The sequence below is a fragment of the Apium graveolens genome, chromosome 5 (assembly GCF_009905375.1).
Source record: "Apium graveolens cultivar Ventura chromosome 5, ASM990537v1, whole genome shotgun sequence".
NCBI lineage: Eukaryota > Viridiplantae > Streptophyta > Magnoliopsida > Apiales > Apiaceae > Apium > Apium graveolens.
Window position 1 is genome coordinate 21,432,990 of NC_133651.1, and position 72,089 is coordinate 21,505,078.

At 33.8% G+C, this 72,089-nt stretch overlaps 1 protein-coding gene across 6 annotated transcripts; it reads left to right on the forward strand.

Moving 5' to 3' along the window:
- Positions 1 to 8,774: 8,774 nt before the first annotated feature.
- On the forward strand, positions 8,775 to 24,079 carry LOC141723623 (myb-related protein 306-like). 6 transcript variants are annotated; one of them, XM_074525477.1, is made up of 5 exons: positions 10,960 to 11,181; positions 11,718 to 11,857; positions 22,266 to 22,459; positions 22,616 to 22,745; positions 22,950 to 24,079. In XM_074525477.1, the coding sequence occupies exons 3-5, from the start codon at positions 22,327 to 22,329 to the stop codon at positions 23,680 to 23,682; spliced, it is 996 nt and encodes a 331-aa protein (XP_074381578.1). In that variant the 5' UTR covers positions 10,960 to 11,181; positions 11,718 to 11,857; positions 22,266 to 22,326; the 3' UTR covers positions 23,683 to 24,079. The 6 variants fall into 6 exon arrangements, 5 of the variants coding, with proteins under 5 accessions (XP_074381578.1, XP_074381577.1, XP_074381576.1 ...); XM_074525476.1 differs by having other exon boundaries at positions 22,278 to 22,459; XM_074525475.1 differs by having other exon boundaries at positions 22,294 to 22,459.
- The last annotated feature ends 48,010 nt before the right edge of the window (positions 24,080 to 72,089 follow it).

Sequence of the window (72,089 nt, forward strand, 5' to 3'; positions counted from 1 at the left end):
TTTGTTAATAACTAAGAAATTATACTAACTAACTTTAACTAAGAGAATTGAGGTTGAATTACTTATATGAGATAAACATGGGATTCTAAGTTCATTACTACTTCATTCAAAGTTATTATTTTTAACCTTAGCATACAACGGTGATGACAACTAATCAGATAATATGAAACTAGTAAACGCCAACTTTCGTTGTACGAATACCCTACTTCCAGACATCCAAAAAAGAGATGGAAGCTGAATAGACACCAATTATATTAAGATCCTATATGTTTATAGAATTTGACAATATAAAGTTTTAATGCACAAGTTATCTATCATGATTACATAGGGCAAGTAAGATGATTAAAATTACCTATGAATCATGCATAATAAATACATGAACCTATGCTAGCATGGCAAGTTCTAAACCTCTACATTCACTGTCGCTTCAATAGAGATTAACACGCTATCTTATAAGTTCACGACGCTCATAAGACGAATAAGCACAACCAATACTAGGATATCATACAATCACCACACACTAAGATATCGAAAAAAAATAACTATTGAAATCCATAAGTAAATCCGTTAGAACCCCACGATAACGATTAGTTCATAACCAAACTCATCATCATCATGGGTTCCGATGAAAGCATGATAAATAAACTAAGTCTTTAAAACTGAATAATAAACCAAGTACGTAATCAAGAGTATTAGGTTTAACGAAAAGAAAATGAGCATCCAAGATTATAAATTAAGCAAAGAATCACAAGTAAAACAAGTTCTTCTTCTCCTTCGTTGAATTTATGCTATTAGGTCTTCTTCTTGCCTTCTCCTTAGTCTATGTTATGAAAAACATCTTTAAAAAGTCATTAGATAACAACCCACGTTGACCAGAAGTCCAGAAAATCAGTCTTCTATTCAAATCAGGAATCTTCAGAATCGACCTAGCGCGGCCGCCCTGGGATCCGGTGTGACCGCTCCCAAGTGTAGCGCGGTCGCGCTGAGCTTCTGGAAAAAATCATTTCTCCTTTATTTCTTGTCTTCAACTGCTAGTTTCTTTTACGCATTTGACCGAGGCTCCATCCTAACACTTTTCCAAGCATAAAGCATGCAATTTCCAACCATTCTTCCTGATTATGCCCTTAAATGCAAAACACTACAAAAACACATCAAATACACAAACAACTTGAGTACAAATCACCAATTCGAGCCTTTACGAAGCGTTCTAAGTGGATATAAATGCCACTTAACACGTGTCTCATTTGTTTCATTGTCTCATTTATATACTGTTGCATAAATATTTTGTTTTTCTACTAATCTCTCGAGCATGACTTAAAGTGTTTTCGATAGGTGAGCTTTTGTTCTCTTTGTCATCGTCATAAAAGGGAGAGAATGTTGGAATACAAGTTTATGATGATATCATTAATCATCAACATAATAACTTATCTGAAACAATGCAGATTGATCAGATATTCATTGAAAGCTTAGTATTGTTCAGATTGATAGGGTTTGCTGTATTTCTAGTTTGATTAGGTATATCCTTCCTTATTTATCTCAAACAAACTCTTTCTAGATAAACTTATTTTAAACAAATCTACTTATCTTCTATAAAGGATTATCTCTTTCAAACTAAGTAACTGATATCTTATCAGACTTATTCGAAACATTTTCAAACAATCTGTTTCAACAACCTTATGTTATTACTTGTTTGAAAATCAAATCTGTTAGATTGCTTGCTTATAAATACAACTCATGTTTTCAGATTTGAAGCTTATGCTTACACGCTCCATTTTAATTCATTCTGAAAAAACATTTTTGTTATATACCTTGAATATCCAGTCGAACAAGAACATAGTTTGGGTTGTAATTTCATATTCATTTGTTGTACGTGTATTCATATCAACTTGTGCCGGGTTGTGGCAATGTTTTGATTTCAAAGAATTAGCCAAGCTAGCCAGTGGACTAGGTTATAAAAATAGTGATATGTAGTAAGTGTGCTAAGGGGAAGTGTTCTTTCGTGACTATTCATTTGTAATCAAAGAAAAGATTGTAAGTTCTTTTATTGAAATTGATATAATACATTCTCTATACTAGTTGACATGGTGACTAGGATGTAGGTCATAGACGAGAAGTAAGGGCCAAACCAACCGAAAATGTCTTGGTATTCTGCATTATTTAATTTCTTTATTACTACATTTACATTATATTATGCAGAATAATTGAGCCTATTTCCTATTTTGTTTCATTCGTATAGGGACTGTCCCATTTACCAAAAAGAGACCGTCTCATTTATCTTATTATTAAAAGCTTTGTGAAAAAATCACGATCTAAATGTAAAACTGTAATGTATAAGACTGTAAAATGATTTCAGGTTATGCCAAAATGATGAAGGAGAAAAATTGAAATTTTTCATTAAGCTATTGCAGTTTATATACAATGCAAATAACAAAGAAACTTCTAACTAACTTTTGGAGGGAAAACTAACTAACTCCCTAAGTTTGACTTTTCTAAAAACTAAACTAAATAATTAATTTGACTAGTTACTAATATAACTAATACCCCCCCCCCTCAAGTTGGGAGATGAACAAGGAGAAATCATCCCTAACTTGAACAATAAATCTCTGAATTGAGGTGAAGGAACAATTTTTGTTAAGACATCTGCCAACTGATTCTTGGTAGGAAGATAACTTAGTTGTAGAAGACCCTCCATGACCTTATCTCTTGTAAAATGATAATAAATTTCTATATGCTTAGTTCTTTCATGAAACACTGGATTTCTAGCAATATGGAGAGCAGATTGATTATCATAGTTGAGCTGAACTGGTTGTAGGGATGGCAATCGGGTCGGATCGGATCAGGTATTGCATAATCTATATCCAAACCAGAAAATTTTGTCCATACTCGAACCCGACCCAAACCCAAAAAATACCCGAAAATGAATACCCGATCCATCGGATTTCGGATCGGATTCGGGTATACCCGAAACCTGTAATATTTTTAAATTGGATATTCATACCCGAACCTGAAACCTGAACCCGAAATATGAAAATTTGTATAATTATTGATATTGCAAGTGCTTGGGATCGAACACGCGACTAGTAGAGAAAAAGTTTTAACGTATCATTTTCAACCACTTCACCACATAATTAATTGTGTTATTATATGTATAACTAATATTTAAAAAATTAACTCAATTGATAACCAGTTTTTTAGATTTATCACTAAAAGATGTTTTGTTAACCTTATAAACCTTATCACCCGTTTAAATGATTGAATAATTATATTTCATTAAACTTTATAATTAGTTAATTTTTAACATAATTATATAAATATATGTTTTAAAAATTATATAATAATATGTATAATGTATATTATAATATATATATATATTATAATATTATAATATGTAATATATAAAATTCTAATATTATATATATAATTAATATATATTCGGGTTTTTTTTCGGATTTTGGGTTCGGATCGGATTCAGATAGAGTTTCGGATTTCGGATCGGTATACCTAATATCCAAATCCAAATCCAAAAATTTTAGGGTTTAAAAATTAAATCCATATCCAAATCCAAAAAATCGGGTTCGGTAAATCCAAAATTTCGGGTTCCGGATCGGGTATCCGTCAAATCGGATTATTTTGCCATCCCTAACTGGTTGCAGACCTTGAACACCTAATTCTTCCAACAACCTGACTGTCCAAATAACTTCAGAAGCAGCTGAAGCCATTGCTCTATATTCAGCCTCAGAAGAAGACCTAGAAACAATAGATTGTTTCTTGATTTCCATGTTATAGGAGAATTTCCTAGCATCAGAATGTAGCCAGTTACAGGCCTTCTAGAATCAGGACATAAAGCCTAGTATGAATCAGAAAAGGCCTAGAGAGTTATAGCATTGGAAGCTTTAAGCAAAATCCTTTGCCCTATAGTGACGTTCAAGTACCTCAGAGTGTGTAATAGTGCATCATAATGAGATTTTCTTGGATTCTGTAGAAATTGACTCAGTACTTGAACTGTATAGCTCAGATCAGGTCTTGTATTTGTCAAGAAATTTAATTTTCCAACTATAGACCTGTAGAGTTCTGCATTTTCAAAGAGAGGACCATCATCTGCTGTTAATCTAAGATCCAGAGGTAGAGGAGTAAGAGCTTTTTTAGACAAATCAGCATCAAGAAGTTGTAGAATCTCCTTTGTATACTTAGTCTGACTAAGTATAGTTCCTTCAGGAAGATAAGACACTTCAATTCCTAGGAAATAGTGTAAAACACCAAGATCTTTGATGGTGAATTTGGCATGCAGATGCTATTTGAGTGCTGTAATCTTTGCAAGATTGCTACAAGTGATAAGAATGTCATCCACATACACAACTACAATAGTAATATCAGTATTGTCTTCGCAAATAAACAAGCTATAATCCAACTTAGACTGATAAAACCCTTGATTAATCAGCTCATCAACTAAAATTTCATGCCACTCCCTAGAAGCCCATTTTAAACCATAGATTGATTTATTAAGTTTACAAACTTGAGTAGGAGTATGTAATATCCCCTCTGGAACCTTGATATAGACCTCTTCTTTTAATGTACCATGCAAGAAGGCACTATTGACATCTAGTTGATATAATTTCCAATTATTATGAGCAGCTAATGCTAACAAACATCTGACAGTGCTCATCTTAACAACAGGGGAAAAAGTTTCTTGATAATCTATGTCATATTTCTGTGTAAATCCCTTAGCCACCAATCTGGATTTACACCTCTCAAGAGATCCATCAGACTTAAACTTCACTTTGTACACCCATTTACATCATATTGGTTTCTTTCCTTTTGGTAAATCAACTAGGGTCCAAGTATTATTGTCTTGTAAGGCCTGTATTTCAATCTGCATAGCAGCAGTCCAAATTGGATCCCCAAAAGCCTTTAAATAAGAAGTTGGTTCAATAATGTCTACAAAATTAGACAGAAAATGTGAATGACTCTCAAGCATCATATCTTTGGACACAAGGTTGCACCAATGTCTCTCAGTTTTATAGCTCAATAGACACTGATAATCTTTTAAGTAAGAAGGAATAACCTTAATTCTAGTGGAATGCCTGAGTGGTATAGACTCAGATTAAGAAAAATCCATGGGAACAGAATCCTGAGAACTCTGTGAATAATGACTGTTATTGGATGGAGAACTTTGTGAATTATCTGGTGAATTTGTATTTAGACTAGAATTGGATGGTAAGACATGATCTTAATCATATTCAGGTTGAGTGGTATTAGGAATAAATAAAGAATCAGTGTATTTAGTGATGGTAGAATCAGAAATCAAATAGAATGGAAAATGAGATTCATAAAACTTGGCATCTCTACTAACTGTGATGGTGTTAGTCAGAAGATCCAGAACTTTATACCCTTTTGATTGACTGGATACCCAAAAAATACAGCTGGTGAAGCCCTTTATCAAATTTAGATCTGTTGACTTTGATAGGAGAAACATAACGCAGGCACCCAAAACACTTAAGATCTGACAGAATAGGATGAGAATTGTACAGCTTGTAAAAAGGAGTTGAAAAATTGATACTTTTTTAAGGCATTCTATTAATCAGATAGGTTGCACAGAGAATATACTCACCCCAGTATTTGTCAGGAACTTTGGACTGAATGTACAGGGCTCTAGCTGTTTCTAAAAGATGCCTATGCTTCATTTCCACAACTCTATTTTGTTGTGGAGAGTATGCACAGGTGATCTGATTAATAATTCCTTCTCTCAAATACAGTTCTTGTATTTTTCCAGCAGTAAGTTATAATGCATTATCAGATCTGACACAAAGTATAGAAGTATTGAACTGATTTTTAACATATGAAATAAAATTTTGGAACACAACAACAACATCAGATTTGTGTTTGAGAAGATGAATCCAAGTATATCTACTAAAATCATCAACAATTGTAAGAAATTGATTACAACCAGATGCAATTTTGACCTTATAAGGTCCCCAAACATCTATGTGTAAGAGTTGAAAGATAACAGTAGTCTTAATGCTACTTGTAGGAAAAGAGTTTCTAGTTTTCTTAGCTAATGGACAAATTTGACATAGATGTTTTGAACTAAAAGTCTTTACATCACAAAAGGGAATAATTAAAGACAATTGATGAAATGGTAAATGTCCAAGTCTCACATGCCAAAGAGAAGCAGAATGTGAGTCTGGAATAGAAGAGAAAGATGAACTGAGACAGGCTTGAATAGGTGAAGAAGAATTCTTTAACACAGCTTTGTCCACACTATACAAGCCATTATTCATTTTTCCAAGAAGATTTGGACCTTTCAGAGAATGGTCCTGGAGAAGGCAGCAATCAGAGTTGAAAATTAATTGACAACCAAGATCAAGACACAATTTATGAGTAGATATGAGTTTGAATTGAAAGTTGGGAACTAGTAAAACATCTTTTAACAAGATATTACCATGCAATAAAACATTTCCAATATGAGTGACTGGTACTTTATTACCATTAGGAATAGTAATTGTAATTGTATTGTCAATATCAGAAATAATAGAATACTGACATAAATCATCTATTGTATTAGTGATGTGATTTGTGGCTCCACTATCAAGTAACCATTTTGATGTAGAATAAGAAAGTAAGCAAGTCTTACCGGTTAAAATAGCACTGTGAGAATCAGTAATAGATGCAGAAGCTTGAGTATCTGAAATATGTTGTATGTTCAATACTTCCATGAGCTGACTATATTGTTCTTGAGAAATGTTGTTAGTTTGAGGAGTATTTGTGGTTGAGAAATGATTATCATCCTTGTGCTCAGCTGATGAAATGAGGACATCAGAGTTTGATGCCAATGCAGCAATTCTTTGGTCTTTGTTGCCTCTAAAGTTTGCTGGAAAACCATGTATCTTGAAACATCTGTCAATATTGTGCCCTAGTACTTTACAATGAGTACAATAGTAGTTAGAACCAGGCTTAGTAAGAGATCTCTAGTTCCCAGTACTATTATTGCCATTGAGATTTGATCTGAACTGAGCATTACTGTTGTTGTTTCCTGAGAAATATCCTTGTCTTTTAACAGACCTGTCATTATCAAAACCTTTCCTTCTATCAGCCAGAAATGCCATAGATTCATTTTGATTGGAAACATAAGAAATCTCCTTATGTCTTTCCTCCTGAGCAAATAGTCTATAAGCAACTGAAACATTTGGCAATGGTTGCATCATCAAAATATTTGCTCTTACTGCAGCAAAATTATCATTTAGCTTCATCATGAACTACAGTAATTTCTGATCTTGTTGTCTATCATGTATCCTCTGTGTCAAATTTACATGTGCACTTTTTGCAATTGAATTGCACACTGGAAGATGATTAGCATGTGAAATTCCATCCCAAACTGTTTTAGTTGCAGTGAAAAATTCTGAAATATTCTGAGAACCTTGTACGATTTATGATATCTTCTGTTCTAAAAAATAAACCTATGTCATGGAAGCATACCCATAACGCTCTTCTAAATCAGACCAGATTTCTCTAGCAGTTTGCAGAAACAGGACACTTTTTGCTATAGCAACATCAAAATTGAAGAAGAGCCAAGAAATCACAAGATCATTGCATCTTGCCAAAACTTATATTAAGGCGAAATTTTGTCAGGAATTTCAACAGTTCCATCAACAAAACCTATTTTGTTCTTTGCTGATAACTAGCAACATTGATATTTTCCAGTTATTAAAACCAGATCCATCAAACTTAAGAGATACTAACTGAGTTGAAGATGCATTAGAAGGATGTATGTAATAAACGATAGACGGGTCATGATTGTTGACAACACTTTTTTGTTCAGTAGAAGTAGAAGACATTTTATGAACAATTATATCAAGATTATCAAGAGATTCTCAGAGGAATTTTATCAAACCATTGTCGTGCAATCAATATTTCAGCAGATTATGAAGCAGATTATCGATGAAAAACCTTCGGAGTTTCTGTGTTTCAACAAATAAACACAAATTCTAGAAAAACAACAGGATCCAGAGAAAGAATTTATCAAATGATCTATTTCGAGTAATTCAGAACTAGGAAATGTGCAGAGAAACAGTTTCAGAAAAGTAAATTTCTGCAAAAAAAACAGATTCAGAATAACAATTTTAACGAGAAGTATCCAAATCTGTAACTTCAAAACCTGAATGTAGTTTGACAAGCAGCTCAGAGAAGATGATCGTTGCTAACCGGAGAAAGCAGCGAGAGAATTATCAATCAAGTCACCACAGCTTTGATACCATAAAAGTTTTGTGAAAGAATCATGATCTAAAAGTAAAACTCTAATGTATTAGACTGTAAAATGATTTCAGATAATACCAAAATGATGAAAGAGAAAAACGGAACTTTCTCATCAAGCTTCCACAATTTATATACAATATAAATAACAAAAAAACTTCTAACTAACTTTTGGCCGGAAAACTACCTAACTTCTGTAAGTTTAACTTTTCTAAAAACTAAACTAAATAATTAATTTGACTAGTTACTAATATAACTAATACTCCCTCCGTCCCGTTCGATTCTATACATTTACTATTTGCACGTATTTCGAGACTTCTATAAAGTATAGTTTAATAATGTTTTTTTCAAATTTTTTTTTTGAATAAAAGTTTAAACATTAAACTTTTATTCAGAAAAAAAATTAAAAAATATTATGGAGTTATGTTTTAAATGAGTATTGAAAACGGAGTATGAATTAATATCGAATATATAATTTCAGTAGACCCCCGAGTTGCTTTTGACTATCAAATACATGAATGGTAAGCTTATTCGAAATCGTCAGCGAAATGTTGATGCATCGCGGGGAAATAAGGAGTTGGATTCCTTCGCATGCGTGTGTAATCCATCATAAAAAAAGTTTATTTGAAATCGTGTGTGTTTCTTCTTGGCATATTTGTACCAGTTTGATAATAGTGGCTAGGGATGAAACTGAATGTTTTTATTGATGAGTTCCCTCCATTTAAGAACAAAACTACTCGACCTTGTGATCAAGAAAACACCATCACTTACTCCCAATCAACTCATTCAAGTCCACTCTCACTTACTCACCACTGGCCTTCTCTCTTTTTACCCTTCTTTTCTCATCTCTCTCCTCCATCTCTATCTCTCTCCACCCTCATCTCTCCCACAAGCCACTTCCATTTTTCACCAAATTAAACAACCTAGTTTTCTTGAATGGCGCCTCATGATGCGCAGACACGCCTCAGACCCCTACCCTATAAAAGCACTCACCTTTTTTCAAGAAATGGTGAATCTTGAAAACCCATGTTCTTCGATTTTCGACCCGTTTGTTTATGCTTCTTTGATCAAAGCTTGTAATAGAGCTGGAGCTTTACGAGAAGGAAAGGCGGTGCATTGTTATGTTATTAAGGGTGGTTTGGATTGTAATGTGTATGTATTGAATAGTTTAATTCACTTTTATTTGGATTCTGGGAAGCTGTTGAATTATGCTCGTGTGTTGTTTGATAGATGTACCGAAAGAAATGTTGTTACTTTTAATTGTATGGTATCAGGGTATGCGAAGGTTGGGGATTTTCGTGTCGGGTTAAGTTTGTTTGTGAAGCTTTTGAGGGGTGGTTTTGGATCGAGTTTGAGGCCGAATTATGTTACTTTGGTGATTCTGGTTTCCGGTTGTGTGCAGTTTGGGGAATTTGATTTAGGGAATGCTCTTCATTCGTATTGTTGTAAGACGGGATTGGATTTGAATAAAGAGGTTTGTAATGTTCTTATTGATCATTATTCTAAATGTGGGTGTATCCTTGAGGCGGCAAGAGTGTTCAGTGACACGCCTGAGAAGGATTTGGTAACGTGGAACACGATGATCACAGGTTATGCCAAGAGTAGCGACTCCAGGAAAGCATTTGCATTGTTTAGGAAAATGAGGAATAATAAGATAGCTACAGATATAGTGACTTTAATAGGTTTGATTACATCATGTGCTAACAGTAGAGACTATAAGGTAGGAAATGTTATTCATGGTTATGCAAAAGTGCTGGGAATGGATGATACTGTAGCTGTTGGAACTGCACTGATTAACATGTACTCTAAATGCGGAGAGATACAATGCGCAAGAAAATTGTTTGAAGAACTTCCAATACGATTTATTGACTCTTGGAACTCCATGATACATGGTTATGTTGAATGTGGTCTCAATAGTGAAGCTTTAGATCTATTTACTCATATTGAGTCTCATAAACTGAAAGCAGATGAAGTTACAATACTAGGCTTAATATTGGCTTGTCGAAATTCTGGGGAAATGCTTGCTGGATGTCATTTACACTCTTATATAGAGAGCAATAGTCATCTCTCTGGGAGTATTCGTCTGTGCAATGCTCTTATAGACATGTACGCAAAATGTGGGAGCATGACTCGAGCTAAAAGTGTTTTTGATGCTATGCCAAATAGAGATGTTATCTCATGGACATCCCTCATAATGGGGTATGCCTTAAATGGTGAAGTAGAGGAAGCTCTAGTTGCTTTTAAGCACATGGATGCTGAGAAAATTGTGCCGAATTCAGTTACATTCCTAGGAGTTCTGTTAGCATGTAACCATGCTGGTTGGATAGAAGCGGGCAGCAATTTGTATGCGATTATGCAGAAGGTGTACCAAATTAAACCAACAATAGAGCACTATGGGTGTATGGTTGATATGAATGCTCGTGCTGGAATGCTAGGGAATGCTTGTCAATTTGTGAAAAAAATGTCGATAAAACCAAATGTAATCATTCGGAGAATGTTAATAAACTCTTGTGGAGTTCACAACCATTTTGATCTGGAGTTGAACATAGTGAAAGCACTTGACACACTAAAGATGTCAACTGATCCGGAAGATCATGTCGTTTTTTCTAACTTTTTTGCTGAAGCAGAGAAGTGGGATGATGTTTTACGCCAAAGAAGTATGATGCGAGTTCAGGAAGCCTCAAAAGTAGCAGGAAAAAGCTCAGTCTTTGTTTAATAGAGGAATACTTTAGGTGTGGGGTTTTTGGTTTTGCAAGACATCAAAATCTTTAGCATTAGGCATGAACATGAGGTTGCTCTACTGTCTACTAATGTAGAGCCAGTATCAAATTTTAGCCCATAACAGACAAGGCACCACATATTGCAATGTTACTATGCCAAAGCACTTCAGACTATGCAGCTGACTCCTGTCTCCAAATCTTTTGAGGCTAGGAGGTATACAGTGGATTATATATGCTTTTGATATTTATTTTCTCTCTCTTTAAATTTGTTTGTATACATGTAACATTTTGTTGATATACATGTATCATTTTGTTGTATGTGTTATGTTATGCGATATTGAATCTTAATGCAGGCTGACTAGTATTTAAAAGAAGTGTGTCCAGGTCCTTACGTTTCACCAATAAATTTTTTTTTAACTTCTCTGCAATATCAATCTCTTTTTCCTCTCTGAAAATGTATGTACGCACATCTACATGGTATCTTGTCATGTTTATAGATCTCTTCATTGTGCAGCTGTTCGTAATTTTAATGAGATAGTTTAGCCACCATTTATGTGTTTCTTTTTGTCAGGTTCCGACACTATGCTAAGGCCTGTGGGTCTGATAAATCTCCTCTATAATTAGATTTAAAGTGACTTTCCTTATGGTTTGTAATATTAAAACATCACAGTACTCGTGATATAAAGATTATGATATTGTCTTCTATGTCTTTGATTACTCATTTCCTAAATGCAGTTTTTCCTGATGTAGGTCGAAACTGCATCTATGTATATGCGTGGCTGCGTGTCATAGTTAGCTTTGGACATCGAATCTCTCACAGCTTCTCATTTCTTGGACTTTCGGCCAGCAACGATCATAAATACCCTGGCTAATGATAATTTCACTATCTGGTATTTACAGTCAACCTCTCTAATGCTCTTTTAAAACGTATAGCACTGTGTTTTTCTTATACTCTCACTTTAACCTGCTCGCTGCAACACCTTTGCGGGTTGTGGTTTTAAATACAAGCCTGTCCTTTGATTGATGGTGGGGATTAGAAATCACAGAATAATATTTTACTTTTGCTGTGTGCCTTTGGTTACTCGCTAATTAAGTTACGTCTTGCTAAATTACAAACAATTAATTAATTGGTTGTCATGTATTTTAATCAAAGATTGAAATCAGTTTCAAGCTATTAATCATGTGGGAGGCTACAACGGATAATGTTTATGAACATAAAATACTGCATCTGTTTTCAAAGTAGTAGTCCATTTTTTACTTTCTGTAGTCAAATTGACTAAATTTTGACTGGAATTATATATATCTAAATAAAAAACATTTAAAAAAATTATATTATTAGAAAATATTTTATCTTCTTTAAAATGTATTTTTCAGTTTCTTAAAATTGTAAAAGAAAAATGAACAATTAACTAAGAAAAGTAAAAAATGGAAAATTATTGTAAATTGGAGTATAATTTAGGATGCATTGGTTACGTGCAAAAGAAGTTCTGTCTAGGTAGATTACAAAAAATATTTAGGCAGCCATGTATACTCTTTTTATCAGAGCAATTAGGAAGGTGACATGCGTTGTCTGACTTTAAGATGTAAAGAACACAAATTGAAGCCTACAGCAATTATAAAAGGATAATGAATTGTTTCCAATATTCATAATTTAATTATGAAATGCTTAGGCATAAAAGCGAGCAAAGCATGGTGATAATGTGCAACAAAGTGACCATTAAAAAGGGAAGTCTACGGCGAAAACATACGGCAAGAAAATAATGATTATGTTGACAAATTAGATTGTTTGAATGAAAATTTTGATTTTGTAACGTATGAAATTGTTGGTATTTGACTTATTACATATGCAATAAATCGATGAATTAAATTTGTAGCCGAACTTGATTATATATATACTAGCCTATAACCCGTGCGATGCACGGATTGCTTTTAATATTCGATAGTTTTTAATAATATATTTTATAATATAATTTTCAATAGTTGAAAAATAAATCGAAGAATATAATAAATTATAACAATATATGTTTTATAATAATTTGAGACTTGACTGAAAATAAATAATATAATATAATATATTGTTTAAATAAAGAATATAAAAGTTTGTTAGGTCCCAATGTGTTTGTAGAAGGGGGGGTTGAATACAAACAGTACCGAATAATCGAATTAAATGCGGAATAAAAAATGTGAAACAAAATTCAAGTTAAATAAAAATATTATTAAACTTGAAAGGTGTTACAACAACTGTATCGATTATAAGGAATTAATCTCAAATTAATTATCACAAATTTAGAATAAATTCGACATGAACTTTTTCTATTTTTGCAATAATTAGAATCAAATGCTAAACGCGATTTGAGATTAAGTTCTAGGGATTTTGATCCGCTAGATTGTTACACAAGAACAAGATAAATAATTCTAGTGGTTTGGATTTAACTTTACAAACTAGAAATATGATCTTGATTTTCTGCAGATGAAGAATGAAATATTTGCTTTTCTTTTCTGCTATGTTCTTGCTTGTTGACTTGTGTTTGTTTTATATTGGATGATAAAAAAGTGTTCTGCTTCTGCTGCTTTTTAAACAATCCACCGAATAGAAAATAGCTGGTATGACAATCCTTTTGAACTAGCAAGACTTTCGGTAGGACTATCCATTTCCAGTAGAACTTTCGGCAAGACTATTGTTAGAACTAGCAAGACAATCAGAATGAACTAGCAAGACAATCCTCCTCCCAGTGTAACTTTCGGTAGGACTATCTAAATGGCTTGGAAAGACTTTCGGTATGACAATCCAATTGTCATACCAGTTCAAATATTTGTCTTGCTGATTTAATCTTGAATATTAATTCAAAATCATTTCTGAAAAATGCATAATATTAATTCAGAATTAATTAACCAATTAATTCAATTAATCAATAAATTAATCTTTGTAGATATAATTTATTTTTTTAATTAAATTATATGACTTAATTAATTAATAGAGAATTAATACTAATCTTGAGCAACAACCATTCTTCTGCAAATCTTCTGAAAATCACTGAAAATTATGAATCAATTCCACAACTTCAATGTTGACACTCGATGTACTGTCTGGTTCATGAGTGACTAACTTCCGTGACGTTTCTTCATGTCTTGACTTTGACACTTTGATTTTCTTCAGATTAAATCCTTGTAATTATCTGATACCCTGACGAGATCTCTGTCACTTGATTAAATCCACACTCTTGATTTATATCACTGAGGCATGATCAATTTCTTGAACTTCTTCCAGTGAATTAATTCCTCAAGTCTGTAGATGAACCTTGTTTCTGAATCCTTTGACATATATTACTTTGCGAGATCTTTTTGACGGTAGATCCACTATTTACTTATGACATTCTTATTTGAGTTGAGTTGAATCCTCGAATATACAAATAGGCTATGACATATGCCTTTCAATCTCCCCCTATTTGTTTGTTAGACAATAACACACAAATACCTAGAGGATAACTCAACTAACAAATAAGAAAAAGATATAAAAAGAAATGCAAAGTAAATAGTAGAAAAGTTCTGGACTAGATTTAACATTTTCCAGATTCCAAGTAGATGTTCCTCTAGACTGAACATATCTTCAAGTAGTTCCATCTTCATTTGTACAACCACATTTCCTGTTGAGAAGCCCATATCTCTCTTGCTTCTCCCCCTATGAGAATCAACTGATAAAACAAGATCACCTTCGTTTACCACCTCTCCCGTACAATAGGATCCGCAGATAAAAGCCAATGGTACTCCCCTTTTGAAAACAGCTTCTTCCCTTACTAGAAAATCACCTTGTGTTTACCACCTCTCCCGTACAATAGGATCCGTAGTTACAAACAACAATGGTGTGGTGTAGTGTACGTGTTTGATCTTTTTCTTCCTCCCTGCTATTTCTCCCCCTTAGTTGAGGAATCCTCCAAACTATTACTTAAGCTTTTATCTCCCCCTTAAAGAAGGAATGTATGCCGTTGTCTGAAGGAGTTCTCATATTCACTTGGTTGGAAAAGAAATAACAAGTAGTTTCTCTTTCTTCCTCACCGTGAGTGTGTGATTCTTTTTAGTGTACCTCACATGTGTTTCACTCTTCTCTCCACTCGTGTTTACACTCATTCTCACAAGTGTATCACTCCACTCATAGCTCCAAAAATCAGTTGTACCTGCAAGGAAAATCACCTTAGCCATCCTTAAGGAGGTCATAGGTGGTGCAATGGGAGTTCGCAAATCCCCATCCTTGTTAAACTCGTCAGATGAATCTGAGTCATAATCTACAAGTTGCTAGTTTCCCTTTTAGGGTTCCAGATTTGAATTCTGGAAAGGTAAACAATGATCCAACGAATTTAGCATAAAGATCAAAGTTCCCTTCTAATGTCTGTGAAGACATTTCCTTGTGACTCATCAGGTAATATCTGAATCATTGTCAACAAGTTGCCGATCTGCACCTGTCAGATCCACTATCCGCAGATGCATCCAGGGGATTTAAGCCTGGGGAGGTAGACACTGACCACTGACATATGGCTTTTGGATCAGTATCCTCTCCTAACACCTGTAAAGGCAATTGGTCCATTAACGAACCTTGAACAATCGAATCTGACCTTAAAATGGTCGAAACTCTTGTTTCCGTCAACTCATCCTTTGTGTGTGTAACCTTTCCTTGTGCATCAAGAATTGTTTATATTTGAAGTGGTGACACTACATCGGATGCCTTGGCCGACAGGCAAAATTCAATAGACGCACCCTGTTGAGAGAATGAATCTAGTAACTGTTTTTGTGCCTTTTCAGCCATTACATCTTTTTGAGAAGATGTATGGGGGCTAGCAGTTGTCTCGGTTTAAATACTACTCATCTATGTAGGAGACAGAGCTACTAGGTTGACTTCAGAACCTTCCTTATGTGGTGCACTAAGGCACTATCTCCCTCACGCTCACTCATACTTCATTTAGTGGTAAGAGAGTGTTGGTTGGTTCTGTTTCTGTGTTTGTCTTTACAGTCTGGGATAGATGTTGTGGGTTTTCAACCTCATGACTGTCAATGAAAGAAAGTCATTGGAGACTGAACCTGTATCACAGAACATAGGGCAATATAGAGAGAAAATGATTTACAATAGTGATTTCAAAAGATTTTACATGAAATAAGAAATCACTAATGTATAAAGAAGTTTGAGTTCAATGATAGCATTATCAATATATCACTGCACATATAAAACAATATGATTGTTCCTAGTGATAAGAGAGTTATAAATATGACGACTCTACTAGTTCATATAAAATTATAACTTCAGTTAGAGTGCCATACCATGTCCTTGACGATTGCTTGAGTAGTACACTAGTTCATACCAACCTGAAGTGAGATTGTGAAGAAGAGATTGCATAGTCCAATAGATCTGCAGCTGCAAAGTCCATGAACTGTGGTGCACTGACTTCCTCTTTTGACTCACCAACCAGGAGTACACTTGTACACATCTTACTAGAGTCCAATTCCAAGTGTAATGTGCAGCAGGTGCCTGATATGTCGTAATATTCTCAAGTCTCGTCACTGGTGCTATATGTTAGATACTGCTTCCTGATAGTAACCTAGCACAATATACAAAATTTCACTGATAACATATCCAGCTTGCAAACAACCATATCCCTCAGATAAACCTTTGCTGTTATCTCCAAAGGTAACCAGGGGGTCGGCTTTCTCAATCCACATTTGATAGCAGGGCTCTATCTCCGGTCATATGTCTTGATGATCCACTTGTCAAGAATCCACACCACCGGTTCCACCTGTTTAATGCCCTGCACTACATATGGATTAGACTTTCTTCGGAACCCAAACTTGGTTGGGCCCGGCATACTTGTAGAATTGTCCTTTGTCAGGCAAAACAACATTTTTAATTTTAATGGTCTCAACTTTCTCACTGACTGAACATTTGACTTTGTAAACAGCCTTAACAAATTTCTGTTTAGGCTTAGGCTCAAATGTCTCCTTTCTAGCCTTAGAAGGACTAGCAGTCTTAGACCTATCATGCTTTCTATTATTCACATGCTGACGAGGAGTAGTCTTATCACTAGAAACATGCTTACCATTAAAATAAGCATACATCAATTTAAAAGCACAAAACATACAATTAGCAACACTACATGCTTTATGAGAGTGATTAATAGCAGGCAATTTATGCATGGTAGACATGGCATTTTTGTTATCCAACTCATGTGTGTCTGAGTTAGTCTTAGTTGCTTTCACAACTTTGACTGGAACTTTCGACTCACTTGACTTGGAAACAATCTTCTCATTAGCATGATCCTCAGCACGTATTTCTTCTTGAATAACAGAAGAGGTCGCATCAAATGGTTCAGCAATTGATGGCTTATAGAGGGGTTCATCAACATCCTTAAGCACATGTGGTACTTCCCTCCCTTTAGCACAGACATGAGGAGGGGAGTTTATGCCTAATTCTCCAATAGCAACATTGTAATCATAACCTATTCCAGATGTTTGATTAACAGCTTGCTTACTGTAGAACTCTTTAGCCTTCGAACAAGAATTGAAGTAGGCTCTAACCTTAGTCTCAAGACCGATGATCTTGTCTTTGAGAATAGTTTCGAGTTTTCTATAACAGTCAACTCTATTCTCTAGAAAAGATACTTGTTCTTTTAACTTGTCTTTATTAATATGCACAAGTCTTAATTCATTGACCTCTTTCTCAAGGTCTTTGATCTGAGAACTTAACAGTTCATTATCACGACGACCACAATCTAAGTTACCTCCTAGATGATAAACTAATTCAGCATCATATATTTTACCTCTTTTCTTGATGATGAAGCTTTTCCATCAATAGCCATAAGAGCAAGATTCTCATCTTCTTCATCTTCACTATCAGTATCATCCCAGCTTCTTCCCTTTGCCAGGTAAGTCCTTTCAGAGTTACTCTTCTGATTTGAATCATAAGAGTTCTTCCTTGCTTTGGCTTCCTGTATTCTGTGGCAAAGTGTCCCAACTCATTGCAGTTATAGCATCTAATGGTGCTCCGATCAACCATCCCTATTTTGTATCCACCACTACTGGTGTTAGAGGATGAAGATCCACCTGTCTGGAATCTGTTGTAGTCGGACTTGTACTTGAACTTGGGATTTCTCTTGAATCTGGCGGTGGAGAATCTCTTGACAATTTGGGCCATTGACTCATCTTCCAATTGCTCCAGCTCTTCCAAGGAATAAAAATCATCACTAGATTGATTTGTAGTAGGAGGATCATATTCTGCTACTATCATATTTTCCTCAGCCTTGGAAAACTGTACCATTCTCTCCGACTGTTGAGATTGTTGTTGTTGTTGACCTTCAGCTACAAGAGCAGTAGATGTGCTGACCATTCTATCTTTCCCGTAGACTTCCTTCTGCTAAATCTGCTCCAACTCATAGGTTTTCAACACACCATAGAGTCTATCCAAAGAAATCTCACTCAGATCTCTACCTTCTCTAATGGCAGTGATTCTATGTTCAAGATGAGTTGGCAGTGTTAAAAGGAACTTTTTGTTGACCTCCCTGATTGAATAATATTTCCCACTTATGTTCAGGTTGTGGATCAACGCATTGTACCTCTCAAACACTTCAGTAATTCCTTCTCCTGGATTTGATTTAAAATTTTCATACTCAGAGGTTAGGATCTCCAACTTGTTCTCCCTAACTTCCTCTGTGCCTTCATTAATCACCTCAATAGTTTCCCACATGTGTTTGGAATTTTTACAATTCATCACATGTCTGTTCATCAAGGGATCAAGGGAATCAATTAATATTAATTGAAGGCTGGCATCCAAGGAGGCTTCTTCTTTTTCAGCAGGAGAAAAATCCTCAGGCTCTTTTGGATATGTTCTAGCTTTGGTAATCACAACATCATCTACTATCACCTCTGGTTCAATAACCATTGGAGTTGTTGGACCCTTCTTTAACAAGTTCAGATATTTGGGATTTACAACTTGTAAAAACAAGAGCATCTTCTTCTTCCACATGATATAATTTTCTTTATCAAATAGTGGAATTTTAACGGTTCCAACTTTTTGTGAAGTCATTATGAATTTTTGAATAAATAAAAATTCAAGGAGTTGAAAAATCACAAAAGTCTAGGATCTTGATTTGTTCGTTAATCAGAAGGCTCTGATACCAATTGTTAGGTCCCAATGTGTTTGTAGAAGGGGGGTTGAATACAAACAGTACCGAATAATCGAATTAAATGCGGAATAAAAAATGTGAAACAAAATTCAAGTTAAATAAAAATATTATTAAACTTGAAAGGTGTTACAACAACTGTATCGATTACAAGGAATTAATCTCAAATTAATTATCACAAATTTAGAATAAATTCGACATGAACTTTTTCTATTTTTGCAATAATTAGAATCAAATGCTAAACGCGATTTGAGATTAAGTTCTAGGGATTTTGATCCGCTAGATTGTTACACAAGAACAAGATAAATAATTCTAGTGGTTTGGATTTAACTTTACAAACTAGAAATATGATCTTGATTTTCTGCAGATGAAGAATGAAATATTTGCTTTTCTTTTCTGCTATGTTCTTGCTTGTTGACTTGTGTTTGTTTTATATTGGATGATAAAAAAGTGTTCTGCTTCTGCTGCTTTTTAAACAATCCACTGAATAGAAAATAGCTGGTATGACAATCCTTTTGAACTAGCAAGACTTTCGGTAGGACTATCCATTTCCAGTAGAACTTTCGGCAAGACTATTGTTAGAACTAGCAAGACAATCAGAATGAACTAGCAAGACAATCCTCCTCCCAGTGTAACTTTCGGTAGGACTATCTAAATGGCTTGGAAAGGCTTTCGGTATGACAATCCAATTGTCATACCAGTTCAAATATTTGTCTTGCTGATTTAATCTTGAATATTAATTCAAAATCATTTCTGAAAAATGCATAATATTAATTCAGAATTAATTAACCAATTAATTCAATTAATCAATAAATTAATCTTTGTAGATATAATTTATTTTTTTAATTAAATTATATGACTTAATTAATTAATAGAGAATTAATACTAATCTTGAGCAGCAACCATTCTTCTGCAAATCTTCTGAAAATCACTGAAAATTATGAATCAATTCCACCACTTCAATATTGACACTCGATGTACTGTCCGGTTCATGAGTGACTAACTTCCGTGACGTTTCTTCATGTCTTGACTTTGACACTTTGATTTTCTTCAGATTAAATCCTTGTAATTATCTGATACCCTGACGAGATCTCTGTCACTTGATTAAATCCACCCTCTTGATTTATATCACTGAGGCATGATCAATTTCTTGAACTTCTTCCAGTGAATTAATTCCTCAAGTCTGTAGATGAACCTTGTTTCTGAATCCTTTGACAGATATTACTTTGCGAGATCTCTTTGACGGTAGATCCACTATTTACTTATGACATTCTTATTTGAGTTGAGTTGAATCCTCGAATATACAAATAGGCTATGACATATGCCTTTCAAAGTTTAAATATAATAAGCTGTTGACGGGGTTCGAACCCTGAATCCATGAGAGCAGTTTAAATATTAATATAATAATATTTTATTATTGTATCCAATGGTTCTCATTTTTCTGACTTTAGATCTGACGGTTGTTATTTGTCGTACCAAACAACTGTACCGAACAACTACCAAAAAACTGTACCGAGTAACTACCAAATAGAGGGTGTTCTGCTTATAATAGTATAGTATAGATATACATATATTAATGAGATATCTGATTTTAGAGTAAACTGCTGTAGCCTGTACATTATACAGTGATGAATTTAATTAGTTGATATAGTGTTCTAGATTTTATGGTTATCTTGATTGTATTAGAAAAAACTCTCTCCAATTATATATAAGAAATTCTTGTTGTGCATTCAATATATAAATATTAAACTTTTGAGGTGAGAAGAGCAATTAGTTAAACAAGAATTTATCAAGGAAAAAATAAAGTTTGTGGTTAGCATATTAATCATGAAAAGCAATAGTAAAATATGCTCTTATCTGGCATCTCTTAAAAAATTGTACTTAGTTATTTGTGTATAGAAATTAGAGTTAATTGCGTTTTGCACCCCCCGTCTTTTGTTAAAAAACAAAACTGTATAACAACTTTGCAAAAAATAGTTCACTAACCTTAACTTTCAATATCGAATTTAATATGCACCCCTTTTGACAATTTTTTTGTAATAATGTTTATATTTGAAAGGGTAAAATTGGAATTGAAATATTAATTATAGCAACTAAAATTTCAAATAAATTAAAATATTTATATTAATACTTTTTTTACATGAAAAAAATCATTGCTATTTTTTTTATTATTAATGCACTAAATTAATCAAAAAGCTAAATAATTAAAAGAAATATTTATCAAGCAATATGTTATATATACTATATAATCATAGTTAATTATAAAATTTCAAAAAAAAATATAATTTTTAAATTTATAAAATTATATTGAATAAAATTTAAAACATTTGACATTAGTATTATTTTTATAATTTGAAATTCTACCTTTTAGATTTTTTTTTTAAGATTATCATTATTTAAATGATATGCTGAATTCCAATTTTACCCCTTCAAATATAAAAATTATTAACATACAATTGGCAAAGGGGTCCATATTGAATTCGATATTGAAAATTAAGGGTAGTGAACTGTTTTTAGCAAAGTAGTCATATACTTCTGTTTTTGAATAAGAGATGTGGGGTGCAAAATGCAATTAGCTCTAGAAATTATATTTGTAAGTTGATAAATTTTTGTATATGTTATGTGAATGGAATTATGTAAACTAGTATGTAATGGAGTTTACTAAATTAGTTGGTTGTTGCATGCTGGCTTATTAAAGATGAAGATGTTTCGGTTTACAAATTAAATTGTGCAGGTAAAGATTGTTGTTAATTTGCTTTGAATTAGTTACCACGAATATGGTAATTGGTTCACTGGCGTAATGGCATTAATGAATATGTGTATGGATTCTCGACAGTAACGTGCTTGTTATTAGCTTAAACACCTACAAAACCTTTTTTTTTAATTATTAATTGCGGGTGACATAAGTGTGATCTAAATGTTTATAAATCTTGAGTTGAAAAGACTGAAATACTTACTTTTGTTGGATTTTGCAAAGTAGAGTTTAATTCAAAAATTAATCACTATTAAATATATTGACTTTTGCTACCTAGTACCGCTATAACTCTATGCATCTATGTTAGGTTTTGGTTAAGATTCAGTAATTAATTCTTCTATTTTTCCCAATAAATACCCCTCATTGTTATCACTTCACCTAAAGTGTTTACACTAGAGAGAGAAATATACAGGGAGCGAGAGAAAAGAGAAGAGAAAGATCAAATATGGGAAGACTACCTAGTGGAAATAGAGGAGAAATCAAAAAAGGTCCATGGACTCCTGAAGAGGACCTTTTGTTGACAACTTACATTCAAGAAAATGGTCCAGGCGATTGGCCATCTGTTTCTGTTAATACTGGTATATATATGAATTTTCCTTTTTACTTTATAAATTGAAATGATCTCATTTCATCAGATGTGTTTGAATGGGTGTTACTATATTTCTGAAAATAATAATCATATATCCATGTGTGTATTTTTGTGTTATCAATTAACTGTTTAATGGGTACTATAGGTTTGAATAGAAGCAGCAAGAGTTGTAGACTACGATGGACAAGCTATTTAAGGCCTGGTCTCAAGCAGGGACCTTTCACTAGTGAGGAAGAAGAAAGGATTATACAACTTCATGATGTTTTGGGCAACAAGTATGTATTCTTGGAGTCATTTGTTAAGTTTCTCCTAAGATCCTTAATTGAATTAAGATGATCAATTTATCAGCCATATATAATTAATTGTGAATTCTTGATAAGATGTTTAGATTTTGGTTTAATAAAGGAGCTGAAATTTTCTTTCCATGTTTAACTAAGAATTTATTAATATTGTTAATTCATTTGTGCTTATATTCGTAGATGGGCTGCCATAGCTCATTATATTCCTGGAAGGACGGACAATGCTATTAAAAACTGTTGGAATTCACAGTTGAAGAAAAAGGTAGACAGGACTGGTGGTAGCAGCAGTGGTGCTAGTAGTAGTATTAATACTACCACTAATGCACCTGATGGGGACTCTGACTCCTCCAAGAGGTGTTGGGAGAGAAGGCTACAAGCAAATGTCCATTTGGCAAGGAAATCTTTATCCGATGCGCTCTCTCTTTCCCCCCAAGCCTCTACTCATGATCATAATGTTATATTTCCTTCTCCGCCAGCGACTAATCCTAATTTGAATGATACACTACCCCCAACTGCTCCTGGGCTCGGCTCCCCACTTCCAGTGGCATCAGCGCCATTGTTGTGGTCAGGGTTTATGAGCTTTAAGCTTCCTGGCTGGAAGCAGAATACTAGCCAACAGCAGCTGATGATTCCTGCACATAATCATCAATTCCGCAGCCAAGGAACAGGTCAAATCACTCAGGCATTTAATAACTCAACTACTGAAATGTATGTCTTCAACTGTGAAAACGTAGCGCTTTGGCTGCGGAGATGGAGTAAGAAGACCCCCAATTTAAGCATGGACAATTACTCTGCTCGTCATCCGCCTCTGCCTCCTACTGCAGATGTTGTTCCAATTGATTCCGGGAGGCAACATGAGGATTCCCTGTCTCCTGCTATTGCTACTTCAATCTTTCCTAGTTGGCAGAATTAGGATGTCTGCCTGCCGCTATGCCGCATATGAAATTGTCTACTCGTGATCAGGCTACTTGGCCATCATTTTGGCCATTCCAAATACTAGAGATTCAGACATATCTTTAGCTTTCAAGTGTACTTTTTTTTGGATGTTTTAGTAGTGTATTGCTTCTTCTTTTTTTAAGCTGCATTCATTTCTTGTGCTCTTTAGATATTGGCATCCCTTTGTGGCCCAAGAGGTTTTACTTCCTGTATTTCAGTTAAAATATTTTAGTTCCTGTTTTCAACTAATTGTAAAACTATAATATACTTATTAGTTATTATTCATAAAACATGTCATGACACCCTGTAGAAAATTTGGAGGCTTTGCACTAAGTTTTGATTTTATTATTAAGAAAAAGAGAAATTGTATCCTATTCATAGTTGTTTTTTCTTTTATTAGGCTATCTTATTTTACAAATTATTTTTACGAAAATTATTTAAATGTACAACTAGTCGGGGGCATGGCCGGAAAATGAAGTTAATGGGTCAAAATTTATAAAATTTTCGACTATTTCAAAAATTAGTGTGTATATTCGATCTTTCTAAATATTAATCAATATCTTTAATATATATATAAAGGAAAATCTCCGAAATCTCTAAAATCGCTCGAATCATATTTATCTTTTTTTCTAGAGTACCTAAATTTTAATTAAAAAATTAAAATTTCCTTATTTAGGTCATATATTTTAGAAGTAAAATCCAAGTTCATATAGAAGTAAAAATAAAATAAAATCCAAGTTTATATAGAATCGAAAACTTCCTTATTTAGCTCCTATATTTTAGAAAATAAAATCCAAATTCATATAGAAATAAAAATAAAATCCATAATAAAAAATTCTATTCAATTCAAGAATAAATTTTTTATTAAGATCCCATATATATGGACATAAATAGGTTTAAAAAAAATCTTTTGGCCAATTGATGATTCTTTCAATAATTTTATTAACTTTTTATTTTCAACTTTTGTAGGTACAAGAAATTACTTCTTCTTTTTAAAAAAAATCATAAAGGACTTGCATATATGGACATAAATATGTTTATTATCCATATATTTGTTCATATATAGATGTTCTAGTGGCGCAATATCTCAATTTGCAAGTTAGTTAAATTATCTATTGATATATCTTCGAGCATGTAATTTAAGTTAAGGTGTGTGTATAATAACATCTACAAGTTTGGAGATGAGTTTATGTCAAACATTAAATCTAAATCTATTCATTATTTGCAAAACTTCTTCTTTATAACGCATCTACACTAACAAATGAGTATGAACTTTATCTTGATATTATCTTGATATTTTTGTTATTTTACACTAATTTGAATTTTATTTAATAAATATTAATATTTTATTATCGGAAGGGCTCTCAAAAAAATTCGAAAAATCCAATATCCGTTCGAAAAATTCGCATTCGTATCCGAGAAAAAACGGATATTATTTGTATCTGAATCGTGGATACTCGAATCCGAAATTAAATACGTATATGATATTTAAAATTATATAAATATATAATTTAAAATTTATTCAATTAGTTTATAATGTGTGTGTATATGCATTAAATAATATATTTATACAAATTTTACTACACATACTTTACACACACACATATATATAAATATATCGTTTGAGTTTAATTGTAAAAAATATTTTAAAATAATAGTCAATACGATAGGGCCATAAATATTTTAAAAATCCAATATCCGTCCGAAATATCTGCATACGTATCTGAGAAAAAACGGATAATATCTGTTTCTGAAATAAAATGAATATTATCTATATTCGAATCCAACGATTGTGGATGCGGATACGTATCTGTATCGAATTATCCGTTTGACAACCCTAATTGTAGGTATGACAGAGATATAATGAAAAAGATAAGGAGTTCTTTTTGTATTTCAAATATGTTAATATCAACTTATTTGTCTATTCTATATATTTAAAATAAGTTAAAATAAGTTTTTATTAATTTAAGTATTTTCCATTTCGAATATGTTAGTAACAATTTATTTTTCTTTTATATTTTGAATATGTTAAAATAAGTTTTAATTATTATAGGTATTTCCTTACCTAAAATTTAAGACCTAAAGAATGTAATCTGTTTTTTTAATATTTATTTCCAATTAGAACGGAATTCCGAGAAAGTAAAATTTTGTAATTGACTTTTTGACTCAGATTCTGAGTTGATTCGGCTGAATTTTAAATTCAAAACTACTTCTGAGTTAAAGTTTTTCTCACAAGTTTTACGTGGGTTGCTTAATCGTCAGAATCACACTTCTATAGCTTCAGATATGGCCCAAACAGTGTATACTACTGTTAGGAAATGAATAACACAAGGGGGGGGTGAATGTGTTTTACTGTTTTTGGGATTTTCTTGAATGTTTACGATTGGACAAAATAAATTAAATCTTGTAGTAAAATGTGTTCATGCAGAAATTAAGCTTACAGAAAATAAAGAACACAGATCTTCAAAACTAACTCACTTAATTTTATATTAAAATTAAGACTATTTTGCTACAAAATTTCTAGGCTCTTTGTTGATAAAGAGCTTAGCTTCTCCTTGAGAGTGTTACAAGAAATTTGATCTAAATTGTTACAACTGACTAAAAGACCAGTGTTAACTTTATAATTCAGTTAACTGCTGGTTTACACAGTGTACAATAAGACATGCTATTAGCTTTTCTAAACTGTCACTTGTCATTTCTATTTATAGAAAAGTAGATCTTCCATTTATGGCTTAGCATATATCTAGCATCCTGTGATAATTTTAATCTTCCTCTATAAGTTAATCTTCCCCATTGATCTTGCACATTCTTCAAGCTGCTTTTTGTAGACTTGTCAATCCAGCTATTTGGATTGTTTGTTGATTGTTAATCTTGAATATTGAACTGGTATATGATTTTGTACTTTGAGAATTTTACTCGAGATCTCCAATTAGGCATATAGAGATCTTGACATCTCGATAAGTATAATGACTTATCGAGATCTCTAATGCTCTAGGGAATCTGACTTATAGAGGTCTCTGAGTTCTCGAATGAAACTTTAGCTTGTCGAGATCTCTCAGCATCATGTCTTCACTTTATCTTATCGACAATTTAGAGTTCTCTAGTGAATTTTGACTTATCGATATCTCTGAGTTCTCTAGTGGACTTTGACTTATCGATAACTCAGAGTTCTCTAATAAATATAGACTTGTCGATAACTCTGAGTTCTCAAGTGAAGAAATGACTTGTCGATATCTCTAACCTTCATGTCTTCTTGACTTGTCGATATCTCTCCAAGTTCTCTAGGAGCTTTCCTGACTTCTCGATAAGTCATTTGGAGTTCTCGAATGACTTCTCTATAACACTAAATCTGTGACTTGTAGAGATCCTGACTTAGAGTATTTTTATTAAAACAGATTTATTCTACTCCAAGCTTCTTCAAAATTCTTCTGAGGCATGATCTTCTTGATCTTCTTCCAGATAGAATCCTTAGGCTTCATACTATTTCGGGAAAAAGACTTCAGTCTGCTTCTTTGCATTTTTACAGACTTTAAGTGTTACAAGTACAAAATACAAATTAAGATAACAATGCAACTTACTTAGGGTTGATAAAATATCTTAGTCTTGTTAAAGTACATGCATGTCTTATACAACAATCTCCCCCAATTTCTGAGAAGATTGCTTAACATAAATTCATGCCTATTAACAAGACTAACCCTAAGTTTAAAATGATGGAAAATAACATTTATACACAAGGCTTGATGAAATTACAACTTTTGTTCAACATAAGATTTACAAGATTCAATGGTTACAAGTATCAGGTAAAGACAACTTTTATGTCTGCTTATTCTCTAAGTTGATCCTTTAAGTGATCAAGAAGTTCAAGTTCTTCTATAATAGGTGTTCCACTTAGAGCTTCTACAAGTTTTTATCTTGCTGCTTTGGGATAACCATTTTCTAGAAATTCTATGCAGAATCTTGAGAATCCACCAGCTTTGATGTTTAGAAATCTTCCATTCTTAAAAATTATGCTCATTCCTTTTGCTTTCAACTCTTCAGATCTTTTAATGTAAATATCTATTTCTTCATCATGCCTCCTTCTTTCTTCAGCTTCTGCTTCATTTCTTTTCTTTGTTTCCTCCCTTTCAATCAACCATTCAGCTAGAGCTGATCTTCATGTCCTTGTAGCAGTATCCTGGTCCTTTAATAAACTTATCACTCTCTTAAATTCTGTGGGAGACAACGAATCCATTAAGTTTTTTCCAAGAAGAGTGAATGTACCATATTTAAAATAATAACTAACTTCTCTCGGAGATACAATCCAGACTCTAACAATTTCCTCAGCTAGATGTTGGAAATAGTCTTCATCTGAGATGCACCAATTTAGAGGTAGAAAGTCAGATTCTTTAAAGCAATTCCAGATGGCCCTTTCATTGACTTCTTCTTTCTTTGTAGACTTGACTTTCTTAGATTTTCTCCTAACAGATTTGTGCCTAAATTTTAGTGAAGGTTTGGCTAAAGGTAGGGTTGTCATTTTCTTGAAATTAGTTTGGCTTGAGGTGATTGGAATTTTTAGGAAGAAGTTGGCTGTTTGTTTATAAAGAAATTTTGGCTTTGAGATTTGAGGTGGTTTGATGTTTGAGATAGTTAATGTTTTAGGTTGAGATGAGGTTTGAGTTGGTTGTGTTTGGATTTTTAGGGTTTGATGTGGTTCCGAGCTATCATGAAGCTTTTTGCTTCTCCTCTCACTTCTTCTCTTATTTTCCTCATCTTTCTTGTCATCCTCCTTCTTCTTCTCTCCACTCTTGCTGCCAGATGGCTTACTGAATTGACTTGGATTTGAGCCAGAAGGATTTTGATCATCTTTCTTCTGCTCATCATCATCCAAATCATCCTTGTTGATCTGTGTTTTGGGCAAGTTTGCTTCTACATTATCCAGATATCTCCTTAGTAGCTTTATCATTTCCATATAATCATTGTTCTTGTTCTTCTTGGTTTTTAAACCAGTTCCAAGGATCATGATAAGCTTCTTGTTACTAATGACACACTATTTGGGGATATTGAAATGTTTGAATTGGTTGGTGTTTGGACAAATGTATGCTATACCCTTGTTTGGCTGTAGATATACTTCAGGAAAGGAAGCCACTTGAGCATCTCTCAAATCAGTTAATAGCATGGTATCTTCACGAGTTACAACTTTAACTTTGCTGATGAAGATATCTAACTCAGATGCCCTCTTTGAGACAAGGTAATGTTAGGAATATGTGTATTAGGTTGATGATAAGTTAAACAAAACACTTAAGTAGAAATCTAGTGTCTGTAGCCTCAACGGATAAGACCATTTTGGCTATCCGTTGAAGGAGTAGCTTCACTTAGAAATAAGTTTAGTATTGTAGCACATTTCATTCTTTGTATTTAAGTTGTAATTCTTAGATGTTGTGGGAAATTATCAGTCATGTTGACTACTAGTGGATATGCAAATAGGAGGGCTAATTGTAAATATTTCATGCCTTGTAATTTTGTATAAGTGAAGTAGTATCAACTGATATTAAAGGCCTTCAACGGATGAGAAACAAAGCTTCAACGGATGTCTCTAAAGCTTCAACGGATAACATCCATCAACGGATGAGTGCTTCAATGGATAAAGCTTCAACTGCTAATGCATCAACGGATAAAACTTCAACGGATAAAGCTTCAACGGATAAAGTCATCAACGGATGAAAGCTTCAACGGATGCTTAGTTCAATAGCAGTTGATAATGACAATTCATAAGCTGACAGAGGCACATGGGTTGACAGAGACCAACTGGAATGTGGCAGCCTCTAGGAGGAATCAAGAAAATGCAGCATTTCCATTCTGGTGCAAACTAGGAAGTATTCAAAGATTCACAGCTAAACCTAAATTGCATTGGATAGAGAAATGAAGAAGAAACATGTGAAGGATCTTTTAATTATATTTTACAGTTTTGTCTTCACTTGTAAACTTGGTGATATATAAACCAAGTAGCAGCTAGTAATTAGATGGTGAATTTTCCAGAGCTGTTTAGAAAAATCCAGAGAGAAAATCATCTAGTTTGTACTAGGACGCAGCTGTGATTTAATTCTTTGAATCACAGATTTTCTGAAATAACACATCTCTGGTGGAACAACAAATCCACCAGAAAAGTTTTTAAGTTCTTTGTGTTCTTTACATTTGTGTTTGAATATATATCTGTCTGTATTAGCTTCAAGCAATTCACACACATTTGTTCACTAAAACACTTAGCCTTAGAAACTGCTCAAAACTTGAAAAAGTTTTGAGATTTACATTCAACCCCCCTTCTGTAAATCTCATTGTTAGTCCACTGGGAATAACAGGTAATTTAGGGACACCTGCATACACTTGTCTGTCCCTGAGTCATTTTATTGATCATTATTCTCTTGTGCAGAAAGTTGTCCTGATTGACCATGATCACTCTTATGAAATTAATTATCTTGTCCAGGGCCTTTTTGTATGTGAAGTGATTGTTGTTGAGAGAAGCTTTTAAGGCTTTGAGTATTTCATCAAACTCTTTGCTTAGACTAGGTCCTTCAGCAGCCCTAATAAGTCTCTCCATGTCAAGATCAACTTTTTTAGACAATTTCTTTTCAGCAACCTGGACTTGTTGTTGAGATGACCTTGAGTGTGCCAATCTAGCCTCTATCTCCCCCTTAGTCTTGTTCACAGGCATGAGGAGGGGAGTAGGAATTTCAGGCCTTACTTGTTTAGGTAGAGTAGGTAGTGGTATGTTGAGTTTGGCCATGATGGCTCCCAAATTTATAGAATTTTGCATTTGAAGATACTTATGGGAGTCCACCAGGGTTTGGATATATGTTTGTTGGCTCTTGATAAGAGATGTCAAGGCCTGAACTTGTGCAGTGAGAGAAGAGTTGGAATTTTTTAGTGCTGTGACTTGACCTTGTAGAGACTGAATTTGCAGATTTGTTGAAGTGGATCCAGGCTGATAAAAGCTGTTAGATGTTCCAAAGTGTTCTTCTACAGCCTGTTTGATCCCTTCCATTAGCAAAGCTGAAGGATCCAGCTGGACCTTGGTCTTATTTGAGTGAGTAATTTGTTGCTAGACCACTGTATGGAGATTGATGAAAGATAGTTGAGGTTTTTGACTTCCTTCTCAATAGAGGCAAGATCCATCCTAGCCATTTGCTCAGTAAAATGCTTGAATTTAGTAGAGTTCTGCTCTTGAGATGGTATGATCTTGTCCATTTTCTCATTCACCAGATTTCTGATTCTGTCTTCATGACCGGTAAGCTTGATTTCAAGAGCCTTACCAAACAGATGAAATACTTTGATCTGAGATTTGTATACATCTGTAATGACATCATAGACAGCTTCTGGACTCAAGTCTTTTACATTGCTGCCCAGAACAGTAACATACTCTTCTATGAATCTGGCCAGAACTTGATTCATCTCCAAGGCAAAATCATCAGACAGCCATGCATCCACATTTCCATCTTGCTCAGCATCATTGACAATTTTCTCCTTTTGCCCCTCAACCTCTTCATTATAAGCAAGCATGATAGCTTGATAGTCCTGGTTGCTTATATTTGAAGTTAGGAGATGCGCTGAAATGTTGGTCAGTCCAGATATCTACTCTACTAGTAGATCATCTATAGAAGCTGGTTGAGAAGCAGATTATTGCAGCCACTGAGAGAGTATGTGAGGTGGATGGTTCATCATAAACACCTGTGATTGGGGTCACAGTTGGACTCAATATTGTTCTGTGGTTTTGATAGTGTATTGTTCTTCACTTGTAGTGGGAACCTCCAACTGAATTGGAGGGGATTTGACTGGGTTACTATCATGTACACCAGTCTCAAACCCTTGTGTGTCTTGCAACACACTGGCACTTGAATATGCTATACTTGCCTCCCCTAAGACAGGATTATGGGCAATTATACTTCTAGCTTCAACTGCCAAGGCAGTTTCTGCTAGAGTTGTGAGGGGAGTTGTCCCTACTTGAGGAACCTCCAATTGAATTGGAGAGGATTTAGATAGCTCCCCCTCAGGAGTACTACCCTCAAACCTTTCAGTATGTGAAGACTGCTTTGTATATGAAGGTGCATTATAAGTATTCATGGGGTCTTCAGTAAAAACTGATGAATCCCCCATGTTTGTGATGGTGTCATCAAGGTCTACCCCAGTATGTAGCCTCTCACCATCTAAATGGAGTGTCTGGGTGGTGAGCAAAGTTTCTTGAGCTAAGTCACTTGATTTTTATTGCACTTGAGAAGTAGATTCAAGTGGAATTGAAATAGCAGAAATCTGAGTCATAAGAATTTGGTGCTCAGTTGTAAGTGTTGGCAGCTCCCCCTGAATGAATGAGGGAGTTTCAAGAGATGTGCCCTCATTGTGTGTGCCTTCCTTGTTTCTCCTACCATACACTTGAATTGCTTCTTGTGCAGGCTGTGCAGACTCACTACTGTTTGGTTTTACAACTGCATTCTGTTGGGAGGATACAGAGGTGGCTAGAGTGTTCAGCTCATTTTGTTTACTCCTTTTGGATCTCTTGACCAAGGGTGACTCTTTTTCAGCTATGTCCTCACTACTCTCGGTTATTACAGTTAAGGCTGCCCCCTTTCTCTTCTTTTTACTTACCTCATCCTTTTGAGAAAATGAAATAGTTGATGGCCTAGCTTCTAAAGGTTTTGAAAGAATGGTTGCAGCTTGGGAAGATCCCTGTTGGTGTTCATGTGCTTGTACTTCCACAGGTTCAGGGATCATAGCTGAGCTAGATTGTATGTTAGATCTCATGTCAGGCATATGATAAGGGTAAGTCCTAAACCTCTCCAACATAAATGAAGTAATTTTCAGACTTACATTTACCTTATTCTTTGTAGTAAGTGAGCCAAATATTATTTTGAACACTTGCTTACAAGTGCCTATTTTTGTGCTATCTATTTCATTCAGTAAGTGTATGTCTGCTACTTTATAATTTAAAGTGGACATAATAAATCTAGGGAAGAAAATTTCCTTAGCTCTAGCTGACAAGGGCATTGTTAGCCTGGTTGCGAGCTCTTCCAGGATCAACAGACCAACATTCAAGTGTCTGTTGTGGGCAATTGAATACACCAGCTTTTGCACAACACTTGAGATATTGTCATATCCAGTTTTTCTGCAAGTAAAGGTCCTTACCACAGAGTCAAAGATGAAAGACCACTCCTTTCTCAGATTGGTCTTGTTTAAGCTTGACAGGTTGATTCTCCCACCATAGTTGATGAAGTCTATGAACTCAGTCAGTTCATCAGGAGTTGGTACCTCCACCAGATTCTCATTTGGCAGCCCCAAAGCTCTATTCACATCTTTGTCATTGAATTATATTAGTTGGCCTCCAATTGTGCATGTCACTATCATAGAGAGAGAATTGTTATTTACATCAGTCCTCACTACATATGTAGTCCACAATTCATGCAGCACATCTAGATACAGTACTGGATTTGCAGTCAAAGCACCTGCAAGATAGGATTCAACCAACAGTTTCACAAACCCCTTGAAACTATCAGGGGCTTGGTTTGCATCAGTAAAAGCAAGATAATTGGTTCCTTTCTCTGGGATAAATGTTCTTATAACATATAGAGCCATTGTTGATTGATGAGAATGAGCGGGTAAGAAAAATTTATGAGAAAGGATGAAAAACGAGAGAGAAATCAGTTTTGAATTTAAAGCTAGGTCGTTTTAGATCTCGAAAGTTGTAAGTATGTGTGTGTATCTAGAAGTCTGGGTATTTATAGTAAAAACAGATGACTTATCGAGAACTCAAAAATAGACATTTGGAGTTTGCTTATCGAGAAGTCATTTTTAAGAGTTGAAATACATATCAAGAAGTCATTTTAAATTACTCTTATAGATAACAAAAAAAATTGACTTAACGAGATGTCAAATAAATACCCAGTTTGTCCAATATTGGACTGAATTAATTCCAACTTTTATTTGAATAAATTCAAAATAAAATTAGAATAACTTTTTCCAAAACTATTTTACCAAAATAATTTATTAAATTAAATTATTTCAGTTCTGAGTTATTGATAAGTCAAACAAAAATATTGTACTTGTAGAGAACTCTGTGAAATAACACTACTAGAGAACTCTACGAGGACTTATCGATAAGTCATTTTTAAGCCTATCGAGAAGTCACTCGAGAAGTCAGTGAATTGACTTGTGGAGGACTCACTCAAGAAGTCCAAAAAGACTTGTCGAGAAGTCGCTAAGACTTATCGAGAACTCAGTTCTCTAAATACTTTTGATTGTTATAATTCTGCCTTGTGTTAATTTTACATATTAAAAATGTAAATTAACAATTAAGCAGTTTACTTAGAATTTGAAAAATTCCAAGTTAATTTGAATTTGAAAAATCAATATGCAGAGATTTCTAAAATATTTATAATTCATATTTTAATTAATTTTCCAATTAAATCAAATTAATTTTGATTCACTGGAAATTAATCTGCTGCAAAACATTAGCTGAGTTCTTACCTTAGGATGAAGAATTAAGCATTCCAATTTCACCTACAAGTCTAGTGAAAGTTGCTTCATCCAAAGGTTTAGTAAAAATGTCAGCTAATTGTTTTTCTATTGGTACAAAAATGAGCTCAATGGTACCATTTGTAGCATGTTCTCTAATAAAATGGTACCTTACATCAATATGCTTTGTCCTAGAATGATTAACTGGATTAGCTACGATGGATATAGCACTAGTATTGTCACACATAATAGGAATTTTGTGTAACACTAGGCCATAATCCATTAGCTGATTTCTAATCCAAAGCACTTGAGCACAACAACTTCCTGCAACTATGTATTCAGCCTCAACCCTAGAAGTTGATACAGACTGTTGTTTCTTGCTATACCAGGATACAAGTCTTTGTCCACGAAATTGACAGCTTCTACTAGTGCTCTTCCTGTCAACCCTACATCCAGCAAAATCTGCATCTGTGTAACCAACAGCTTCAAAACTAGTTCCCTTAGGATACTATAATCCCAAGTTTGGAGTTCCCTTTAAATATATGAAAATCCTCTTTACAGCCATCAAATGTGATTCCTTTGGATTGGCTTGAAATCTCCCCCATCAGAAACGCTATCAAAGTTGAGGTTTTCAAATGCAAGGGCTTCAGCTTTATTATCATCAAGGCATTCCAAGCCTGGATACTTGTCATCATTGAAAGTCACATATGTGCTCTCTATAATCTTCTTTTGAATAATCACATAAACTTTATAGGCTGTTCTTCCCAGTGAATATCCCAGAAAAATTGCTTCAAAAACCTTTGAGTCAAATATTCCCACATATCAGAGTTGTCTTTCAAAAAGTAATACTTGCTTTCAAACACATGAAGATGCTTCACAATAGGCTTTCTTTTAGACATGATTGAGGTGTTCTAGCAGCTAAGAATTCTTGACCAATGCCTTTGCCTTTGCGGAATTCACTCAATATTGCATTTCTGAATTATATTTCACTGTCACTTCTCAATCTTTGCACACAACTGTAGTATTCAGCCTATTTTTCTATCTTCTAGATGTGCTCAATAATGATATGCGGAGATTCATCTTTAGAGTGCATAACCTCTACCCAAGTGTATCTTGAGAAATCATCCACCATCACAAGTGCATATTTGTTCCTTGAAATTGATAAGACAGTTATTGGCCCAAACAAGTCCATATGAATTAGTTGCAAAGGAGTACTTATAGAATTCACAGTTTTTGACTTGTGACTTGATCTTTTTCATTTTTCCTTTCTGACAAGCTTCACAAACTTCAACTTGAGCAAACTCCAGTTTAGGCATGCCTCTTACCAACTCTTTTTTTTTTACCAAGGTGTTAATTGTCTTGAAATTCAAGTGAGACGGCTTTTTATGCCAGAGCTTGCTTTGTTCTTTTGATGCCTTGGTGTAGAAGAAACATACACCATCCTTATTTGTTGAGTCAAAATCTGCAAAAAACAAGCTTCCTTTCCTTGCTCCTTTCAGAGCAACTTCACCAGTTTTCTTACTGATAAAAGTGCATTCTTCTTTGTTGAATAAAGCTTCAAAGCCTTTGTCTGCAAATTGGCTAACACTGAGAAGATTCACTTCAAGACCAGCTACCAGTGCTATATCATTAATGCCAATATTTTCAGAAACAATCTTGCCATATCCCATTATGAATCCTTTGTTGTTGTCTCCAAAGGTCACCAGGGGGCCAGCTTTCTCCTCAAACTGTGATAACAGGGCTTTATCACCTATCATATGCCTGGAACATCCACTGTCTATGATTTATATGACTTTCTTCACTTTTTCCTGCACACAATAAGTTTTAAGTGTGTTTAGCAACCCAAGCAGTGTTGGGTACTTTGTTCTTGTTAACTGATTTAGCAGAAGTAGAATGAGTAGTTTCAGATAAAATAGAGTTCAATGAATGTTGTGCATTTTCCTTATCTGATGTAGACCCAATTTTTATTTCTTTAAGGTCTATTCTCAGTTTATGGCAACTCTTCATCACTTTCAAGTTGCAAGGGATGTATTCAAACTTGTCACAGACTAGGGATCATTTGCATTTGCTTCATTGCATTTGCAAGCTCCTTCAGTTGGCTTGCTAACTGCCTTTTTACAAAGGTGAGTTAGGTGATTCACAGAGCCACATTTTTCACATTTCTTTCTTGGAGCATCTGTAACATAAGCAATATTGTTGATTTTGTTTATCCCTTTTTTCCATTTCCATTTTTCTTTTTCTTTCTTGCTTCTTCAGTTTTGATTTCTTTAACAGGAGTCTTGGGACTTTTTTTTATCCATGAGCTTCCGTTCAGTATTGGAAGACTGAACTGATTCTTCAGTTTTCTTCTCTTTATCCTCATCAGCAAATTTTTGCTTGATAATTAATTCTTCTTCACTGAAGTTGACATCACATGCTTTGAATATAGATGCATTAACCTCTTTTAAAATGGTTGGAGCATTTTCAGTTTTCTTTGCTTTCCTTTTGTCACCTACAGTCTTCTTTTTGTCATTCATAGCATCATAGTCAAGGCCAATGGCAATGTTTTTACATGGCTAATTCTTCTCATGGTACTGTCCGATCAGTTCAAATGCATTTCTGAAAGATTTCATTTTCACTTCATTCTTTTCTAGCTTCTCCCTTAGCACTGCTTCAATTTCGTTTGCACACTTGAGCTTGTTCTTTAGATATGTATTTTCTTATTTTAAAGCTTCAAGCTTCTCATTTATCTTTGTTAATCTGCTAACTTATTCATTAGCAGCAACCATGCTTGTGTGAATGTGAAACATTTCTGTGCTCATCTTTTCAACGGTTTTCTTATATTGATTCACATTTAAATCAATAGTGGTAAGAGTTGGTGTCTGTGCTTTTGATGAGGATGATTCACCTTGCTCCAAAGCCATTAGAGCATAGTTTCCAACTTTCTCATCTTCATCATTATCTGAATCATCCCAACTTTTTCCCTCTGCAATGTAAGCTTTGCTTTGCTGCTTTTTCAGAAGAGTTTCATACTTTGCTTCCAGTTCAAGATAAGCTTTGTCTTTCTTTGCCTTCTTGGGTTTTCTGCATTCTGTAGCAAAGTGGCATAGTTCATCATAATTAAAGCATCTTATATTAGATCTGTCAATAGATCCAGTTTTGTAGTCATTCTTACTATCAGAACTATACTTCCCTTTTTCTTTCCAGTTGCTGTCTTTATTGAAAGACTGTCCTTTACTCTTGAAGTATCTTGGCTTCTTTACTCCAATATTAGAGAATTTTTTAGCCAAATATGCCATTGATTGATCTAGCTCATCCAGTTCTTCAAGAGTGGAGAACTCATCTTTTTCCAATTCCCGAATGACTTGTTTCTGTGAATCATTTGTTCTTTGCTTACTTGTTGAGGAAACTGGAGTTTGAGATCTTGGTTCATCATTAGATGTTTGGCTTTCATTTACAATCAAAGCACTTGATCCATCCACAACATGTCCTTGACCAGATCTCAATGATTGCCTTCGAATCATCTCTAGTTCTTATATTTTGAGAATTCCATATAGAACTTTCAGTGTTATTCTGCTCAAGTCTCTCTCTTCTCTGATTAATGAGATTTTCTGTTCCAAATGATCAGGGAGAGTAAGCAAGAACTTCAGGTTTACTTCTTCAGCTTCTTAATATTTGTCATGAAGCTGCAAATCATTTATCAGCTTGTTAAATCTTTCAAACACATCAGTAATGCTTTCCTTTGGCTTTGCCATAAAACCCTCATACTGTGAAATCAGTATTCTTCTTTGGTTTGACCTATCTTCCTCAGTTCCCTCACAGAGTATCTCAATCTTTTCCCATATTTGCTTGGTAGTGTCACAGTTGACAATGTTGTTGTACATCACATTATCAAGTGATTCAATCAATATTAATTGCAAGCTATATCCGGGGAAACTTTCTCTTTTTCAGGGTCAGTTTACTCAGAAGGATCTTTTGGAGCAAAATGAGCTGGAATAACCATATCTCCATCTGTAGATTCCTAAACTTTAACCATAGGAATGAAGGGCCCATTCTTGAGGATCTGAATGTAGAGGGGATTGGCCATCCTGATAAACAACATCATTTTCTTTTTCCAAAGAGTGTAGTTAGCTTTGTCAAAGATAGGAATTTTGATGCTACTGATTTTCTGTGTATTCATTCTTCCAAGATCTTGAATCTGTTTGCTTTCAGATTTTGCTATGATACCACTTGTTAGGAAATGAATAACACACAGGGGGTGAATGTGTTTTACTGTTTTTGGGATTTTCTTGAAAGTTTATGGTTGAACAAAGTATATTAAATCTTGTAGTAAAATGTGTTCATGCAGAAATTAAGCTTGCAGAAAATAAAGAACACAGATCTTCAAAACTCACTTAATTTTATATTAAAATTAAGATTGTTTTGCTACAAAATTTCTAGGCTCTTTGTTGATAAAGAGCTTAGCTTCTCCTTGAGAGTGTTACAAGAAATTTGATCTAAATTGTTATAACTGACTAAAAGACCAGTATTAACTTTATAATTCAGTTAACTGCTGATTTACACAGTGTATAATAAGACATGTTATTAGCTTTTCTAAACTGTCACTTGTCATTTCTATTTATAGAAAAGTAGATCTTCCATTTCTGGCTTAGCATATATCTAGCATCCTGTGATAATTTTAATCTTCCTCTGTAAGTTAATCTTCACCATTGATCTTGCACATTCTTCAAGCTGCTTTTTGTAGACTTGTCAATCCAGCTGTTTGGATTGTTTGTTGATTGTTAATCTTGAATATTAAACTGGTCTGTGATTTTGTACTTTGAGAATTTTACGCGAGATCTCCAATTAGGCATATAGAGATCTTGACATCTTGATAAGTATAATGACATATCGAGATCTCTAATGCTTTAGTGAATCTGACTTATAGAGGTCTCTGAGTTCTCGAATGAAACTTTAGCTTGTCGAGATCTCTCAGTATCATCTTACTTTGTCTTGTCGATAACTTAGAGTTCTCTAGTGAATTTTGACTTATCGATATCTCTGAGTTCTCTAGTGGACTTTGACTTATCGATAACTCAGAGTTCTATAATGAATGTAGACTTTTCGATAACTCTGAGTTCTCAAGTGAAGAAATGACTTGTCGGTATCTCCAACCTTCATGTCTTCTTGACTTGTCGATATGTAACACCCCCAGATCCGGGGTCAGGGATCCGGGTCGTCACGGTCTTTCTTTCCAAAATATCACTTCACTTAATTAATAATAAATAACCTTATGCTGTGACCCCACACTAACACCCACCACAACCCGTTATAGTCTCAGGGATGAAATTGAAATAATTACAAGTCCTTGAATCCACAATTAAAAGTTATTACAACCCAAAATGATTACTTGATAAATTTACAGTTAATTGCCATTATCTGCCACAAGTTATAATTATACATAATTGATTCTCAAAAGTAGAATGCCTGATCTACCAATAGATCTACCTCTGCAGCTATAACAGCTACAACATCAACGGGAAGACGCGGGACGCTTCCCACGCGCTTGCGCTGGGTCTGCTGGAATCCGGCCATCTTTCCTAACTGTTGTTGTGTGATGAAGAAATAAAGCAAGAGTGAGCCTTACAGCTCGCAAGATAATATATAGTGATAACAATAATACAAGTATCTAAACGGATACTTACTAGAATCCTTTATCAAGTGTAAGATATTTACTTACTAGATATAAGTAAAAACAAGGGATGAAGTTACCAAATACTTCACTATACTTATATCAATTATAAAGTTACTTGAACTACCACTGTTCAAAGTATAACGAGCTTTCAACAGTTCATCACATAGATGAGACTACAAGACAGATTTGAATAGATTAAATCTTTGAAGTAGTATTGAAGGAAATGAAGTTATGATATACTTCATTAAGTTCCGATATATATATCCACATATACATCTTCCTTATACAGTCCCTGAAAACCTCTGTCATGTAAAGTATGAACAGAGTTTGTAACATCCAATGAATTTTTGGAAGGGAAAAAGAATTGTGGCATAAACCCGATATCTTGCTGATCAGGCAAAGATACCAATAAGTAACCTTTTCTACTAGTAGATGGACGAATTCCCCACTGGTCATCACCCTGGTCGCAATAGGACCTTATGCTGGACTGCCACTCAGCCACTTATGCATTTGATGAACTCCCACTGAGCCACTTACACTATCATGGACGCCCACTGAGCCCATGTTGCTTAAGCCGACTCGATAGATGGACTTACTTCCCGAACGTTGGGTAAGTAATCAATTCATTTACCAAAACTGCAACCTTGTTGCGAATATAAAATACACCATAGAGCCGGATCCCTCAGGTTTTGAGCGAGTATTTAAATCCCCTTTTTAAAAGGAAGATCTTAAATATAAAAATGAGTTTTGGGATCCGCTCTAACTTTTAAAGATCATTTTGAAGACTCGAAAACACTTTCAAGAGTGTTTGGAGTAATGCTGATTTAATAAAGTAAATCAGTCCCAATATATTTAGAAAATATCTGAATATTATTATTTAAATAATATTCCCATAAAGAATAATCTTTATACAAATAATTGAAGTAGAAGTTGTAAGACTTATACTTGAAATGAGTATTAAATAACCAAAGATATACTTATACGAAAGTATTATCTTTATTTGAATAATCGAAAATAAGTTTGATTATCGAAACATTATTCTTTAATAAAATAAAGAATATTATTAAATAATAAGCGGAGTCATAATACCTCGAATGAATATTATAAATAATATTCATTAAATAAAATAACGGAGTCATACATCCTCAAATGAATATTCAATTAATAATCATTAATAATATAACTGAGTCATAAGCCCTCGAATGAATATTCGAAATAATATTCAATAATAAAATAAAGGAGTCATAAGTCCTCGGATGAATATTCGAAATAATATTCAATAGTAAAATAAAGGAGTCATAAGTCCTCGGATGAATATTCGAAATAATATTCAATAATAAAATAAAGTTAAAGTTATCAAATAAACCTTATTCGATTAATAGTTTTGAAAACTATAACCATATATATATAAAAATATATATATTATACTCGGGAACATCGACTCCCGGTTTAGAAATATGTTCACCTTTTGATCCCCTATACTAAGGGTAAACTCAATACCGCTTATCTCTAGCATAGGTATTATGCAACTGTAAGCATTTTAACCAACAGATATATAATCCAAGAATATGAAACAGGCATGCATATATACCATATCACATGCTACAATATATCGCAAGAATTTGGTAATAACAAATATGCATTTATCGCAAGATCATGCATATACACATATACATCACAACAACAGTATAACGGGTAGAAAACTTGCCTGAGCGACTGGGGGTGATAAAAGGCTCGGGACGAGTCTGGTAACCTATAAACAACAAGTAAGTTGGAATTATACCAAAGTCACTTGTAAATCTATACTTTAACTAACTTAGACTCTAACGCTTGTTTTGCGCTTACTGATTCTCTTAAGTCACTCGAGTACCCTCGACTCCACCATTTTTAATAATTTAACCATTACGAGTTTTAAGGCGATTCCTTCGCGAGTGTCTTACCAACTGCCTAACACTCTTACCATAATTGTTTCATACATTAATTAACCCTTTTTGGTCTTTAACCTATGTTTCAAAGTAAGGCGAGGGGAAATATTTTGTTCGCGAAACGCCGTTACTTAATCGTTTCTCCTAAACCGTACATCGGAATCAAACGAACTACATATCAAAACGAAGCTCGTAACATGAACTATCTAAACATGGCAATGGTCAAAATCTAGCAGGGAGTTCTCAGGTCCAAATGTTATGAACAAAAGCAGTCTAAAGTAAATGGGACATTACGACGGCTATGTTTACGCGATTACCCAAATTTTATATCACTCCAATTCATCACCAAACAACCCCAATCCATTCATACAACCAAAGTCCATCCTTACCACATCATAACATCCCCAATAAGTCCAATATTAACATTTATACTTATGCTTAAGCTTGAATTTAACTATACTTAAGTTCTTTTAACCAAAACAACAAGATTCACCATTCCATTTCACTACCACTCCAACCCAAACTCTAAACCACAAGCATTAAGCTACTATATCACCATAACAATCAAAATCATCTTATTATACAAAGGAATCTAGGGTTTGGAGATGATATACCTTCCTTGAAGTGGTGGGAGTAGCTAGGAAGCCTTAAGAAGCCTTGAGAAGTCTTAGGGATGCTTGGATCTTAAAGGAAAACAAGAAAAAAAACAAGTTAAAAACTTTGAAATCACTATTCATTGTCTTCTTCATTGATTTCTTGAAGAAGATTGAGAAAGAATTGAAGGCTTAAACTCATAAGATTGCCATAACTATGCATAAGGATGACTAAGGAATTATCTTACCAATTTAGGAAGCCTTGATCTTGAGTTTTGAAATTCCTTTCTCTTGAAAATGGCAAAAGCCGAGAGCAATGAAGAAATAAGAGGTTTTGTATTTTTTGTTTTGATGAAATGAAATGTTTGGCTTGGTTGATTGAATTAGATTTGTTTTATTTTTGGTTAATTACCAATTTAGCCTTGGTTTTGTATGGTTAACAATCCACCACATTTCCTTCCTTCTTATGTCATGCTTATGTCATGCTATGATGTCATTTTTCCCTCTTTGTCCTCTTCTCATTGGTTGGGTGACATCATCCTCTCTAATCCCCTTGATTATCTTCCTAATTGCTTGCCTAATGACCGCTGATCTGTTATACGGTTCGCTTAACTTTCATTTTCGTTTATCATTTGAGGGATCATACCCGGGATCTTATTACTTAGGTTCCCTTAACCTTTCTCAATATATTATATTCCTTTTATGATCCTCTCTTATAATCCTTTAATTTAAATCCTTTTTATCCTGTTACCTTATACTCAATTCTTTCCGTATCTAGTGGATTTCCGGGAAAAATCAAAGTCTTCGGAATTGGATTCTAACGATCTTTACATCCACTTATATACCATAAAGAGTATTAATAAAATCTCAGAATATCCATAACAGAACCCCTACATAGTGTGGCATGAAAAGTTTTCTCATTCAGCTAAAACACTATTCATAAGGGTTACAAAAAGTTCAAAATTTTGGGGGTTATTACACGATATCTCTCTGAGTTCTCTAGCAGCTTTCCTGACTTCTCGATAAGTCATTTGGAGTTCTCGAATGACTTCTCTATAACACTAAATATGTGACTTGTAGAGATCCTGACTTAGAGTATTTTTATCCAAACAGATTTATTCAACTCTAAACTTCTTCAAAATTCTTCTGAGGCATGATCTTCTTGATCTTCTTCCAGATAGAATCCTTAGGCTTGATACTGTTTCGGGAAAAAAACTCCAGTCTGCTTCTTTGCATTTTTACAGACTTTAAGTGTTATAATTACAAAATACAAATTAAAATAACAATGCAACTTACTTAGGGTTGACAAAATGTCTTAGTCTTGTTAAAGTACAGGCATGTCTTATACAACAACTACGCAAATGACCCATAAAATTCAAATTTAAATCAAATTAAACTTCATATATTATTTTTTAAACAAATGAATTATAACAAGTATATATATATATAAAAATTCATCGAAAATGTATGATATTTCAACAATTCTCTGTATGCAAAAAGACGGGAGGAACCCACGATCATGGGAGTTAAAAGGGGTCGATAGACTCTTCATGTACAAATATTTAATATTGTTTACTATAATGCTCTTTTTTAATCAATTTTGCAGGCCGTCGGTTCTCGAGTGTACATAAAGATATTCTACACAATATTCTTTATTTTTAGGGTTTGCATATGTTTATCATTTTAATATTTTAATATTTTTTGTCTAAATTATAATAATTTTTTATTAGTTTTGTATTTAACGGGAGAACGGCTCAAACTAAATTATATCTAAATTATAATAATTTTTTTATTAGTATTGTGTTTGATGGGAGGCGAATCAAACTAGTTTTATCTAAATTATAATATATTTTTTATTAATATTGTGTTTGACGGGTATGCGGCTCAAACTAAATTTTATATAAATTTTAATAATTTTTTTATTAGTATTGTGTTTGACGGGAGGGCGGGTAAAACTAATTTATCTCAATTATTATAAATTCTTATTTTTTTTAACAGTTTAGAACCATTGCATTAATAATAAGGAAAATCAGACGATTAAACCTCCAACACACAATGTGGAGGAGATATGAATACACTGTAGCACCCTATCAAACAGGGAATTCTAGCCAAATTATGAGCTACCCTATTAGCGTGCTTTTTAACAAGTTTGAAAATCAAATCATTTCGATCCTTCACAACCCTGAGACATGCATCAAAGATGTTACCAACTTCTGCATAGTTTTCTGAACATTGCTGTTGGAGCTGCATTTCCTGAACCCAGTGTAATGCTTCTAAGACACCCGTCGCTTCTGCTTCACATACACTCTCCTAACCAGCTAATCTCATATTTCTGCCCATGATAAACTGCCCAAACTCATTTCTAATACAATTGTGAATCACCCTCCTTCACCGAAGCATCCACATTAACTTTAACCCAGCCACTACCAGGGGGCTCCCAGTTATCTATACCTCCCGACCGTAGGTTTTGCTGTAATCCAGACGACTGATTCCTCAGTTTAGCATCCTGCCAGTCCTTAATCATTCTTGAACCCATATCTATAATTGTGCCGACCTCTAGTTTTTTCCCTTCCCAAACCTTCTTATTTCTTGCAAACCAAATCCCTGATAGCACCTTTGTGATAATTATTAGGCTATGAGTTGACTCCCGACTGAGCTTGTCCAAGAGCCAATCTGCAACAGATTGTACCTCCTGCATATCGTACGTTAACCCCGCCGTAAGCTAACAACTCCGAGCAAATTCACAGTCATAAAAGGAGGTGCAACACATTCTCAATGTATCCGTTACACATTGGACAATCAACTGGGATATAAACACCTTTATCACCTAGTGAGATCCGTACATGAATATTATTTTTACAAAACCTCCACATAAAGATTCTTAGTTTACGAGGAATCTCCAATTTCCACAACCGATTCCATCCAGTTGAGTTAGTCAGAGCCTATATCCAGATTTGACAGTGTATATACCATTACTAGTTATCGACCAAGCTAGTCTGTCCCTGACTTCATGCTGAGGGATTCGCGTCTGGAGAATGCAATAGACATCATCAGTGTGAAAATTCTGCTCTACCTTTTGCACGTCCCATTCTTTTATGTTTGGACGGAAATATTCGCAAACTTTATCGTCTCTGACAATGTTCATAAGACGATCCTCAGTTTTGTAATCTCTTTTCCCTTTTAATAAATTCTTATTAATATTGTGTTTAACGGGAGAGCGGCTCCAACTATTTTTTATATAAATTATAATATTAGTTCATATTAGAATTTATCTAATTAGTCTTTTTCTATTACAACAGGCGCCGGGCTAACTAAACATCATAATTACTACAATTATTATCGACTTAAGAAAGCGTGATATAAACTGGTATGATGAAAAATATGTACGCAATTTTATTTTATTATGTACTCCCTCCGTCCTTTTCATTTCTTTACAGTTTCTTTTTTAGGATGTCTCATTCATTTCTTTACATTTTAAAACTTACCAAAAATAGTGAATGGGTCCCCCCATTTCCCCACTTTTCCTCCATTTTCACACTACTTTTACCCCACTATCTCCCTTTTATACATTAAAAATTAACGGGTCCCACAACTTCACCCACTTTTCTTTTTCTTTTTCACTACTTTATACATATTTTTTAATCTCCGTGCCCAATCCTTTTGATAACAAATCAAAAGGACGGAGGGAGTATATTATAACGGGAGCCGGCCTAATAAAATGTGACATAAAATGACCAATAATTATGAATTATGAATTTTTCATTTATTATAGTTCATGTTTTTCTTAAATAATCTTCTTATGAAATTTTTTTAAAAATATTTTTTAGGCCCGTTGCGCAACACGGCTTTGTCGACTAGTACTTTTATAAAGGGGAAATAGAGGTTTTAGGTGGCGGCTCTCAAATCGTCTCAATCTATTTTTCTAATTTTCTCAATTTTTTTAGTTAATAAATATCAAAAAATATAATTATCTTATATTCTCCTAAATATATTATCATCATTTGTAATATTCTCCTAAAGTTTGTATGACATTTTTCATTAAGATTTTTCAAATCTATTTAACATCCTACTATTCTCCTAAAACTTATATTTTCTCTTACAATAAACTTACCACATCGATATTTTCATGAATTTCTTTTTAATACTATTTTTCTCTTTCTCCTAAAATCAACTTACTATCTTATATTTTTCCAATTTTTTTTAAAAGTTTTAGCCCATGAAATATTACAAAGATAAGTATTTCTAAATATTTATCATCATTCATAATATTCTTCTAAAGTTTCTACAACATCTTCAATTGAGATTTTTGAAATCAACTTGTTATCCTAACATTCTTCTAAAATTTATCTTTAAATCAACTTATCAACTTAATATTCTCTTGATTTTTTAATGGAATCTCTTTAAATAAACTTACCATCTCCTTTTTTCCTAAAATCAGCTTACTATATTATATTTTTCAATTTTTTTTGTTTAACTTTTAGTTAATGAAATATTACAAAGATAAGTATCTACAAATATATTTTCTCAATATTTTTAAAAAAATATATTATATTATTATACTTGTGTAAAAGAGAAGAGGGGGGTGCGGGCGGCTCTGATATCATTTCAATCTATTTTTGTATTTTTCTCAAATTTTTATTATACTAATTATTGACTAAAAAATATATAATTTTATGATATTAGATTTGTAAATTAATGAGAGAGCGACTCAAGAGAATAAATATGTTTAACGAGAGAATTATTTTTTAAACTTCTTAATTTATTACATTATTTATTAATTATAATTTCAGAACGACCAAAATCAGATAAGTAAAAAAATGAAACATTATTTTAGAAGATCACGCAGCGGCCGCTGCGAAACACGATTTAATAAACTAGTTTTATGTATAAATTTTGACTAAAAAATAAAAAATTATATATGATTACAAGGTGAATGGGTCAAGTAACAGCAAGCAATAATTAAGCGTATCCGTTGATTTATAAGGACAAATAGAAAAAAAATGTTATTCAAAAATTTTGTTAGTTTTTTTAAGTTGACGACCCAAATCTAACCGAAACTCTGTATTTATTTTTTAAATTTATATTAAGATTGAGCTCGATCGTCTATAACTAATAACTAAAGTATATATATATGTATATAATATATATAAAGTTCAATGGTAAGATTTTTTATAATTATATTTAAGAGATGTTAGTCATAGTTGTATAATCTCTCAGTACTTGGTTTAGTAGTAAATTATTTCACAAATCTATATATATAAATTAACTCTAGTTATCTACATGAGTTATAATGTATTTTAAAAAAGAATGATCGAAATACTTTTTGTTTTTGGTTCAATTGTTCAAAATACTTAAAAATGGAAAATACTCTTCAAGATATCCGTTACGTACATATTTTAGAGATGCGTCCATTTTTTTGTTTGAACTTTAAGAGGATGCGCATTCAAATAAATCAAAAATTAAACAACCATGCATGTTTCTCGTTAAACTTTTGAAAAAAATATGCATATCCAAAAATGTGTTTAACGGGTATTTTGGTCTAATTTTCACAATTTTATATATTTTGAAATGAATATTTTATTACAACACTCCTATTATAAATAAGAGATTTTTGAAAAACTATGAATTTCTTTTTTTTGAAAAATAAATTTATTTTATCACACTTTCTTTGCATGTGCACCTAGGAAAAATCCTTATATACAATATAAATTATTTTCAAATATACAACAAGTGGAAGAAACGAAACCAAATATGATGACCTTCCAAACAAGTACTCTGTTAGGTCCCGAATTATCGTAGAAGGGGGGTTGAATACGATAATCACTAAATTTAAAAATTCTTTCGAATCTTTAGCGGATAAAATATTTAGTGCTCGGTTAGTGGTTCGTGTTCTTGAGAGGAATAGTGTTTGGAACGATAAAAACGAGGAACAGAAGATATTCGGGGAAATATATATTCGTATATAAATCCTCGAGGGTGTTGCTACACTCCGGTAAATAAATTAACCGGCTACAATCTAAGAACAACAAAGTTCCTAGCTACTACAAAGATTTACAAATCAAATCCTATACAATAATCTAGCTTTAGTTTGTACTAGGATTTAATTACCGGGTAACGATTATAATGCCCCTAAGAATATACAAGAATTAAATCAACCATAATAACGTTACTTCGGTGAGAAGTTAAACGGATATTCAAGTAGCTTGAACACCTCTGTAAATCTCCGCTGCTTGTTTTATCAGCTCTCTTTTTGTTGGAGAAGAAGATAAACAGTTCTTATACATATCTGATGTAAAGTGTAGACTTTATACACAATAAAATTGTGTGGCTGAGGTTGAGAGTACTTCTGTGGCGACAAGTACTTTCTGTGGCGACAGGAGCTCTGTGGCGACAAGGGGGTGCTTGTTAATCTCTGTGGCGACACCTGCTTATTTACTAGTACAAATAACAAGAGTTTAAATAAACTAACTCCCCTGTGGCGACCACAGGAGAGTACAGGAGGGAGTAATTGATCGTGTGGCGACAGCATCTACAAGTACATGTACTTGTACTTAACTTATAAACCACAACCTCTGTGGCGACAATGTCCCCCCTAGTTTCTTTACTTTTTTTTCTTTTTCTTTTATTCTTTTCTTTTTCTTTTTGTTTTCCTTTTCTTTTCTTTCTCTTTTTCTATTTTCTTTTTCTTTTCTTTTTTTTGTTTCTTTTCTTTTTCTCTTTTCTTTTTTTTTTCTTTTCTTTTTAGGTTTAAATTGTAATTAAATTAATTTATAAAATAAACTTAAATATAACTTATATAAATAAACTAATTTAGATTTATAAAATAAACTTATTTAAAGTTTATAAGATAAATCATTTTAAGTTTATTTAATAAATTTATATTAAAGTCCACTAAATATATTTATTTAATTTAACAAATAAACTTTGAGCTTCGCCAGTCCCCTGAGTTGTTTAGCTGTATACCTTGCGCACCTCTTCTCGTACTTTAACAGATAAACGTTCAATCCAAGTACGTTGCTCAACTTAACAATCCTTCTATAAATAATACCGAGATTTCTTTCACGAGCTGTTGACGCCTAGTGCAACTAGTCTGGTTCACAGCCGACTAACCCTGATTCAGGTCTTCGTATTATAGCCTTGATTACATTGTTAAGCTTGCCTCAACTTTATTGCTTCAAACACTGACAGTCAATAAACAACTGTACTTTCACTGGAATCCTTTCTGGTACTTTAGACAACATCTTCATTAACCTATGTCTATACCATGTCTTCAATTCTTCAGATTCCTATGCTTCAAACACTGTTTATCTTCAATAAATTCCAACACACTGAAATCTTCCGGTAGCACTTGTATACTGAATCTTCAACATTTCTGGAACCCTGAAAGTCTTTAACCTTTGTTCTTCACTGTGGCATGATCATATTAATGAACTTCTTTCAGTGACCTGTAAACAGACTTCAGGCTTTCTTCTAATCTTCTGATTCTTTGTATTTGCCTTGTCTTCATTTTTCCTGATTTCTTGTGTAGACATAGTATTATTAACCTGTCATGTTCTAGTGTTGTTATTGTGTTGAGTTATCACGTAACTGTTCATACAGCTACGAAGTCTCACCAACAATCTCCCCCTATTTGATTGTTAAACTTAACAAGCAAATTAAATAGAGAGGATAAATCAACTAACAACTAGAAAAAGTAATGTACCAGGACTTGTAAATAATGCTACTAGTTTTCTGAATCAAATACCGCATTTCCATATTTCTTGAGTAACTGAAGTGAAAGATGCTTTTTCCTCTAGCACTGAACTAATCTTCAAGTAGTTTCATCTTCATTTCCTTGGTTCTTCAAATCTCTGCCAGATAATACTTCTCAGTCTTGAAGTAATCATCAGCAACTTCTTTTGTACAACCATATTTCCTGTTGAGAAGCGCATATCTCTCTTGCTTCTCCCCCTATGAGAATCAACTGCCTAAAGGAGATCACCTTCGTCTACCACCTCTCCCGTACAATAGGATCCGTAGATAAGAACTGATGGTACTCCCCTTTTGGAAAATAGCTTCTCCCCTTATGAAGAATAGTGATGAACCAAACCACTTCTTCTGATCACTAGGAAATCACCTTGTGTTTACCACCTCTCCCGTACAATAGGATCCGTAGTTACAAACAACAATGGTGTGGTGTAGTGTACATGTGCTTTACCTTTTTCCTCCTCCCTGCTATTTTCCCCCTTAGTTGAGGAATCCTCCAAACTATTATATAAGCTTTTATCTCCCCCTTAGAGAAGGAATGTATGGTGTTGTCAGAAGAAGTTCTCATATTTCACTTGGTTGGAAAAGAAATAACAAGTCAGAGTCTGATCAATCATGTCCCGTTAAATGCTGCAAGTATGACTTCACTGTTGATCACCCTATTAACCAATCTTCCCAACTCCTTATACCTCCCAAATGTGAGATCACCAAGTGTTACCAATTATGAGCTCCCAAAGGTCTCGAAGTATTCTAATCTAATCTGTAAATGTTAGGTCCCTAAGAGTTAGGTTCCAATCATAAACAGATTCGAGACCCGAAGTATTAAGAACCATGTTTAGGGATAGGGAATGGGATATGGTGTTTCTGTCTTTCTTCTTCACTATGAGTGTGTGATTCTGTTTCGTGTACCTCACAAGTATTTCACTTTTCTCTCCACTCATGTTTACACTCATTCTCACAAGTGTATCACTCATCTCATAGCTCCAAAATCCAACTATACCTGCAAGGAAAATCACCTTAGCCATCCTTAAGGAGGTCACAGGTGGTGCAATGGGAGTTCGCAAATCCCCATCCTTGTTAGACTCGTCAGATGAATCTGAGTCATAATCTACAAGTTGCTAGTTTCCCTTTTAAGGTTCCAGATTTGAACTCTGGGAAGGTAAACAATGATCCAAAGAATTTAGCATAAAGATCAAGGTTTCTTTCTAATGTCTGTGAAGACATTTCCTTGTGACTCATCAGGTAATATCTGAATCATTGTCAACAAGTTGCCGATCTGCACCTATGTCAGATCCACTATCCACAGATACATTCAGGTTTATTAGTCCTGGGGAGGTAGACACTGACCACTGACATATAGCTTATTGGATCAGTATCCTCTCCTAACACCTGTAAAGGCAATTGGTCCATTAAAGAACCTTGAACAATCGAATCTGACCTTAAAATGGTCGAAACTTTTATTTCCGTCAACTCTTCCTTTGTGTGAAACCTTTCCTTGTGCATCAAGAATTGTTTATGTTTAAGGTGGTGACACTACATCGGATGCCTTGGCCGACAGGCGAATTTCAATAGATGCGTCATGTTAAGAGGATAAATCTAGTGACTGTTTTTGTTCCTTTTCAGCCATTACATCTTTTTGATAAGATGTATGGGGGCTAGCAGTTGTCTCGATTTAAATACTACTCATCTTTGTAGGAGACAGAGCTGTTGGGTTGACTTCAGAACCTTCCTTATGTGGTGCACTAAGGCGCTTTCTCCCTCACGCTCATTCATACTTCATTTTAGTGGTAAGAGAGTGTTGGTTGGTTCTGATTCTGTGTTTGTCTTTATAGTATGGGATATAAGTTGTGGGTTTTCAACCTCATGACTATCAATGAAATAAGGCCATTGGAGGCTGAATATAACGACTCGTGTGTTTTTGAATTATTTAAATATATGGTTATTACGGAAATTATTAAATAAAATATGTGTATTGGTTTTGACCGCTCTGTGTTGGTTGATTATTATATAGGTGTAATTTATAATATACCAGGTTGTTCGTGTGATTAATTATGGAGTCGTATTGGATTGTTTTCATTTTCAAAAGTGGATTTGATCCAAATTTATTTGCATAAATATTGGGAATGTTTCAAAAATTATTTTTATGATTTTATAATTACAATAATTATTTTTAGGATTTTATAAAATTAAGAAATCAATATTTTATTAATTATTTATCTTCAAATGAATTTCTGAATACTTTTATTTGTAAAATCCATATTTAATTCTAAAATTCTTCAAAAATTATGAAACTCATATTTATTTAAGTTTGGAATATTCCGAGAATTTTAAAATTATTTTGGAAATTTTCGGGATTAATTTCACGCGCTCGTTGTTTCGCTTCATTGATAAAAGCGGATATAAAGTGCATTTTAAAAAATCGTTTTAAAATTTCAAAATTTATGTTTTTATTAACTTCGGGATATTTGTAATATTTTAAGATTATTTTTCTGATTTTCTGAATCTGTTTTAAGTACACCTCGGTTCGTTAAATGAGAAATACGAGTATAAATTGCATTTTAGAAATTATTTTAAAATTATGAAATTTACGTTTTTATTTACTTCGGGATATTTATAATATTTTAAGATTATTTTTGTGATTTTCAGAGTCTGTTTTAAGTGCAACTTAATTCGTTATATTTCAAATTTCGAGTCAAAAAACGAAATTTTCGAGAAGGGACAGGACATGTGTCTAATTAGTAGCTGAGGGACTGATACGTGTCGATTTTTCTTCAGCCATTGTGAATCATGGCAGTGCTGCATTGGTGGAATAAATTAAAAAAAAAACAAAACAAAACAAAAACAACAGCAAACACAGTTCCTCCCATGTTTTTGTCACCTGTACCTCTCCACTCTCTCCTCTCTTCTCTCGTTACCTCTCTATTTTCCTCTCTCAATTTTCTACTCACCTTCTCATGGCTTCCCGATTACCCGTTTCTGGTGAGGTTCCAGCCGCTCTATCAGTTCCTGGGTGCTAGCTTCGGTTTTGTTCTTGGTCGATTATGCGTATATGTGTGTGTGTATATACGCGTGTATGAATCAATTCCATATGGGTTCCAAATTAGAGGAATTTTTTGTTATGGTAAAACTTCGTTTGAAACGCTGTGGTAGAAAGCAACGTGCGACTTGAAGGACATGCTCCGGTGTGGATTTTTATTCTTATATCCACCATCTTTTCTATGAATGAAGGTGCTCTTGACCCGACATCCGTTCTGTTTTCACAAGAATCCTTTTTTGTTAGGTTGTAATGAATATAGTACATGATGGAGCTCGGGTAGAAAGTATGGTACAATTAAGTGATGTGGTGGTGTTACTGTTCTTGTGCTTCTCTGTGTTTCTATCTTCGATGACTCGCGGTTGTGTTATTTTACTTTCTGTTTTTGGCGCGTGAGTGCGTGCAGGAAAGGGTCTGTGTTGTGGGTTCCTGTCTATGCTTGGTTCGATTGTTTGAAATTTTCGTTGTTCTATGCAGGAATATTATTGACTGATTTCATGATAGTATAATTTGTGCGGGAATTTGTTTTGTAATCGGTGAAATTACGTTGGAAACCCGAAATTTATCGGGTACCCATAATTTTACCGCCGTTGATGATGAACTTCGGTGAGTCAACGGTGGACTGTGATGTTTATTCTGAGTCCTAATATTTTAAAATAAATAAAATTAGTTTGTGAGATTATCGTTGAAACGAGAATTTGATTTTACATTAAAGTCGAGTACGTAAGTTAGTTAACGAATTGTGATTGGATTGATTGTTAAATTGAACTGGTGGTTGGGATTGTAGTTATGAATTTGATTATTGTTGGTTTAACGTCGATTGATATTTCGACGGGCAGTCCGATAAACAAAGGGGACGCTGCCCGATTTCCGGGAAAATCAAACTACGGAAATACGGGAACGTATCCGAGGATTATCGGAACGTCGAGCGAGTATAAGTAAATACATATATGTATGTTTTATACAGAACCTGATTGTATGTTGTGTTGTATGTGTTGACCAAAACACGGGTAACCCTAATTTCATAAAATGACGAATATACGTATTTTCTAAAAACGAACACTGGATCGATTTCGAGAATGTGAACCCTAATGGTTGTCTGTGTTACTCGAATATGAATAATTACGAGTCGGGTTTGAATATCTTTGGATAAGATTTAGTATCGAGGATATGTCAAGCATACCTAGACGTCTAACGTAGGGTATTTCGACCCTGTAGGTTATAGTCGGGAACCTGAAAGTGGATGAAGGACTAAAGATAATCTAGTGGTCAGTTGACGAGCTCAGTAGAGTTTCGACAGAAAGACCTGAGTGTCAAAGTCGAATCCAATGGGATCTAGTGGTTGGAAGTTAGAGCCTGAGTAGCAGAGTCGGCTCAGAGTTGATTAGTAATAATTGTAAAGCCTTGTAAGGCAAGTATTTCTGAACTTTTCTTCAAGACATATTACCAATGTTTTCGAACTGTTTCATAACATGTTGCTATTATTAAACATAACTCCTGTTTTATAATGCAAGTGTTTTAAACTACTTACCCTTGAACCCTGATTTATTCTTGATCTTGAGCCGCAAGCCTTATTCTTTGTAAACCATCCTTTGTTGATCCTCAGATATCAAATCACACCAATATGATACTACTCCCCAAAGGTATAACTACCGAACACCAAACACTGAAACAAAAATTGTTTGAAAACACAGAAACTTATATACTGCAACCATTCTTTAAAACCTCAAAGAACTATACCTTGAAAAACCATTATTTGTCTAATACCTGATCCTTTTACAGGTTGGAAACCGTTTCTCGTATATACCTTGATATACCCTTATGACACTCATGAAACGCATTACGCTTCTGTACAAATGCTTTATCAATGTGGATTATGATCCTGCTTATTGAATTACATCATTTATTACACCGAAATGTTTTAGAATTGGATAGTTTTCTTTTATGGACCAGATTCATGGTTAGACCAGATTCGTGGTCGAATTAGGCCAATGTGTGCCTTGGATCCAGTAATTAGAGCAGTGTTGTGTGCTTTGCTCGGGGTTAGTGCGTGACTGATCAGCAGCCTAACCTTGATTTTATAACTTAAAATGAATATCCAATTCTAATGATTAATTAAAAAGAAATTCGATTCATCTGGATCATCTCACTTGATCATTGTTTAACCTCAGTTATTGTTATTATGACTTGCTGAGCTAGTTAGCTCACTCTTGCGAATCTTTTTATGTATTCTACAGTTAAAAAGGAATACGGTTGATAGCGAGGTTTCCCAGTTCAATGTACGAGCTAGGATTCCAGTTTGAGGTGGATCGAGCTAACAGAAGCTTATGGAGGTAGTGAGATAGTAAGATTGTAAAAATAATTTTATTATCAGTTGTAAATTAAATTAGTTGGGATTTGGTACGTTGTAATAAAAATTAAGGTTGTGGCTTGTTTTCATACTTAAACCTGTTGCGATCCATGGTTACATAGAGCAGGGTCATTGCAATTAATATTTCATATACAGGTTGATATATTGTGTTTGTGTTGTGGACCCCAAACTTCTGACCCTGGTTTGGAGGGCGCCACAGGTTGGTATCAGAGCTACAGGTTATAAGTTATTGAAACAAGCCTAGATTGTCGGGAATGGGTAGAGGGTTAGGATTAGGAGTAGGAAATAGAAAGATAAGATGTTGTGAGGTTGAGTGTGACGGTATAGTAGGTCTCCGGCACAGTTCGTATTACGATTTGGGATTCTCGGCTTGCGACGTGATTTCCAGACAACGACAATGGCAGATCCTGATTTCCTGATGTCATTTGATCATTTGGAGCTTTCCGTTTGAGGATCGTCATCTTCTCTCAAATTGGATTTGTACCTTGTTCCTCCATCAGTATTAAAGGCACTACCTTCTATTATAACGGTTACACTTCTTCAAGCTATTCTACGCTACTTTTCCATCTTTTGATATGAGATTACCTATTGAAGAATCTCCGTCTGATTATTCTTCTTTCACTGGACATTCGGCTGTTAGCGTATCTCTTTAATTTACCCTACATCATGTTCTATACCCCCAGTTTAGAACTTGTCCTATGAAGTAATTGTACCTACAAGGATGGATTCGAGAGCTACAGTAAATGGTGAGCGCTTGAGTTATAAATAGAGGTGAGACGAAGTTTAGAAAGGAGATTTAAGTGTTTCATAGGATAGCTGTTATCGGGTTAAAAGAAGCCCTTAGTGACTAAGCCACCCGTGAATAAGTATGGGATGAACTAGTTGAATTTTGAAAGAGTAAGAGAGAAAAGAATAAACCTGGGATTTTTATGAAATTAAATGATGATGATATGATAAATGCGATATGTAAAGTAGTAATGTGATATGATACGAGCAAACTTTGTTCTATGAAATAGACTTATTGACTATTGGATAGCCTGTTTTACTAAACTACTACAACGGTAATGTCGGGAGTATTACCAGTATGGAAGCTTTGACGTGAAGCTACGAATAAAATAACATGCAACGACAATTGAAGTTTTCATCGATTAAGGAAGGCAAATGAACCCGATAGAGGAGAAAAGGTAGATTGGAGTGAACGAACTTTTATGTAATTGTTTCTTTAATATGGTACCTTATTATAGGTCGGAAGGACAACAACCAACTCATACAGTAAGAGAAACCAGGTTTGTGATTTTCTAAACTTTTAAAACAAGTTTTCGAAAAAGATTTTCCTTTACAAATTTCTAAAAGCCTTTTTGAATAAAATGATTTTTAAACATTGGTTGTCAAGTTACTATTTGAGTTTCTTGTTTGTTAAAAAGCCCGGATTACCTGGAAGAATGCTGCTTCAGACTTAGTATTGTTAATTTAGAGGACAAAGTGATCCGTGATTATGAAGAAGTTGGTTATTCTCAACAGAAAGGTACAAATATTGTTTGATAAGATTAGCAACAGAATCAGTATACGGAGCAATTACTCATCCAATTACAGGATTATCCAAGTTCAAAGAATTCACTGATCTAACAGAAGTTTGAGTATGACTAAAGGAGATTGAGAAGATTTCCAGATTTCCTAAAAAGAAGAATATTATTAACACAAGGATCTCTATGTCGAATGCTTCGGGGTTATTCTAAATTGAAAAAGGAAACTCGAGGTTGTCTGGTAGGGACGTCATTATAATCGAGTTGTTAAAGTATTATATGTAGAGGTGTGATGCTAAAGACGCAAGACGTGACAAGTAAGAATCTACCATAATGCTTAATTTGCGAAGGCATTTCAACGTACTTTCTAAAAGTTATTATATGAAATAATGGAGATATGATCGAACAAGCTCGAAAGATGAATATAAGTGAAATGTGGATGGTGACCAATGGTATCGTTCTTGTCTTCAATATTACAACGTATATTCCCTTTTTGATTCCTAAATAAGTCTGAACTTCTTTTCTTAAATAAACTCCTTGTTATGATATCGAAAAGGAGGATATTGCATTCCTTTCAAATTTAATTATTTCCCTCAATTTTTGCTTTCTGATTGGGACAAACAGTGTTATGGTGAGACACTTTGTCAGAATGATGAAGAGTCGGGTGGGACGCCACCTAATCATATGTTGTATGCCATATGGTACGAAAGACTGGCCATCTTAAGTACCAATGTGGTTGTCTCATTCATATTCAAATCCTTACTTCTTCTTTCTTTTCAACTCTAATTTTTATTGAATTTTGAATCCTTCTAGTCGTTTCGTTATATTGTCGTTCTTTGCAAGAAGTTTTCAAACAGAAATCAACGTATCCTGAATCAAGTGGACGAAGTTCCGTCTACATCTTATGTATGGGAAGGAAATAAGGGTACCTGGCGAGGATTGCAAATCACCAGTCCCAGTGAAGAAGCCACTAAGAATCAAGAGAATCTACTCCAATAAGGAATACGTTTTCGAGAACGAGAATATGCGATTTTCCGGTGAAATATGTTATTCAGAATACGGACGTGATGATATGGATGATCAGGGTGAATACCTTATGCGTCAAAGTATTAAAAGATGTGGGAGAAACTTAATTGTTTATCTCTCAAAGTTTTGTTGATAAGATGAATTATCCTGTTGAATTGATAAGATTGTGATTAAAGGACTAGCAAGTCAAGAACGTACGTGTAATTGTTAAATAAGTGAGTACCAATGGTGAATTGAAATTCCTGGCAATAAGTTGTGTAGAATTGATATCCTGGAAGGTAAGAAGATTTGATATTATTCTAAGGAAGGGATTGACTACTAAAGCGTGATGTCCAGACAGACCATCGTGACGAAAAGATAATTCTGAGAATGCCAAATGAGAAGGTGAGGAGGTTCAAAAGATGAAAGAAGGTAACGAATTTGTTAATGATAATTGCGGTGATCAAGATATGAGCCTTATGGTGATTATGGAATACATAAAAGTCGGAAGCAAACAAAGTTTGAAGATTTTATAGTAATTAAGGAGTTTCAAGATATGTTTTTAGATGAGTTATCAATATTTCCTATGGATATAGAAATTGAGTTCGTGACTGACTCAGCACCTGAAATGAAGCCAGTGTCCAAGGCCCCGCACATAATGGCGCCAGTTAAAGTGAAGGAGTTAGCAAAGTAAATGCAAGAAATGCTAGAAGAAGAAGCGATTAGACCTAGTGTACCCCATAAGGTGCACCGGTATTAAATGTTAATAAGAAAAATGGAAGTATGTGATTATGCGTCAATTAGCGAGAGCTCAACAAGTTTACTATCAAAAGCAAGTATTTGTTACCTCGATCCAATGAATTGTTTGATTAAACGAAAGAAGCAAAGTACTTTTATAAGACTGATTTAAGACTTGGTTTTCACCAATTGAAGATTAAACCTATGGATGTATCCAGGATAATTTTCAAAACTAAATACTGTTATCGTATTGTCATCTGTATTAACCAATATACCGGTAATATTTGAACTGGATGGACAACACCTTCAAGGAATATCCGAGTAAGCTATAGTTGTGATACTTAAAGTTAATGGAGGACCATGCAAAGCGTTTTATGATGACTGGGAAGTTGGAGAAGAAAGAAGTTGTATGAAATATAGTTCTTAGCATAGATAGTCAATGTAGAGAAGATCAAAAGAGATTCAGCAGAAGTTAAAATTACTATGAATAAAAAGAGACCAGAAACACCAACAAAAGTAAGAAATTTTACCATGGGCCGGTTACTATTGGAAATTTGTGCAAGATTCCTTGAAAATTGCAATATCTTGAACGAAGCTAACCAGGAAAAGCAAGAAGTTTGTGAAATGGAGAAGGGTGAAGGGAAAGTTTTGCGGAGTTAAATGAAAGAATGATTTCAGCACCTGTTTTATCAATTTAAAAATATCAAGGAGGTTTGGTAGTTTATAGTGATGCTTCTCATTAGGGAATAGGATGTGTGTTGATGCAGCACAATAGAGTTATTGTATATGCATCCAGACAACCGAAACCTTATGAGCAGAAGTATCCTACCCATAATTTGGGATTAACAGTAATAATATTTGTTTTGAAAGATTTGGGAAACATGATATGTATGGAGAAAAGTGTAAGATCTATACGGGCCATAAGAGATTGAAGTATGTATTCACGAGGAAAAGCAGAGATAAAGGAAAGCAATAGCGGACATAGAAACTATACCGGAAAAAAAAATTCTATGGAATTTTAGAAGTTGAAATTGGAAGCTAAAGTTTATAATCCAAAAGGAAGAAAGATGGATAGTGTAACCTTTCAGTTGAAGTTGTGAAGGGAAAGATAAGATGTCAAGAGGAGATAATGGATCACGATATTAGCAGTCGAGAGAGAAAATTTATGCGCCCAGGAGAACGATCACGATATCCCCAGGTTCTCTTCCAGTACTTAGAAGTTACAAGTAGAAGAATTAAGAAATAAGATGCCACGGGGAATTCATAGTATAAAGTATATACTCTACTGAAGAAATGCCAAAATATATGGAAATAAAAGAAAAACAGCGATAACCAGGTATAAGAAGGATATTTCAAAATGGATTAGAAAGTGTTGGACACGTCAAATAAATAAGGTGAACTATTGGAGGCCTAATGGATAAGGCAGACCCAGGGAATGGTTTTACAAGAAGTGAATCGTGAAAGGTACCCGTGATGTTCATGGAGAAAAGGAATGAAATAATAAGAGTATGTATTGATTATCGGGAGTTTAACAAAACAACGAATATGAAGAAGTGAGACTCTATAAAGAATTGATTACCTATGAAACCTAATCCAAGAAGTGTGTTATATCTCGGGGATTAACTTAAGATCCGACCTGAGAACATATCAAAGATTATGATTGAAGTGAGTTAAGAACATAGCAAGCTTTTGTGATATTATGTGAAATAACAGGTGTATCAGGTGACTATAAGGAATTAAGGATCATGGTGTATAAGGAGTACTTAGATAAGCAAACTGTATTTATTGATAACATCCTCAGCTACTCAAAGAATAAGAAAGTTTGTGTGGAATGCCCAAGAATTTTTCTCAAAGGATCAGAAGGAAAGCAACTATGCGTTAAGTTTTCAAGAATGAAATTTTGACTAAGGTTAACAAAAGAATTTTGAATTAATCCATTAACAACTACCTAGACAAAGCTGTATGGTAACAGATGCATTATGCCGATAGAGAAGATTGGATATAATTAAGACCACCGAGGAATTAATAGACAAATGGGAAAGAGTGGAATCTGAAGTTTAAATACTTAAAGGTGATAATACGTGAATATATAAGACTACTTTTCAGCCTTAACTGATAAAAAAGGATACAAGATGCTTAAACGTTTAGAAACCAAATGGAAAACGAGCACCATCTAACATCCTTCTACGGAGAGTCAAAGTACGGAAATGATTTAGGAAATGTAAGATATATTGAGAGGTGAAGTTTTAAGGAAACACTGGAATGATCATTATCAGCGATGTCAGCTTTGGAATGCCACTTTACCAAGCTTCATGTGAACGCAAGTGTAGGTCCCCATTTCTATTAGAATAAAGTGGGAGAAAGAAAGTTGTCAAATTCTAAGTTAGATCAGCACACCAAGAGCGTAATGATATTGATTAAAGCAGCTCGGAGTAGATAAAGAAAGAAGGCGAAATTATATGGAAAAAAAATAATAAATAAAAAAATAAAATAAATATGAATATAGAAATAAGACTAGTAGTGTTGGTAAAAGTGACGTCTTGTAAGAAACTGGATAAGTCTAAGTAGAAGGGACAGGTTAAGTCCTAAAATTAGTGAACCATTCGAGATATGGATAAACACATATAAAGTTGTTCATGAATGATATGACCGTCACACCAGTGTGTACCCCTAATGTATTTTACTTGTCAATATTAAAGTGATAAGTATTGGGTTTGAATTAAGTGATTGATCAGGAGCCAATGGGGCTTTTGTCCAAGTTGTTCTGCATATAGTGATCAATCCAAATTCTCGACCGTTAAAGGCAAGTCCTTGAAAATGAGTGCATACCTATTATGAGTACGTTTGAACCTTCGAGTAGAAGGGTCTACTTAGAAATTTGAGTCAAATATGCTTAACAAATATCCTCACTTAATTAGTTAGACCACATTCTGAGGACAGAATCCTTTTAAGGGGGGAAAGATATAACGACTCGTGTGTTTTTGAATTATTTAAATATGTGATTATTACGGAAATTATTAAATAAAATATGTGCATTGGTTTTGACCGTTTTGTGTTGGTTGATTATTATATAGGTGTAATTTATAATATATCAGGTTGTTCGTGTGATTAATTATGGAGTCGTATTGGATTATTTTCATTTTCAAAAGTGGATTTGGTGCAAATTTATTTGCATAAATATTGGGAATGTTTCAAAAATTATTTTTATGATTTTATAATTACAATAATTATTTTTAGGATTTTATAAAATTAAGAAATCAATATTTTATTAATTATTTATCTTTAAATGATTTTCTGAATACTTTTATTTGTAAAATCCATATTTAATTCTAAAATTATTCAAAAAATATGAAACTCATATTTATTTAAGTTTGGAATATTCTGAGAATTTTAAAATTATTTTGGAAATTTTCGGGATTAATTTCACGCGCTCGTTGTTTCGCTTCATTGATAAAAGCGGATATAAAATGCATTTTAAAAAATCATTTTAAAATTTCAAAATTTATATTTTTATTAACTTCGGGATATTTGTAATATTTTAAGATTATTTTCCTGATTTTCTGAATCTGTTTTAAGTACACCTCGGTTCGTTAAATGAGAAATACGGGTATAAATTGCATTTTAGAAATTATTTTAAAATTACGAAATTTAGGTTTTTATTTACTTCGGGATATTTATAACATTTTAAGATTATTTTTGTGATTTTCAGAGTCTGTTTTAAGTGCAACTTAATTCGTTATATTTCAAATTTCGAGTAAAAAAAACCAAATTTTCGGGAAGGGGCAGGATACTTGTCTAATTAGTAGCTGAGGGACTGATACGTGTCGATTTTTCTTCATCCATTGTGAATCATGGCAGTGCTGCATTGGTGGAATAAATAAAAAAAAACAAAACAAAAACAACAGCAAACACAGTTTCTCCCCTGTTTTTGTCACCTGTACCTCTCCACTCTCTCCTCTCTTCTCTCGTTACCTCTCTATTTTCCTCTCTCAATTTTCTTCTAACCTTCTCGTGGCTTCCCGATTACCCGTTTCTGGTGAGGTTCCAGCCGCTCTATCAGTTCCTGGGTACTAGCTTCGGTTTTGTTCTTGGTCGATTGTGCGTATATGCGTGTGTGTATATACGCGTGTATAGGTACAATTAAGTGATGTGGTGGTGTTACTGTTGTTGTGCTTTGTGTTTCTGTCTCCAGCGACTCGCGGTTGTGTTATTTTACTTTCTGTTTTTGGCGCGTGAGCGCGTGCAGGAAATGGTCTGTGTTGTGGGTTCCTGTCTATGCTTGGTTCGATTGTTTGAAATTTTCGTTGTTCTGTGCAGGAATATTGTTGACTGATTTTATGATAGTATAATTCGTGCGGGAATTTGTTTTGTAATCGGTGAAATTACGTTGGAAACCCGAAATTTATCGGGTACCCGTAATTTTACCGCCGTTGACGATGAACTTCGGTGAGTCAACGGTGGACTGTGATGTTTATTTTGAGTCCTAATATTTTAAAATAAATAAAATTAGTTTGTGATATTATCTTTGAAATGAGAATTTGATTTTACATTAAAGTCGAGTACGTAAGTAAGTTAACGAATTGTGATTGGATTGATTGTTAAATTGAACTGGTGATTGGAATTGTAGTTGTAAATTTGATTATTATTGGTTTAACGTCGATTGATATTTCGACGGGCAGTCCGATAAATAACGGGGACGTTGCCCGATTTTCGGGAAAATCAAAGTACGGAAATACGGGAACGTATCCGAGGATTATCGGAACGTCGAGCGAGTATAAGTAAATACATATATGTATGTTTTATACAAAACCTGATTGTATGTTGTGTTGTATGTTTTGACCAGAACACAGTAACCCTAATTTTGTAAAATGACGAATATACGTATTTTCTAAAAACGAACACTGGATCGATTTCGAGAATGTGAACCCTAATGGTTGTCTGTGTTACTCGAATATGAATAATTACGAGTCGGGTTTGAATATCTTTGGATAGGAATTAGTATCGAGGATATGTCAAGCATACCTAGACGTCTACGTAGGGTATTTCGACCCTGTAGGTTATAGTCAGGAACCTGAAAGTGGACGAAGGACTAAAGATAATCTAGTGGTCAGTTGACGAGCTCAGTAGAGTTTCGACAGAAAGACCTGAGTGTCAAAGTCAAATCCAATGGGATCTAGTGGTTGGAAGTTAGAGCCTGAGTAGCAGAGTCGGCTCAGAGTTGATCAGTAATAATTGTAAAGCCTGGTAAGGCAAGTATTTCTGAACTTTTCTTCAAGACATATTACCAATGTTTTCGAACTGTTTCATAACATGTTGCTATTATTAAACATAACTCCTGTTTTATAATGCAAGTGTTTTAAACTACTTACCCTTGAACCCTGATTCTTTCTTGATCTTGAGCCGCAAGCCTTTTTTTTGTAAACCATCCTTTGTTGATCCTCAGATATCAAATCACACCAATATGATACTACTCCCCAAAGGTATAACTACCGAACACCAAACACTGAAACAAAAATTGTTTGAAAACACAGAAACTTATATACTGCAACCATTCTTTAAAACCTCAAAGAACTATACCTTGAAAAACCATTATTTGTCTAATACCTGATCCTTTTATAGGTTGAAAACCGTTTCTCGTATATACCTTGATATACCCTTATGACACTCATGAAACGCATTACGCTTTTGTACAAATGCTTTATCAATGTAAATTATGATCTTGCTTATTGAATTACATCGTTTATTACACCGAATTGTTTTAGAATTGGATAGTTTTCTTATGTGGACCAGATTCGTGGTCAGACCAGATTCGTGGTCGAATTAGGCCAATGTGTGCCTTGGATCCAGTAATTAGAGCAGTGCTGTGTGCTTTGCTCGGGGTTAGTGCGTGACTGATCAGCAGCCTAACCTTGATTTTATAACTTAAAATGAATATCCAATTCTAATGATTAATTAAAAAGAAACTCGATTCATCTGGATCATCTCACTTGATCATTGTTTAACCTCAGTTATTGTTATTATGACTTGCTGAGCTAGTTAGCTCACTCTTGCGAATCTTTTTATGTATTCTACAGTTAAAAAGGAATACGGTTGATAGCGAGGTTTTCTAGTTCAATGTACGAGCTAGGATTCCAGTTTGAGTTGGATCGAGCTAACAGAAGCTTATGGAGGTAGTGAGATAGTAAGATTGTAAGAATAATTTTATTATCAGTTGTAAATTAAATTAGTTGGGATTTGGTACGTTGTAATAAAAATTAAGGTTGTGGCTTGTTTTCATACTTAAACCTGTTGCGATCCATGGTTACATAGAGCAGGGTCATTGCAATTAATATTTCATATACAGGTTGATATATTGTGTTTGTATTGTGGACCCCAAACTTCTGATCCGGGTTTGGAGGGCGCCACACTGAACCTGCATCACAGAACATATGGCAATATAGAGATAAAATGCACTTAAGATCTATAATGAATGAAAATTATGCATTTAATCTTCTGAGAGAAATGATGTACAACAGTGATTTCAAAAGATTTTAATGAAATAAGCAATCACCAATGTAGGAAGAAGTTTGATTTTTCTCTTAAAACTGTTCGAGTGCATGAGTCTGTTTTTATGCCTAAAAAGATACATGATTTGATAAGACATAGACTGATGACCTAGCAGTGTTAAGAAGAGAAAGAAATATTTTATCTTTTATTATGAATGAGTTTTTTGTAAAAGCATTGATCACTTAGGGTAAAGCCTAAGCAATTCTCAATCATATCAAAAGCTCCATAATTAATCTTTATAAAATTATTACCAACAATATTATTTATTGATAAATAATCTTAATAAGAAGGACTATGCTGCTGATTTCAAATTGTAGTGAATCTTTCAAATATAGCAAAGCATATAAATTTACTAGAATTTAAAATCTCACAATTATCTGCAACAAAATATTAACAATATATCATTGTCTAATACTTGTCAAGTATTTTAAATACCAATAACTATGTGCATCCTATTTTAAATATTAAAATAAGATATCAATGAATTAAATACCAAATATCTATCAAAAAGACATCAGCATTCTATTTCATATATCATACAATTGTTAACTCCTAACAACTGTAATATCTCAAACAATATTGGTTCGATAAATAAAGCAACATTAACCAACATTGACTTGTTTACAATCTTAGAAAAATATTCTAAGTTTCATATACTTTGATCCATTGAGTATTGCATCTATTATAAAAGTGTTTAGGAATTTGCAAGTAAGTATAAAAATTATTCTAAGTGGACAACATATGGTTACTTCTTAATAAAGCAAAATCTACATTGACCATAATTGTACTTCAAGAGATATTTTTACACTTTTTATATTAGTATAAGTGACTGAGGATAAACATTGATTACTTAGAGGAGTTCTAAGTAATGTCACAAATACTAATACTTCACAATTAGTTCATAGTTAAACTCTTAACAAAGTATCATTGACTGATATGAGTCAAGAATTAGCACACAACTAATCATGCTACAATCATGATTCTGATTTCAGTGAATTCTTGAGATATAAGCACTGCTAAATTCACTAAAACCAAAATCTCATAATTAACTTATAACACATAAATTACAATCAATATAATAGATATCAATTATTGACAAATTTAGTTTTAATCAATCATGCTGCTTATTTGTTTTAAGTTAGTTGAATTATGGAGCAAATAAAATCATTGAATTGCTTCAATTTCCGTAATCCAAACTACCCAAAATAAATATTAAATAAATAAATACTAAATATCTATGAGTTAGATACTAGCACTTAAATATTTATAATTTTAGAAATACTTTCTAAGCATATAAAATATTGAGAGTTTTATACACATGACTTAGAAAATATTTCAAGTTTCAATATTAGTGATTTTAGAAATGAGCATTGATTACTTAGAATAAAAATTCTAAATAATATCACTAATACTAAAAGTATCATAATTATTCATACATGATACAAATAACTATGCTGTATATTATTTTAATATAATTCAAATTATGAGACTGATATGGAATGGAATTGTCTACAGTCATAATTTAAATCAATTGAAATAATATTCAAACTTAATGATATAATACTTAACTACCACATATGTATATGACATTGTAAACATGATAATCAAGATAGTAGCACTAAGTTCGAGGTACTGGATTACTGATAAATTCACAAGTCCTTTAAATATTGAAGATTTAATACTTGTGAACTTATATGAAGAATTCCTTACATATGGAATTTCCAACTAATATGCAATGAATGATATCCCACATTTACAAACCAGTCTTGAAAAATTAACTTTATCAAGTAATTTGGTAAATGTTTCCGCAAGTAACTCCTAGACTTAAAGACATGCTCTCTAAAGAAATGATACCTGGTGTGAAGCTGCCTTGTCATAGAGTGTTCACAGAGTTGTTGGATTTGAAGTTGTTTCTTATCATAACAAGAAATTAATCTTCTTCCACGAAGTTGACAGCTTCTCGAGATGCTTCTCCTGTCACTTAAGTTGACAGCTTCAGAGATGTTTCTCTAGTCTTTCTTACAACCTGCATAATCTGTATCTATATAGCCAAACATATTAAGCATAATATCTTTAGGGTACTTTACTCCAAGATTTGGTAGTCCCTTAAGATATCTAATCATCTTGTTAATAGCTATAAGATTGGATTCTCTAGGATCCACTTGGAACCTTGCACATTGGCATCTTGAAAACATTACATGTTGTCTATTAGCATTTGAGTAAAAGAGTGAGCTTGTGATACCTCTATAGCTTATCATTATACCTGAGTTGCACTGATCAAGCTTTAGTGGTTTCCGTTGGTAAGTAGTCTTGGCATGTTCATAATCTTCCAAATTTTGCATCTTCAAAAGATCCTTAACTTACTTGTATTGCCATCATTCTTTTGGTTTACTTGTGCTCCTAAAAGAATTGTTATTTTGGCTTGCTTGAGCTCCTAAAAGAATTATTCTAATGGCCTGCTTAAAGTAATCCCAAAAAGAATTGCAACTTTCCAACATGCTCCTCCATACCTACTCTGCAATTACTTAGAAAATAATCTTGCACAAGTCTTTGTTAGTAAACCAACATATAACATTATCATTATATCATAGCACATATATAATATTATGTTTGTGCCTAGTGATAAGAGAGTTATTAATATGACGACTCTACTAGTTCATATTAAACTGTAACTTCAGTTAGAGTGTCATACCATGTCCTTGACGATTCCTTGAGTAGTATACCAGTTCATACCAACCTGAAGTGAGATTGTGAAGAAGAGATATGCATAGTCCAATAGATCTGCAACTGCAAATTTCATGAACTATGGTGCATTGACTTCCTCTTTTGACTCACCAACTAGGAGTGCACTTGTACACATTTACTAGAGTCCAATTCCAAGTGTAATGTGTATCAGGTGTCAGATATGTCGTAATATCCTCAAGTCTCGTCACTGGTGCTATCTGTTAGATACTGCTTCCTGATAATAACCTAGCATCTAGTTTGACCTTGTCCCTCGTAACAATGTCATTATCATCCAGTTTGACTTCTGGTTATCCTTGTACCAATTACAATACTGTCATTTGGTTTGGATACCAGCTTTCCTACAATCTGTTTGCTGACTGATTGAGTTCATCTTGCTTGCAATCACCTAATCAATCCGGATCTATCAGAGCTTCTATAACTTTCTTAGTTTCTTCTTTAGATAGAAAACTAGAGAGATAATCATTCGCACTCAGTAGCCTTGCTAATCATTACTCCACCATCTGGATCACTTAAAAACTAGACTATGGGAATAATATTAATATCAAACCCTTTGTCTCAGCAGATATGTTCTTTAGTTTCCTCTGATTTTCAATATGGTATTGTGTCTGACTAGTTGATCCTTGTGTTGCTCCCCCTCAGCTGTTGCTGGGATTTCCTGAAAATCCTTACCCTTGCTGACTGGCTTCATTGAAATAATGAGTCATATTATACATTGCCATTCCACTGCTTGGATATGAATCATCAATACCATCAATTTCTCCTTTAACAGCTTGGAGCATTGAGTTGTTGAACTGTGCACTTAGACTTTCAATCACCTTCTGTTGATCAACCACAAATGCCCTGTAAGGGTTGTAAACTCCACTGAGTAGCCATGGAAAATATTCTAACTGTAGAACATTCTCTCCAAACACTTTGAGGTTATCCAGTATTTGCTTCTGTTGGCCATTAACTCATTAGTGGTCTTCATGTATACATCCTGATCAAGGCATGATCTTACTTGTTGTAAACTGTTTTAACTGCTCCAGCCCTTTGGTATTTAGAAAGTCTTGATTAGCTTGATATTCTCCTTGTAGCTTTAATCAAATTCCGGTTCTTCCTTTGTACCACTCCATTATGACACGGAGCTCCCAGTGCTGAATTTGTCTCAAAATGTTCTTGATGTTACAGATATTAATCAGAACTGCTTCTTGAATTCAGTCCCATTATCTGATCACTAGATCATTTCTTTTACAGTTGCTTCCAGCTTGATCTTCTTTAATGTGATCAATCACCATCTGTGATGTCTTGTCTTGAGAACGCACGAACAACAACTTTGTTTAATAAGAGTAGTCAACCAACATCACTAAGGTATATTTTTGCTTTGATGTGATGTTGTCTTTGACTTCTCTTTCCGACATGCCTCACATTTATCATCTTCTGAATTCCGGATGAGGCAGTCCTCTCAGTAGACCCTTTTTACAAAAGAGTTCCTTGAGTTGATGTTCAAGGATGAGAGCTTCTAATGCCATAGCTAAACTTTTGTCAGGTGAAACTTTACAGTGAAAACCATTGACTTCACCTTTTCAGAGTTTCCAGTCTAGCCACGAGCATTTCCTTTCCTTACTCTAAGAAAAGCAAGCTTCTCAATCTTCCTGCTTCAGATGAGACACTGATCATTCGTTGAATTGACATTTTGTCCTTAGATACAAATTGTCTGATAAGAGGATTTGTGCCTTGATTCTCCAGCAAGGAAGCTGCTTCAATTGTTATCAATGACTCCAATAATTAGTTGTTGTCAATGATACCAATTGTTCAATTCATGATGACATCCATTTATCTGTATAGCTTGTCCCTTAATGAAAACATTTGCTGTCATCTCCAAAGATTACTGACGGAATAGCTTTTGTTGATTACATTTGATTTTGAGGCTCTTTCTTTGATCATATGCCTTGAGTATGAATTACCAAGAATGCATATGAATCAAATGACCTGTTATGTCCTGCACTCACAAATGGATTAACAGTTCTTGGTACCCAACTTATCAGTTTGGGTCCAGTTGGATTAGAGATATTACTATAATCAGAGATAACAACAGCTGCAACCTTATCATGCTAATTCTTATCTTTGACTGACCATTTTCTCTATTTTAATACCCTTGACAGATTTATCTCTAGGCTAGGGGAAAATGGTTCCAACCTTACATAAGGAGGACTAGCAGTCTTTGCCTTATTGTAATCCTAAACATGCTTTTTCTATAATTAATGCAAGTTCTAAGAGATGCATTCATGGCATAAAGAATAAGCAATCATTGTATTAGGAATACATGGCATTCATTCAGAAACATTACGTATAAGAATTAAGCAAGACATGCATGATATGGAACAAACAGAATTAACAATTAAATCACTAATTCTATCTAGTCCAATCCTGTTGATGTATCTCATCTATCTCAATCCAATTATAAATTAATATATCTTAACAAACAATTCAGATCGAATGAATAAATCACATTACATTAGGATACAAGAGATAATCATAAACAAAGGTCTTACAGCTGGAAAAACATATACCTCACTAAAGCAATTAATCATGTTCAACAAATATTCAAACACATATTTAAGATCATCTAATGTAACATGCACAAGTAAACATCATTCCTAGTTACCAGAAAATAATCTAGTGAACTAGTTCAGCATTATCTAAGTGTGATGCTCTCATGCTTGTGCGAGTGTTAAACATTTAAACACTAAGATCTTATCATGCATTGAATATTGAGGACAGGATATTGCAGTGGTTCAAGAAATTGAAACCTGAGATATGTGAGTTGGATCATCTTCAGAGTTTGCTATGAAAGCAAGATATTCATGATTCTCGTCATCTGATCCATCCCAACTCTTTCCCGTGCACTCTAAGTTTTGACTGGCTGCTTCCCTAAGAAAACATTCCACCTTTGTCTTAAATCTTCAACCGAATCCCTACTCATCCTTGTTTGTCAAGCTTCTTAATCTGTTGTAACAAAACCCCTGATAGTTACTTGACACATATTGCTTGTCATAACTGTAGCTATCAAATCTTGTATATGTCCCATTCTCAGTCTTGTAATCACCCCTTGAATTGAATCTGTAAGAATTTCTGCTTCTGAATAGATAGGCTTGATCCTTGGATATCGCTTATGTATTCCTTGTGAATCTGATACGACCAAACTTCCCTGACAAGTGAAACACTGCCCTGACGTCCAGTCCCTCAAGTACTTCTACCGGAGCTTCTTCTGATTTAGCTATCAGTAACTCTTACATTCTGTCCTGAGGTTCCAAACTTAATGCATGTAACTGAGATGTTTGTTTGTCCCCAATATTCTCTCTGACCTCCACAATTCCGGCCTGTATGATCTCATTGATTCCCGGATAAATATAGCATTGGTACAAACCACTGTGTGATTGTATAATCTGAAATCATAGAGTTGTCTTAAAATCTCCGAGAAAAACTGTACTTGTAGAAATTTTATTCAATTCCTGCGTTTGAAAATCCAGTGATATCTTATGGAGTAAGCCTTTGAGGAGGTTCCACAATTTTCGTCTATAGGTCTTGAAATCAATTCATTGGAGTAAGAAAATCATTATCTGTAATTTCCGTATTCGGGAATTTTTCGTCTGAATAGCACATGGTCTTCGTTTTCTTCGAAAGATTAAAATTCACTTTAAAAACCCGGAGGAATCCTGAGTCTACCAATACTTGAGTACCCTTAATTTAATATTAAGAAAAATTTAAATTTTCAATATTTTAAATTTTCTTAAAAAATAAATTAATCAAGAATAAATATTTACAGAAAATTTAATTTTCAAGAATTTCGAATTTTCTTAAAAATTAAATAAAGTGTAAATTATTATTTAAGAAAAAAATAAATTTAAGAATTTCAAAATTTATGGAAAAATAAATAAATAAAAAATAATTAATTAAAAGGGTTACAAAAATTAAGTGACTCAGTCTTCTACATGTATGCACACATCGCAATAGAATTTCTTTTTCCAAAAATAATTATGTCTCAAAATT

Coding starts and splice junctions, on each gene's coding strand:
- LOC141723623 (XM_074525477.1), top strand. CDS start 22,327: ATGGGAAGACTACCTAGTGGAAATAGAGGAGAAATCAAAAAAGGTCCA. Junction 22,460..22,615: donor ATCTGTTTCTGTTAATACTG/GTATATATATGA, acceptor TGGGTACTATAG/GTTTGAATAGAAGCAGCAAG. Junction 22,746..22,949: donor CATGATGTTTTGGGCAACAA/GTATGTATTCTT, acceptor TTATATTCGTAG/ATGGGCTGCCATAGCTCATT.